We start from the raw sequence: 72,089 nt of genomic DNA, 5'->3' as shown, positions 1-72,089 counted from the left end.
ATTTCCTCTCATACAATTACGCCTTCCCCACCTATCTTTCTAGGGATTTCGCACACACAACAGGATTATAAAAGCTCGTGAGAGCCAGTCTTGGAGAAAAGACGGGAAGAAAGTAATTTTTTGAGTGCCTACTCCTTGCTCCCTGTGTCCTTGTATTAAGTCTTCAGAATGACTTTTTGTATGAATTATGACAGCAAAACTGTCACAGTCCAGAGAATGCCAGGCACGTGGAAATCTCAATATGTTGTCCTTTGATAAATGAATATTTTTGAATGCTGTTTTAATTGAAAAGCAGAAGACAGAAAGCATGAGAACAGGGTGACATCATTTCAGTTTTACTAGAAGCAGTGGAAGGAAAAGCACATCTTGTCTGTCTCGGAGCCTGGGGCTTCCCATCACGACCCTTGCAGCAGCCACATGTGTGATAGTTCAGTACTGTGGACATCGTTTAATAAATAGATCTAGTTTTATTTGACCTCAGGAGCATGACTTTGTGTCTGTCCCCTGAACAGAGTACCGATGACAGTATCTGTTCTGTTGCTGACTGACAGTCTGATTCTTGGAGTCACATTCCCAGACTGTGCTGCATCCAGGTGAGTCCCATCGATGCACATTTCAACACCCACTTTCCCATAAGGATACTTCTAAGAAGCAGCAATGATGCATGGCATTCTGAAAAACTACATGAATTTGACCGCCTGTCTTTTATTGTGCCACCTGTTAAGGGATAAACTGGGCCTTGACTTATCATTGAATTTGAAGCTTTACCAAGTGACTTGGCTCAGTCATGAGAATTTAATCCAAGTATATTCTATTTTCAGTATGCTATGTCAGTGCCATATTTTTAAAGTACAGCACACACAGACCAAGCAATGGAAACCTCACTTAACCCACTGTTGCCAGCCAAAAGGCAGCTCTGGTTTGGCATACCAAGGGTCTGTGTTACATGTGGTTATCAGATTAATAATAAGTGTCATGGGGCTGGTGCCATGGCGCACTAGGTTAATCCTTCACCTGTGGCGCCTGCATCCCATACGGGCACCGGTTCTAGTCCTGGTTACTCCTCTTCCAGTCCAGCTCTCTGCTGTGGCCTGGGAGGGCAGTGGAGGATGGCCCAAGTGCTTGTGCCCCTGCATCCGCATGAAAGATCAGGAAGAAGCACCTGGCTCCTGGCTTCAGATCGGTGTAGCTCCGGTCGTTGCAGCCATTTGGAGAATGAATCGACGGAAGGAAGACCTTTCTCTCTGTCTCTCACTGTCTGTAACTCTACCTATCAAATAAATAAATAAAAATCTTTTTTTTTTTGACAGGCAGAGTGGACAGTGAGAGAGAGAGACAGAGAGAAAGGTCTTCCTTTTCCGTTGGTTCACCCTCCAATGGCCACCACGGGTGGCACGCTGCAGCCGGCACACCACGCTGATCCGAAGGCAGGAGCCAGGTGCTTCTCCATGTCTTCCATGGGGTGCAGGGCCCAAGCACTTAGGCCATCCTCCACTGCCTTCCCCGGGCTACAGCAGAGAGCTGGCCTCGAAGAGGGGCAACTGGGAAAGAATCTGGCGCCCCGACCGGGACTAGAACCCGGTGTGCCGGCGCCGCTAGGTGGAGGATTAGCCTATTGCACTGCGGCGCCGGCCAATAAATAAAAATCTTTAAAAAACATAATAATATAACATAATAAGTGTCATGCAAATCCCTAAAAGTAGAGAAGTGCCAGCCGGTGCCATGGCTCACTAGGCTAATCCTCTGCCTGCGGCGCCAGCACCCCTGGTTCTAGTCCTGGTAGGGGCACTGGATTCTGTCCTGGTTGCTCCTCTTCCAGTCCAGCTCTCTGCTGTGGCCCGGGAGTACAGTGGAGAATGGCCCAAGTGCTTGGGCCCTGCCCCTGCATGGGAGACCAAGAGGAAGCACCTGGCTCCTGGCTTTGGATTGGCGCTGTGCGCTGGCTGTAGTGGTCATTTGGGGGGTGAACCAACAGAAGGAAGACCTTTCTCTCTGTCTCTCTCTCTCACTAACTCTGCCTGTCAAAAAAAAAAAAAATAGCAGTGCCAGTTTTGATATAGTATGCCTAGGAAAAACAATATAAAAGTCATCTTTTCAAGGCTATTTCCTTTAATATTCCAAGATACTGTTAAATGATAGAAATAAATTACACTGGCTCAGTTCTAAATAGCACTGCAAATCGAGCAAGTGGCTGCACAGTTCACCTTGCGCTGGGTAGCCTCGCTCCAATTTAAACTTTATGAGCTGTGCCTAGTTCAGGCTGAGTACTCTGCGAAGCATCTGGGATTCTGATTTGGAGTGTGAATGGGACAGCAATAGAGTGAGACCTGGAGTGCTGCCTGCTACACTTCTGATACTACTCAAGTCTGAAAGATATCATGAGTTCCTGTGTTTATCCAAATAGTTGTCAGGAAATAGAATATTAGTCACACTTTAGGTGAGCTCAATAAGAAGCAAAGTTTTAAGTAAGATAATGAATATAATTTTAATCAAACTTTAATCATATGAGTATCAACATAGCATATTGCCAGAACTATCATTTATGTAAAATGCTTTTAATTCCATTTTGAAAATACATTCAATGACTTAAAGAGGAAATTCTGTGTTATAAATAAATGTAAGTGAATATTCTGTATTACTTTAATTTAAGCTGATGGTAATTTAAGAATGAATACAACAAAATAAAATGTCATTAAATATTTTAACTAATAAGAATATCTTAAATAAAAGTTAATTAAAAACTAATTTATACAATGTGTGACTGAAAAAAATTCCTGACTGTTGTTCTGTGGAGATGAAGATAAGTGCTTTTATTGTAAGATGTTCTGGTGTTTTCTTTTGTAGCAATTAGCACAGGGATACCAAACACCAGGGATGTGTGGCAGGAATAATCACACCATACCCAGAATGACTAAAAATTCTATAAAGATGGACAGTCACACTATGAATGGAGGGGGCACAGACCAGGCACAACCCTCACAAGACCCATGCAGCCATATCTGCCTCCTGCGTCACCTGCGTTTTCTAGGAAAGTGACATCTGAGTAATGTGTGAATTCAAAACGACTCAATCCCTGCTCTTACTTCATCCTCCTAAGTTGTCTCATGGCTGCCCTGGGGAAGAAAAAATCACAAAGGAGATTGAGGGGCCAGGGGTATCCATCACCTCCATAGCACCACATTGTTTGTGCCAATCCCAGTGGTGGAAGAGTGCCATCATCCTGTGGCCTCTGCTCAAGTCACATGAGGCATGGATGTCAGCAGCCACCAGCCACTTTGTCACCAAGAGTGTGGCATTTAGGCAAGAGAGGAGAACAGGGACAGGGGCAGAGACTGTCACACTTTTCCCATCACAGCTTGTATTTTAGAGGAAAAAGCTCATCTTGCTATGTTGTATGGGAGGGATCCAGGCCACTAGTGAACAGATAAAAACTGCAAGAAAGCAGTGTGTGAGTTTTGAAAAAGTATGAAGATTTGTGTTGCTTGAGTATGGAAAAACACATTGCTTGAGTATGGAGATGCATGATGGTTGAGTATGGAGATGTGTGCTTGAGTGTGCAGATACATGTTGGTTTGAGTATGTAGATGCATGATAGTTGAGTATAGAGATGTGTGTTTGAGTATGGAGACGCATGTTGGTTTCAGTATGGAGATGTGTGTTGATTGAGCAGGAAAGACCCTCCTATCCACCCTCACTTTTTTTCACATACTGACCCTCCCCTACCACTTCCTCTAAAAGCCCTAGTAAATTGCTCCCGAGGAGGTGGTTTCCTTGGAGAGTTGTTCCCACAGTCTCCCTTACTTGTAACAAGTAAGGAAGCATTTCCTTTATGCAACTCCACTTGAGGCTGATGATTTGGCAACACCCTGAGTGTACAGAGATTGTGTCTGCCAGCATGGAGACTGTCAGACTGGGCAGCAACTGCAAACAGTCCTGAATGCTTTCTAAGTGGCTCAGTGAGAAATCTGAACAGGTCCTGGTTCTCCCCCAAATCCTCTCTGCTCTCCTACAATGCCCTGTGACAATGATGGTTCATTTTAGGTGTCAACCTTACTGGCCTAAAGAATGCTCACAAAGCTGGAAAAGACTTGCTTGTGTTATGTTCATGAAGCTATTTCCAGAACAGATTCTCAGGTGAGTCTGAGTGCACCAAGTGAGAAGACCCCCTCCATGTAGGCAGCCCTGAGAAAAGGTATCCACCAGGTGAATTGGTCTCTTCCCTTGAGAGCTCACACACACTCTTCTGTGCACATCAGAACTCCAGGCTTGCTGACTATAGGACTCTAGGGCCTTCCCAAACAGACCTTTTCCCAGATATACAGGCGAAAATTTCAGCTTCTGACTGAGAGTTACACCTACAAATTCTCCATTTTGGGGGCTGTCAGGACAGAGTCATGATACCAGCACCCCAGTGTCTCCAGCCTGCAGATGATCTGTGGTGAGATTTCTATTCCCTTGTCACATGACTCCATTCCTGTCCTACTGGTTTTGTATCTCTGGAGACCCCAACTAACACAACAGGCAACAGAGAAAGACTGAACTAAAGGAGATAGTCCATTGTATCTCCTATTATCAGCTGACTCTTTCAGAAAGACTTGAAAATAAAATCTAAATTTGATATTCTCTTTTGCTACTTTTTCTATAGTATGGCTTTAAAATGTTGTAATGCTCAATTTTATACTTTTATTATTTTTTAATTGAAAGTTTCAGAAAGAAGGAGATGGGGAGAGAGAGAGAATCTTCCATCCACTGGTTCGCTCCCCATATGGCCACAGTGGCCAGGTCTTGGTCAGACCTGAAGCCAGGAGCCAGGAGCTTTTTCCTGGTCTCCCACATGGGTGCAGGGGCGCAAGGACTTGGGCAATCTGCTACTGCTTTCTCAGGCCATTAGCAGGGAACTGTATCAGAAGTGGAGCCCTGAGTCTTCAACTAGTGCCACATGGGATGCTAGCCTCGCAGGTGGTGGCTTTATCTGCTATGCCACAATGATAGCCCCTCTGTTTTTGTTTGTAAACAGAAAGAAATACAGGATCACACCTATATCAAATAATTCATCAGTGTGTAAAAGGGTAGTTAGAGAATGAGAACCCTGAGATCAAACTTGTTCTTTTTTTAATTTATATTTTTATTATACAAAGAGCAGATTTCATGTAGTTCATAGATACGATTCTGGGAATACTTGTAAACAACGTTTCACTGGGGCAGAACCACTGCCACTGTGCAGGCTGTTCTCAGTACTGTGCAAAGTGGTTGTAGCAGTGATGGTGACAGAATAGAGAGCATTTATGACCCATCACAGCTTTGGGGCCCTCATACAAAGGAAACCATGGCAGTCCTCAACTGTCATTATATACCAGTTCTAGTCCAGAGATACTCAGTATTTTTAATTTTTTTGACAGGCAGAGTGGACAGTGAGAGAGAGAGCAGAGAGAAAGGTCTTTCTTTGCCATTGGTTCATCCTCCAATGGCCACCGCGGCCGGCGCACCATGCTGATCCGAAGCCAGGAGCCAGGTGCTTCCCCCGGTCTCCCAAGCGGGTGCAGGGCCCAAGCACTTGGGCCATCATCCACTGCCTTCCCGAGCCACAGCAGAGAGCTGGCCTGGAAGACGGGCAACCGGGACAGAATCCGGCGCCCCGACTGGGACTAGAACCCGGTGTGCCAGCGCCGCAAGGCGGAGGATTAGCCTAGTGAGCTGTGGCACTGGCTGATACTCAGTATTAATGGATTAATTTACATGTTTTTGTTTCATTTGTCATTCCTCAGTGCCTCTTTGCAGCCAAGTTGTCATTGGCTGTATATGAAATCACTCTCTCAAATAAATTTGCATAAATACATCTACAATACAACTGACTGGGGGGTTACTATCAAGGAACATACATGTATTTTAGGAGAATTTTCCTAGTTTGTCTTTTAAGTTCATTTTGGCTGCCTTTCTTACCTTTTCTGGATTATATACGAACTTCTCTCTCTTTCCTGAATTCCTTGGTACCTATTGAAAATGCTACTCAGCAGTGTGAATACTGCTTTTCTTTGTCACCAGATTTTCCTGGATAAGTCACCTAAAGTGATATATTCACTTTTAATGAGAAATGAACTTTCCAGCCAATAACTTTAAAAAAATTCCCTTTTACTCAGTTCAGTTGAAATGCATGCTATCAGAAATCACATCTTTATTTCAGTATGAAAAAAATTCTAGTAGAATATTGAGCCATTTATAATAAGTTGAGAATGGCAGTTCCTTTAAGACACTAATTGAACTTATCTAGAGATACCACTCATTTGAGCAAAGTTAACATCATGGCCATGACTTACTGCCTCAAAGAGGAAGAAGGTAAAAGACAGAGTTATTAATATAATAGGAAGTAAATGGAGACATCTCAAAATTGGCTAACCTCAGAACAGTTAAGATGGGATGAATTACCAAAAACATACCACAAGTCACAGAGCTGAAGATTCATTCTGACATATTCAATGTGTCAGAGATAAAATGTTCAGTACATGAACTAGAAAATAAACATTCTTGAAAAGAGAATTTCTAAGAAAAAATTATAATATTGTTAGAAAATATTACAAATAAGTTTGATTTGCAATTTGGTTTAAATTTGCTGGTAGTTTAAACTAAGTTGATAAACATTTCTTATCTTAAAAAGAATATTGAGAAAAACAAAGATGCGGACAAAAAATGACCAGAAGAAATCATGAGTTTATTGATGGATTAAATAAAAGTGAAAGTTCAAGAGTGCCAGGTACTTGAGTAAGGTTGGGCGATGGTTGGAGCTGATACAAAGCTAGAATTTTCCAGAAAGACTCTCTCCTCTCTTTGCTGCTGGGCTTAGAGACTTTTGCCTTAATGTAGGCATAATCTGGGTTCATGATCTATCCCAAGTCATGGGTGCACTTACTAACTGAACATTGGACAGTCCTAGAGATAGCATGGTTATTATTATTTATGTCATAGTATGATAATAAACCCAAACAGTTGAAAAGTCCTGGGAACTTGTATGCTTCAACATTCCCACCTTTATTTTCACATACATAAAGCTGATGTACTAACCTCTTGATGGAGAAGAGATATCTACCTGGACACAGTAGAAGTAGAATCTGCAAGATTTGGAAATAGAATGCTTATGGTAGTAGAAGGATGGGAGAAGGGAAGATACAATAGAGTCTAGAAATATTCTGACTCTAAGAACAACCAGCTTCACAAAAGTAGAGATATAGGAATGATTTGCAGCTTTGGTGATGGTGCTATATGAATGGCGAACAAGAAGGAGCACCCATGGCTCGGGACTTACATGCTCTGTTTTGACAGTGTGTGAGTATTCTAGTGGGGATAGTCAGTAGTCAATTTACACTCAAAAAAGACAACTCGAAGGAGGTAACATTTACACTGGGTCACAAGGAATGAGAAAAGCCAAGAAAAGTAGCAGGGTGGAGGTCAAAATGAGCTTCAAAGTTGCTGAGTTCCTTTGCGATGCTGACAGTAGGGCCACAAGGGCTGAAGTGAAGGGGGTAGGAGCAGGTAGGTTTGCTTTTGGAGTAAGATACTCAGCAGCCAGCTCATCAGATACACTCAAAGTCAGTTTGCGTCTCAGCTGTTCCACTTCTGATGCTGTTCCCTGCTAATGGCCTGGGAAAAGCAGTGAAAGATGGTCTACATTCCTGGTCACCTCTCACACACGTGGTAGACCTTGCTGAAGCTCCAGGCTCCTGGCTTCAGCTTTCCTGTTGCAGATATCTGGGGAGTGAAGCAGATGGATATCTCTGTCTCTCCCTCTCTCTGTAATTCTGACTTTCAAATGAATAAACAAATCTTTAAAAATATTATTTTTATATATAATTATTTATTTATATATTTATTTATTCACTTCATACTCATCTTTGCACTTAGCACATCACTAAAGTGATGATGTACTGATTCTATGAACATGAAAAAGTAAATAGTCGTGATCATACCTGCTTGTAAGACAGGTGTTCTGGCATTTAGTGTGGAATCAGTGTGAGATAGCTGGTCTTAAACATGAGTGGAAGAAATTATTGCAGAAGTGAAATTTGTGACTTCAGAATGATCTGAGTTTAGTTGATGATTCCTTTAGGATTGGTATGCTAAATTCAATCAGATGCATACTTATTGAGAAAATGAAAGAGGATGGAATACCACTCAATTTGGCTTTTTGTGGTCTAAAATCTCCGTGCTCAAATATTTTGTTTGCTACTGTACCATATACATCAAGGAAATATTATCTAAAATTCTCCTTTTGAACAAATTACTTGGGACAAAACCTTGCTTACTCAGATCATATTTATTGAATATCGTTCCCAGACAATTCTAAAGGCTACTACATATATAAGCCTTTTCCTCTTGAACTCATTTGAAACGCAGCAAGCCTCCCCACATCAGCTTCTGTCTAGCTTTCTTTAAATTGGTGTATTCCCCTGTTAAAGCATGTCTTCTTAATTCCTCCCCTTTCAAATAATTTTTCCTTTAAATTTATTCACAAAACTATTAAAATATTGTTTATTAGCAAGTCTATGATTTCCCTGTTTAATAACTCAGTGCCAACCCTTTGATCACAGTTATTGGTTTTGCTTTAAAAGTACCTTTAAAAATCCATTTATTTACTCTTATTTTATTTGAGAAGCAGAGACACAGAAAGGAAAGAGAGAGAGGGAGAGGGAGAGGAGGAGAGAAAAAGACATCGCTTCCACCTGCTCATCAACTCCTGACGTGCTTGTAAGAGCTGGGACCTGGCCTGGCTGAAGCCTGGGGCTCAGAATCATCTGCTCCCTCCCAGGGTGGCACTGGCAGGAAGGTGGATCCTAAGCAGAACCAGGACTAGAACCCAGACACTCCCATACAGGATGCATGTGTCCCAGGGGGTGTCTGCACCATGCCACCAGTTCCTGAAATGTGTTTTTTGTGCCTTTTCTATGTACTGAATCTAAGGACAGCAAAGGCAGTAGAGGCTCTGACTTCAAGACTGCACCTGCCAATGATTAAGCATAAGCTCCAGGGCCGGCGCCATGGCTCACTTGGCTAATCCTCCACCTGTGGCACCGGCATCCCATATGGGCGCCGGTTCTGGTTCCGGTTGCTGCTCTTCAAGTCCAGCTCGGCTGTGGCCCGGGAAGGCAGTGGAGGATGGCCCAGGTGCTTGGGTCCCTGCACCCGCATGGGAGACCAGGAGGCGGCACCTGGCTCCTGGCTCTGTATCACCGTAGTTCCAGCTGTGGTGGCCATTTGTGGGGTGATGCAATGGAAGGAAGACCTTTCTGTCTCTCTCTCTCTCACTGTCTAACTCAGTCAAATAAAAAAAAAATAAGAATAAGCTCCATCTAGGAGGGCATCCCCTTCCAATGGGGTTTTGGAGCAGAATCACCAAACTCCTTCCCTGCCTCCACATTTCAGAGGCAGAAGATGGGCCTCTCCTGGAAATGATCTCAGAGGGGAAGCGGTGCCTATGTTTTCTAGCAGGAATTAACAGGGAGAAACAATAAGCCCCAGTCCTTGCTCAGTTCTTGCTGTTGTCCCCATCTGGGAAGTGCCCTAGTAGATAGAAGAATTCTCTCTCTTTCCCTGCATTCTCTCTCTCTCTCTCTTTGTCTTCCAATAAATAAATGAGTTTTTAAAAATTTTAAGTATATAACTAACTCTGTGCATCTTTACAACTGAATACACTTATGGAACCACCAGACAAGAGTAGACACAGTTTGTTACGCACACCCAGGGAGCTTCCTATTTGCCTCTCCCAAGTAATCCCTTTCAAGATCCCTACCTGTTTTCTCACATTTCACATAGATTACAACAAGTACAAAGGAAAATATGCACCCTTTTGTAATGCAGCGCATGCCCCCAACAGGATACTTTTAAGATTAAATTTTATTTCCTGTTTACTTTTAAAGGTATCAAAGGACTCTGCAGAGAGTATTGTACTACCATTGCTTGGGTGTGTTGATAATCATGACCAATTTCTTTCTCATTCCAGACGAAGAAAATAAAATATAAAGAACACATACAACTTCAAATATCCCTCTGTTTTTTCATGTAGAGATGAATGTGGAATTAAATTTTTAAGAATAAACTACTTTATACTAATATGTGTCTGTCCTCTAAATAAAAAGCTTTATATCTGCAATCCAAACAACACAAACAACAGCCAAGAACCCAGCAGTGATTTTAAATGCATGAGAAAACAAAATTTCAAGTATACAGCATTCCTATTGTGTGTCTTCAACACTTATATATTTAACATATAAAGATGTGGGGTGTGTTTTTTATTCTATCATTTTACTGAGAGCAGTGGAAAGAAAGTGACACCCTAAAGTAGAAGCCAGATTTTTTTGGCAGTATTTTGAGATGAGATTTGTATTTTGAAGCTGCTGAAAACTTTCAGTTTAATAAATTAGGCCAATTACTCTTTTTTTAGGCTCAGTAATCTTAAAGGCTCAAGAAACTTGGTACTAAAATTCTTTCTTTTCCTTGTGTATTTCTATATATCACATACCTTTATGTTTGTATTTTACATTGTTATTTGCATGTAAAATTTTAAAATACACTATGATATCAAAGGTTGACACAGTTAACTGCATAATTTATTTCTTTCCTATGAGCTTTCCATTACAAGTCACAAGTCTTTGAACTTCTGGTTAGGCTCCACAGCCTGAAGGTCCTGAGTGTTTTTCCAGAAGGTTTTCATTTTTTTTAATGCTGCCTTCACTGGAATCTGCTCAAAATTTTCTAATGGGAAGCATAATTTTAATGGCCTTGATTCCACATTTCTATTGTTTATTTTATTGCTCTTCTCTTGCTAAGAACACTTGCAATTGACATACTTATGAAGTTTTCTATTTATGATACTAAGTTGATTGTTTCTTGTTATATTAAGCAAATTTGCAGATTTTCCAAACTTGTAATACCATGAAAACGTTTTCAGCAGTGCCCCTTATTGCATAGGAAATGAGAGATACTGTCAATGGGGTTATTTTAAAGAGAAAGATATGACTTTGCAATAAAATACAAAGACTTTGCTAGATAGGCTGTATTTTAGCCTTAATCCTGCTTGACTTGGGTGTCTCCTCTTGCATTTTTACATAAGGAAATGATGTCAGTAGCTGGTGTCTTATTTTCTTTCTTTCTTTTTTTTTTTTTAATTTTTTTACAGGCAGAGTGGACAGTAAGAGAGAGAGAGACAGAGAGAAAGGTCTTCCTTTGCCGTTGGTTCACCCTCCAATGGCCGCCACAGCTGGCACACCGCGCTGATCCAAAGGCAGGAGCCAGGTGCTTCTCCTGGTCTCCCGTGGGGTGCAGGGCCCAAGCACTTGGGCCATCCTCCATTGCCTTCCCGGGCCACAGCAGAGAGCTGGCCTGGAAGAGGGGCAACTGGGACAGTATCCGGTGCCCTGACCGGGACTAGAACCCGGTGTGCCAGCACCGCTAGGTGGAGGATTAGCCTATTGAGCCACGGTGCAGGCCGGTGTCTTATTTTCAAAGACAACACTGTCATCCACAAAAATCAATAACTTTTTCTGGCTTCTTTTCTCTCCCCCTCTTCATGGAGGAACAACACTAAACCCTGCCTAGGCTTCATATCCGAGTCACGGCACCATTATGTCGCTCCCCATCTTCGTGGAGGAACGACACAGGACCCTGCGCTGTTCTTCTGTCTGCTCGGCCCTCCCCGGGTTTGTTGCTGGTTCTTCCCGGGTTGGCTACCGTCCCTTCCACCTCCGTGGAAGGGCGGTTCCCCCTGCCACTTTCCCCACTTCCGCGGGGGAGCGGCACACCGCCGGCCGGCTCTCTCGGGGGCTGCACAGGTGTTCCTTCAGATAGATGTTCCCGGTGCATGTTGTCTCTCTCCTCCTTTATAGTCCTCTTCCACCAATCCCAACTCTGCTACCCACACGCCGAGTACGCTGCTCTCCTCCAATCAGGAGCAGCTCCTGCAGCTTGTCAAGTTGGTGAGAGGCAGCTGGGTAGAAGCTGTTTTCTCCTCTCCCAGCGCCATATTGTGGGAGAGCAGATGTATAGAATAAGTCTTAATTCCAGTAACAGTATAGTCCGAGTTGCTCCCCACAGCTTCTCTATTTACTACAACTTGTTTTAATAAATTAGCACTCCCTCTAGTCTCAGAAGAAGCGTATGTTTCAAGTGCTCTCTAATATTGCTATATAAAAAGCTCGTGACACTTGCCCATACAACTCCTGTTTTCCTTCATCCTTGCTGAGGAAGGATTTGTGGTCACACACACTCCTACACACAAGGCTTGGCAAGTCACCTGCTCTCAGGCCTCTCGTTTCCCTCTCTCATCTCTTTTTTATTATTATTCCAGCTTTCTTCATCTTCCTTCCTCCCCACCAACCACCCACTGCAATCCTGAGTTCTGCTCTGCAACACTTTTTCCAAACAAGTGCTTCCCTTCAGAGATCCTTTGGCCAGCCTGATTCCTCCAGAGATCACTGATGCCACTTGGCTCTGCAATCACTCTCAACCCATGCTTTCCCCTGTAGAGGTTCAGACCCTTCCAACAAGGAAACTTTTCTTTTTTTTTTTTTTTTTGTGGAAACCGCATTCAAGAATCCCCAAAATCAAATTCAGTGAGCTGTGCCCTAAGAAGTCTTTGCCTCAGATGAGAAATTTTGCAAAACTGCAGTAGCTTTTAAGTGCATATGGCCAATATCTAGCCGATTGCATGTTCATTTGTAATGCTGAAGTAGAGCCAAGATGTGGAATCCAGTGGACTGTGGCATCCCACAATCCCCAGAATCCCACACCTTTCACAGCTTTGCTGAATGACCCTGACAATCCGGACGTGAAGTTTGATGCCACATGCAAGTGTGTGCAGCCTCTACCAAGCAGGTTCACATAAGAACTAGGTAAGGTGGTATGTTATTAGGCCAGTGCTATAGCTGTACATTTTTTAAAACTAGAAGCAAGGGGTGAGGAGAATATAATTCCAATGATTCCACACTTTTTTGAAAACTGTCTTCTGATTACTCTTAAATTTCAAAGTTAACGTATAAAATCAGTCTATATGTTCTGAACTGGAATATTTGGTTCACTTACCTGTTCAGTCCATAAATATTTACTGGAATCTACTGTGCACCAAATGCAGTTCAGTATCAGTGACCATAAAAGCTTCCTTACCATGAGCCATGCAATGGAACCAGCAGTAGCCAAAGTCAACTCCTAAGAAGGTCAAGTACCAAGTCCACAGGGAATCCCCAGGCAAATTGCAGAGCCTGTAGTTCTCCCAGACATAAATACAACTGGTCACATCAATGCTCCTGAAAAACAGTCTGGAAAATAAAATTCAGAAGCAAGGATTACACCACATTTTATACATAAGATTGTGCTACGGTGTTGTAGACAGCACCTAAATACTAACACACTCACCCAGTGATGTGAAACCTTTCCTCCTTCCACTTTGTGCTGCATCACATTTTAGAGACCTGCTTCCCTGATTGGCAGGGTGTTTCCTTGTGTTTCACAGGCAGCACCAGTACTAGCTGTGTGTCCGCTCAACTCTGAGGAATTCAGGAGGCTCTTTTTCCCTTGTCTCTTGAAATACTCCTCATGGAATACTCTGCACCAGCACTGTGGTGCAGTAGGTTAAACCACTGCCTGCATGCAATCCAGCATCCCACGGGAGAGTCCTGGTTTCTAAGCTTCTAACCCAGCTCCCTACTGATGAACTAATGAACATGGGAAAACAGCAGATGATGGCTCCAAGTACCTGGGCCCCTCAGGTGGGATACCTGGGTGGCTTCAGCCTGGCCCCACCCCAGTCATTGGGACCATTTGTGGAGTGAAACAGAGGATGGAAGCACCTTTCTCTCTCTCTCTCTCTCCCCTTGTGTCTGTGTCTCTCTGCCTTTCATATAAATAAATAAATAAATAAATCTTTTAAAAAACACTCTTCATGGAACCCATACAACAGAAGTATATATAACATAATGATGACCCCTCCTCCTCCTCCTCTTTTCCTTCTTCCTCTCTCTCTTATATATGCACATACACACCCATTCAATGTTTTGTGGATAGAGTACTTTAAAAACATGTAGGAATCTCATAGAATTTCAATATTCCTGGTAAGGAATAAACACTAGCACATCCCAGGTATTAGGAGAGACTATTTCTCTAGAAACATGCTATACAATCCTAGTTGAAATAAACAATTATTTTGAAACCTAGATACTAGAATTCTATCAAACTTCTACAAATTCTTTTTTTTTTTTTTTTTTTTTTTGACAGGCAGAGTGGATAGTGAGAGAGAGAGACAGAGAGAAAGGTCTTCCTTTTGGCATTGGTTCACCCTCCAATGGCCACCACGGCTGGCGCGTTGTGGCTGGCGCACCGCGCTGATCCAAAGGCAGGAGCCAGGTACTTATCCTGGTCTCCCATGGGGTGCAGGACCCAAGCACTTGGGCCATCATCCACTGCCTTCCCGAGCCACAGCAGGCCTGGAAGAGGGGCAACTGGGAAAGAATCCGGCACCCCGACCAGGACTAGAACCCGGTGTGCCAGCGCCGCTAGGTGGAGGATTAGCCTAGTGAGCCGCGGCGCCAGTCTACAAATTCTTATTTCAATAATTTTCAAAATCATGATACTGTACTTCAATTTTATAAACTGCAGTTTGTTTTTTCTTTTAACATTTTTCTTTTAACATTTCTATGGTCAAATTTAAGATCAGATTAAGAATAATTATTTATCTTAACAATTACAAAAAAATGAATTGAATTTTCCTTCCATATTTATTATTGAAATGTAAAATGAATCGGTCATTTTGCCCAATAATGTTTGATTGATAAGCCTTCAACAAGCTTGGGACTCTAAGTCCTGAGGAAATTCTTAAATATTCAAATCCCAGATGCAATTTGAAGAAGCAGCTCAGATCATTATATTAATAAAATTTGTTTTAATACTAAATGTAGCATTTTATGGTTAGTTCTTGTGAAATAAGCATCTTGGTAGATATTTTGGAGAATCTTGTCTTTAACTTTATTCCTGAATTTAGCTCTGATACGACTGTACTTCTGGTAACTTCATAAGCTCTGGTATTTAGAGTGCTCTAAGTTATTATTTAATGTGTAAAATAAATAGCAGGCTGTTTCACAACTGTACTAAATACATGATTCCCAGAATTGTCTAACGCTTGTAGTTCTGAGCAGGACTAAACAGCACATTATTTAAGATTTGTTTTCCACTTTAAACTTGCGTGGCTGCGAGTAGCAAATGGTTGATCTAAAGGAGCAGCCCAGGCTGGATCCCTCCCACAGTCCTGGCCTGAACCCTGCTTTACACACTCCAGCATCTCCTGCTGACACTGCCCTGCACCTGCTTGCAGGGCTTGTGCGGGGACCGGTTCCTAGTCCAGTCCCGAGGGCAGACTCCACAGGGTGTGGCCTCCTACACCGGACAAAGCATGGGCAGAGCTGGAATAAGATCTAGTGGATGTCCACACACCTGCCCTCATCAAGCAGGACAGGCCATGAGCTGGGGGCTCCCTCAGTAGTTTGGAACTCTAAGGAATAATTGGATATTTAAAACCTGCCCTCCAAGTTTCTATCTGGGTGGGGAGCTAGAACAAAGTTCATTTGAACATTTCTTAGCTTGGTTGGTAAGTTTTGTATGTTTCTCAACCTTGCCAACAAAGATATTTGGATGGGAGAAATCTTCATTGTAGGGGTTTCACACTTTGGCATGAAGTTAAATTTTCCACAAGGAGACACAGCTCACCAATGGGATCCGGCAGGGAAATCTTTATCAGGATCTGCAAAGCCCTTGAAGGCAGGAAAGAGCACCTGTGTTTTCCAAAATGCTCCCACCATAGAGTCATAAACCAGAACTCCTCCTCCACCTTGAACCCGAGCAGGTGACTCTGCACTGAGCAATTTAAACCTCAACTCTCCAAAATCCCTCTGGTAGGAGCCTATCCCCTGTGTTTATACGCACTCAGCCAGTGACCTTTATCACAGATTAACAAATATCAAGGGCTTGCACAAAGTTCACCAAAAGTGCACACTGCACAAAAACAATGTGTGAATTTTCAATATTTTTGCACCCAAGTACTTTTATCTTTTCATCCCATTTCCCCCTGAATTTTCTGAAGTCCTCTCATGCTAGATCCCCTGCACTCATTAAGTGTGCATAAACTAAGCAAACAGCCTAAATATAAAAGGACACTAGAATCCTCTCATCAGCAGCTTGTGGGCTTGCACACCTTCCTTCCACTGGCCTGTTTGCTTCACAAATCCCCCAAAGAGTGATTCTGTCTTGGGCCTGAAGGATATCTTTTGGCAAAGGAAAGGCAGCTTATTTTTCTAACTAGTAACACAATGTGTTATGTGTTGTCTGTGACGTGTTCTCTCTCTCATTGGAAAGTAATTCATAAATATGCAATTTGCTTTAAAATTTAATAAGATATAAACTACTCTTCAAGGCTGACCTTGGATATTTTAAAAATAAAATTCTATAATAATGATGACATTAAAAAGTGATGAATAGAATGATTATTTGGGGATTGAGGATCACAAGGTCATTAGTTTTCGAAGTCATCTCAGCCTGAATTTACCCATCAATTAAAGTAGAAACATGACACTGGATGTGTCACTCAGACTTTCAGGATCTCACATTAGAAAACTGAATTTAAGATATGAAAGGACTAGGAAGAATGGATGCTCAAGTGAATTGTCTCTCAAATACTCACAAGTTCCAGTCATCGCAAGCATGGGTGACATCGCTGCAAGTGGTTATAATTTCAAAGCAACTTTCAAAGTTATGGAAGTCAGCAGACAGCCTTACAGCTTTTGCCGTGTGTGCTTGTGGATTTGGTTAGATTGTGCAAAGCAGAAGAAAATAAAACAGATTTTCCCCCAATAATATAGGAAATGTATCAATGTTTAAATGAATAAGTACAAACATCCTTAAAATTCCAGAAAGTTGTAAATATATTGAAAATCTATGAAAATAAATAAATATGTATGTATATGTAATTTCTCTGAAAAGTTTTGTCATTTTTAATTTCAGAATCCCTTTGACCTGACTCAGGAACTTGCACTGTGTAATGCTTCCGCCCCTTTTGCTCCATCTAGTGGAATACTAACTTTTGCTACTAATCACACAAGAGATGACACAGTCCTTACCTTCTGTAAGCAAGTGACACTTGCTCTGGTACTTTTTAGTTATGACATGATATGTATAAACCATTCATGCAACTTCATTTCTTTTTACAATGAACTTAAAACTGTAAATTTTATAGTGTATAATATATTTGGAAGAAATGTGTTTCCTTTACTCTTTATTTTGCAAGAAAAGTATTCTCTGCTGAATAAGCACATGAATCCAGGCTAATAAATAATGAAACTTGCACTCATTAAAGAAGTTTAGTTTAAGGACACTTTCTGAAGTTTTGCAGTTAATAACGAAGTATTTATAAGGCACCATAAGTAAAAATTAAGAAGAAAGGAGGTATTCTCCTTAGCAATATAATTAACAAACCAATAGGATTTAAAAATTTATTTTCCTTGCATGCTGTATTTTTAAAGTTATTCTTCCAGTTGATAAAATATGGTATAGTAGGCCAGCGCTGCGGCTCACTAGGCTGATCCTCCGCCTGCGGCACCGGCATCCCAGGTTCTAGTCCCAGTTGGGGTGCCTGATTCTGTCCTGGTTGCTCCTCTTCCAGTCCAGTTCTCTGCTGTGGCCCGGGAAGGCAGTGGAGGACAGCCCAAGTGCTTGGGCCCCTGCACCCACATGGGAGACCAGGAGGAGGCACCTGGCTTCTAGCTTCAGATCGCCATTTGGAGGGTGAACCAACGGAAGGAAGACCTTTTTTTCTGTCTCTCTCTCACTGTCTAACTCTGACTGTCCAAAAAAACAAACAAAAACAAACAAACAAAAACCCCAAAATCATGGTATTGTAATAAAGTGTTATGATGATGATTTAAATTCACTGATCTCTGATTTTTTTTAAAAAGATTGATTTATTTATTTGAAAGTCAGAGTTACACAGAGAGAGAAAGAGAGAGAGAGAGCGAGGTCTTCCATCTAATAGTTCACTCCCCAATTGGTCACAATGGTTGGAGCTGTGCTGATCCAAAGCCTGGAGCCAGGAGGTTCTTTCAGGTATGCCACATGGGTGCAGGGGCCCAAGGACTTGGGCCATCTTCTACTACTTTCCCAGGCCATAGCAGAGAGCTGGATCAGAAATGGAGCAGCCGGTCTCAAACCAGTGCCCAGGCCAGGGTGTTAACCCACTGCACCACAGCACCAGCTCCCCCACCTTTTTAAAGATTTTATTTATTTATTTGAAAGAGTTACACAGAGAGAGGAGAGGCAGTGAGAGAGAGAGAGAGAGAGAGAGAGAGAGATCTGATTTTGCATAATGAATAACTGCTTGTTAAAGTCGTCATCCAAAATGCCATGTGCTCAGTTTTCTATGGACACGTCCAGGGCAGCTCTGTCTCGGAGACTACAGCCTCGATGAAAAAGCCACAACACGATGTTCTTCATTCTCCTGCCTCACCCTAAGGAGTCAAAGGCATTTCAGAAAAGCTCAGTTTCCTCCTCTTTATTTTATTTTTAAAAATAGTTTCTTTTCTTTTTTTTTAGTTTTTTTTTTTTTTTTTTATTTGACAGGTAGAGTTACAGACAGAGAGACTGGTCTTCCCTCCATTGGTTCACCCCCCCCAAATGGCCACTACGGCTGGCGCTGCGAGGATTCGAAGCCAGGAGCCAGGAGCCTTTTCCCGATCTCCCATGCGGGTGCAGGGCCCAAGCACTTAGGCCATCCTCCACTGCCCTCCTAGGCCACAGCAGAGAGCTGGACTGGAAGAGGAGCAACTGGGACTAGAACCCAGTGCCCATATGGGATGCTGGAGCCGCAGGCAGAGGATTAACAAAGTGAGTCATGGCGCCGGGCCCTCCTCTTTATTTTTTTGTATTTTATAAGTTGAAACTTTCTTGTTCAGGAATGGCACATTCCATGGCAGCCACAGTCTGTACAAGCGTCCCTATGTATGGCTCAACATAGTAGAGCCAACGACACACCGAAAACTGGCCGAGGTGCACAAGTATTAAGACAGTGGTGTCCCAACATATTTGAAAATACTCCTATTAAATTATCTTTACAACCTATTGCAATTTGATTTATCATCTGCTGTTTCTACAGAATAAATGAACCCATTAAAAACAAACACACTGTAGATATTTATTTTGAGACTACAACTTCTCTGGGGAGCCTGCAATTCATGGAAGCAGAGACACTGGGAGGAAGTAACAAATTGAAGTCCCGGCATTCTAATGAAGGATTGGACCTTCAGTTCTGCTTAAACAAGCCGGAGGAGGAGGGGAAATGAAATGAAAGATGTGATTATTTTTCAAGTCGTTAATATGTAAGTCAGTAGCAGAATTTTTCACAAGTTTTAAGTGCGTTTTTTTTTTTAGTAGATTTGGAAAATATGTTGTTACATCAAGTTTATTGTTGTATGGTCACATAAGCAAGTAACTGATAGAAAAATGGATTATCTGCCCATGAGGCACTATGGCTAACAATAGGCCAGAGAAATATCTATTTATTATGACAGGATTAGCTTCTGAGTGACCAGGCTGCCTACTGGACTTACATAGGAGAAGAGCGAAACAGATGCAGGCTTGCCCAGAATGTGATTCTCAGGACAGATGAATTATATTACAGCTTATGGTATGTTTCACAGACTTGTAAACAAGACATAATTTTATCTGTGATTAACATGCTCCCTCTATGAAGATTTTATTTAAAGATTTTATTATTTATTTATTTGAAAGTCAGAGTCATACAGGGAGAAGGAGTGGCAGAGAGAGAGAGAGAGGTCTTCCATCTGCTGGTTCATTCCCAATTGACAGCAATGGCCAGAACTGCACTGATCTGATGCCAGGAGCCAGGAGCTTCTTCCAGGTCTCCCATGCAAGTGCAGGAGCCCAAGGACTTGGGCCATATTCTACTGCCTTCGCAGGCCATAGCAGAAAGCTGGATCAGAAGTAGAGCAGCTGGGGCTCGAACCAGCAAAAATATGGGACGCCAGCACTACAGGTGGCGGCTTTACCCACTACGTCACAGTGCCAGCCCCCTATGAAGATTTGAAAGCTGCAGCCTCAAACAGTCTGCTATTTCTGAATATCTGAAAGGTATCTTTGGTCATTTTTCACCACCACCACTGAAACACGGTTGTACTTCATTGTCACCTGTCTTGTTCAAAGGAATGAATTTGAGGCCTTAGGATCTGCTTGACACATTTGTCACTATTGAAAAACCTCCTTGGGGGGTTGGCATTGTAGCACCGTAGGTTAAGCTACTGACTGTGATGCAAGTATCCCACATGGGCACCTGTTTGTGCCCTGGCTGCTCTGCTTCCAATCCATCTCCTTGCTAATGCCCAGAAAAAGCAGCAAAAGATGGCCCAAGTGCTTGGGTCCCTATCACCCACATGGGAGCCCCTGGTGAAGTTCCTGTCCTCTGGCTGAAGCCTAGCCAGTCCTGACTCTTGCTGTTATTTGCAGGTGAATCCACAGACAAAACATTTCTCTCTCTCTCTCTCTAGTTCTACCTTTAAAATAAATAAATAAATCTTTTTAAAAAAACTACTAAATAATAATTCTCCAAAATAATAGCAGAGACCTTTCACACAAACACACCCAAAGCCACTTGGCTTGCACCTCTTCCTAATTAACTCAGGACAACAACAAAGTATAAAAGCTCTATCCTTCGAAAGTCACTGTCAAGAAAATGAAAAGGTAATTCACATTCTGAGAAAAATGCTTGCAAATCCACAGTTAATGAAAGTCTTGGGTTCAGAACAAAGAGCTAATTCAAAACTCAAAGGCCACCTACTGTAATTTTTTTAAAAATGGGCCAGAGATTTGAAGAGACACCACACTATAGATCATTCATATGGCAAATAAGTACTTAGACATAAATATTCACCCCCTTTAGTAATTAGGGATGTGCAACCCACAGCTACTTTGCACCTCTTGAAATGGATATAATTCAAAGATGCAGAGTAATGAAGCCTTCCTATACTGCTGGTGGAAATAAAAAAATGGCACAAACCAACATGCAAATCTGTGTGGCTGCTTCTCCAAAAATTAAACTTGGTTACTTACCATACATCGAGCCATTCATGTTCACCCAAGAGAAGTGAAGTCATATATCCAAGCAAATACTAGCACATATGTGTTCATAACATTTATTTTTGCTTAGTACAGACACATCATATGAATTCATAGATTTGTTAGATATTCTGCTAAATGTTTTCATTGCAGTGCTGGCTTGTTGCAGTGCACTGGGGTCTATTCATCTGCTCTGTCAAAGTTCCTTGCACAGCTTATACCTGGGAGTATTCCTGTTGCTTCTATTGTCGTATTCCCTGTATCTAGTTTAACATCAATTCCTGTAGGTTCTGCTGATAAACCAGAGTATGATCTTAACAGATTAGCGGATTGTAATATCATTTTAATAGGCCATGGGTAGAATTTAGAAAAATAAATAAAAGATTTGGGCATTTGGTGTAGGCTGACATTCCTCAGGACACCCACATCCCATATCAAAGTGCCTGGGTTCCAATCCTTTCTCATTCTTGATTCAAGTACCTGCTGATGTGCACCTTGAGAGGCAGCAGATAATGGCTTAAGTATTTGAGTTTCTGTCTCCCAAGTCGGAGGCCCAGTTAAGAGTTTCAGGCTCCTGGCTTCAGCCTGTCCTAGCACTGGCTGATGCTAACATCTGGAGAGTAAAACATTGGATGGGAGATTTTTTCTCTCTCTCTCTCTCTCTGCCTTTAAAATAAATAAATAAATTTTTTTGACAGGCAGAGTGGACAGTGAGAGAGAGACAGAGAGAAAGGTCTTCCTTTACCGTTGGTTCACCCTCCAATGGCCATAGCGGCCGGTGTGATGCAGCCGGCGCACTGTGCTGATCCAAAACCGGGAGCGAGGTGCTTCTCCTGGTCTCCCATGCGGTGCAGGGCCCAAGGACTTGGGCCATCCTCCACTGCACTCCCGGGCACAGCAGAGAGCTGGCCTGGAAGAGGGGCAACGGGGACAGAATCCGGCGCCTGGACCGGGACTAGAACCCGGTGTGTCGGCGCCACAGGCGGAGGATTAGCCTATTGAGCCACAGACCACGCGCGCCCCCGCCAAGCCCCGGCCGACAAGGCAGCACGGAGAGTGACACGGAAGGCGCGCGCACACACGGGCGCGCGCGCCGCCCCCGACACAAACGAGCGACGGACCGCCAGCCCGGCCCTGCGGGACCCTCCCCCAACACGGAGCGGGAGGCGCGGGCCGTGGCCGTTAGGGCCGGAAGAGCAGCGCCCCGGTTCCCACCGCGGGGACCGGCAGACCCACCCGCACAACTACGCTCCCCCGACAGAAGCGGAAAGCGGGGCGCACGGGTGGGACACGCCACCCAACGCACTCAGCACAGGAGGGACGGCGGCCGCGGGATAAGGGTACCCCGGTCAGAAGGCACGCCCCTCTCGGATCGCTAGAGAAGGCGTTCCTCACCGAAGGTGGGCCACTCCCCACCCCAACCGCCCCCGCCGGGCCGGCAGGAGGCAACCACGGGAGCGCCCCCCAGACCGATCGCGCGAGGGGTCTGCGGTATAGGCAAGAAACGGCACCTCGAGCACCCGCGGCCAGGGCCAGCGCAGGCTGCGCTCGTTACCAATCCCGTTCCCACAGCCCCTCGGGCGCCCGCGCTCCTCAGGCCCCGGAAGCGCACGGGTACGCGACCAACGGGGAGCAGGACCGGACCACACCGCGACCGCTCCGCACACCCTGCACACACCACCCCGGCGGGGCGGTGGCAAGCGCACAGGCATGCGCCCGCCAAGCCAATTCCCCACCCACGTGGGGACGGCACGACACCGGCAGCCTCCCTCCAGCGAAGCGAGGCACCCACGGGTCTCCCCTTCTCTTACCGCCTCGACCCCTCCAAGACTCCCAAGGGGCACGTGCAGCAGCAACACCCGGAAGAGGGCGCTGGGGGACAGGAGTAACGCCACCGCTGGGCTTCAGGCACCTGAGGCAGGACCTGGACCGCTCCTGGGGCCCCGCACGGCTCGCGTGGAGGCAGGGCGACGGCGAGCGATGCCCAGCCACGTCACAGGACCCCGACCCCCCGCCATCGCCACGAGGCAGAAGGCGGGAGAGCGGAGGTCGGGCCGGTTTCCGCACCCCTGCCGCCCACACACCACCCACAGGTGGGGAAGGCAGAACGAGGGGCCTGCAGGCCAGGAGAAGCTCAGCAACCTTGGCCATGAACGGCCGTCCCTCGTCTGGAGCGGCTTAATTCCGGCCCTGGAAGCGCCACAGCACCACATCCATCGTTCAGGTAAATCATTATTTTATTAATTAATTTTTTTAAAGAAATACACTCATTAATCTTTACAGAAATCTTCTCAAGCCAATGTTTAGTTATGTTCCTTTGCTTTGTGCCTTAGACGCTTTCACATCCCAGGTTATATTGATATATCTGGCTTCACCTTTCTTGCTAGAAATGTATTCCTTGAAAGCTATCACTGTGTTGAATAACTTATAGGATTTTTTTATTTGAGAGAGAGAGAGAGAGAGAGAGAGACTAATTTACTTCCCAAATGCCTACAATGCCTAGGAGCAGGTGGGCCAGGCCAAAGCCAGGAGCCACTATTTAGATCTGGGTCTCTGACATAGGGGCAGGGGAATGCAGCTCCTTGAACCATCACCTGCTGCCTTCCTTGGTCCTCATTAGCAGAAGACTCATAGTGAGAGTGGAGCCAGGACTTGAACCCAGGTACTCCAATGTGGAACATAGGTAGCTTCACTGGCATCTAACCACTGTGCCACACTCCTGCTTTGCGTTTGGGGTTCTTAATGGTGCCTATTCCAATATGAAGGGCTCTGGACTAGATCATGATTGTCAAAACTGAATTAGTAGGAACAGGTCAGATTCTGGATATATTTTGAATCTAATGACCAGAGGGTTTGTGGACATTTGAGATGTGGATTGTACAAGAGGAAATTCACAAAGTCTCCAAAAAATTTTGGGCTTAGCAAATTCCTGAGTCATGTCATCTACTCAGAAGGAGCCAGTGCTGTGGTGCAGTGGGTTAAAGCTCCAGCCTGCATCCCATATGGGTGCTAGTTTGAGCTGGTTCCAATCCAGCTCCCTGCTGATGCACCTGGGAAAGCAGCAGAAGAGGGCCCAAGTCCTTGGGCCCCTGCACTCACGTGGCAGTCCTGGAAGAAGCTTCTGGCTCCTGGATTTAGATCAGTACAGCTCAGGCCATTGCGGCTATTTGGGGTGTGAACCAGCCAATGGACGACCTCTCTTTTTCTTGCTCTCTCTCTTTCTGTAACTTTCTCTTTCAAATAAAAAACAAATCTTAAAAATACAAAAGAAGATACAGATTACTGAGCATACTGAGGGATGAGGAGGGAGGCTGACTTTCTTGTTTAATTCCCCTATTTTGAAATCAACATTTTATTTTATTCAGAATAGTTAACCCCAGTCTGGTGTGTGTGATGGTATATGGGCACAGGGTCTCTAAAGAGGTATGTACATTAGAAGAAGGCCATTACATTGGGCCCTAATCCAATATGTCTGGAGTCCTATACTTAAAAATACATATATATGTATATACATTTATTTATTTTTTTATTTATGGAAAGATACAGAGAGAGAGAGAAGGTTTGGTTTACTCCCCAAATGGTTGCAATGGCCAGGGCTGAGCCAGGCAGAAGCCAGAAGCCAGGAGCTTCATCCAGGTCTCCCACATGGATAAGTAGGGGTCCAAGTACCTGTGCCAACCCCTGCCGCTTTTCCCAGGGGCATTAGCAGGGAACTGGATCAGAAGCAGAGTAGCTAGCACTCTAGCCAGCATTCCTGGCACACAGGCTTCAACAAAGGTGATCTAACCTGCTGACCACAGCACTCACTGCTAATATCCTTTGTCCAACTACAAGATCAGGACGCAGACACACACAGGGGGAAAACACATTGACCACACCGCTCTGACAACGAGTGAGGCCTTGGAAGACATCAATCCTGCAGACATTTTGATCTTGAAGTTCCAGCTCCTATAATTTTACAGAAATGAATACCTGTTGTTTGTTGTTTTCCTACCCCTTGAAGTAGAAGGTTTCCCCAGATTATACAACCACGATAACCAATCTCAGTCCAAATGTTCTAATAGTGACGAGAAATAACTTTCATGTTTTGAAATTGGAACAAAGAAAGGAGGCCTGACTGTTGAGGATGGCCAGCTTCCTGAGGCCGGTTGTGAGTCTCCACTGTGGTTCATCTGGTCCTCTGCATGGCCCTCTGTTATACTCGGCACCACAGTATCACGGGAAACAGAGCCTGCCCTTTCTTTCACAGTCTGCATCTTTCAGTCACACGTTTAAACCTGGACTGAAAACGTACACGTGAGACAGGCATGGTGGTGTAGCAGTGAATTCACCACTTGGGGTGATTGCACCCCATAGCAGAGTTCCACTAGGAGTGCCAGCTACTCCACTTCCGATTTAGCTTCCTGTCAAGATCCACGTGTTTGGGCCTCTGCAACCCTCGTGGGAGACATGGAAGGAATTCCTGGCTCCTGGCTTAGGCCTATACCATCCCTGGCTGTGGCTGATACATGGGGAGTGACCAGCAGGTGGGGGATCTCTCTCCCCACCACCCTTCCTATTGTTCTTCCTTTTGAATGAATAAATCAACCTTTAAGAAAAGAAAACAAGCACTGAAATGTATTAGCTTTGTGGCCTGTTGATTATCTGAGCCCACGTTTTCTTCTCTGTAATAGGAGGATAATAACTGCATTTCTCCCTTAGATGTGGAGCTCAAGAAAAAAACAAAAAACCCTCCATCTGCACTCAGAATGCTGATTACTGCAGGCTGGTGGCAGTGGGAGGGATAGTGAGTTCAGATTAAGAGAAACAAGAGGGGAAGCTGAGTGTGGCTCACTAATGACTAATGACAATAAATATACTAATATAAGATGTTAATAATATGGAAAGCCGGGTGTGGTGTGTAGAACTCTGCACCACCTCACGGTTTTGTTTTGTAAATGTAAACTCTCTCTCTCTTTCTCGCTTTCTCTCTCTCTGTCTCTCTTCTTCCCTCTCTCTCTGTAACTCTTTCAAATAAAAAAAAAATTAAAAAAAAAATCTTACCAGAAAAGTATAAAAAATATGTTCAGCAATATCAAACTTACTCTGTTAGCATAATAAGGTTATGAAAATGAAATTTGTGGCCGGCACCGCAGCTCAATAGGCTAATCCTCCGCCTTGTGGCGCCAGTACACCGGGTTCTAGTCCCAGTCGGGGCGCCGTATTCTGTCCCGGTTGCCCCTCTTCCAGGCCAGCTCTCTGCTATGGCCAGGGAGTGCAGTGGAGGATGGCCCAAGTGCTTGGGCCCTGCATCCCATGGGAGACCAGGATAAGTACCTGGCTCCTGCCTTCGGATCAGCGCGATGCGCCGGCCACGGCCATTGGAGGGTGAAACAATGCCTAAAGGAAGACCTTTCTCTCTCTCTCTCTCACTGTCCACTTTGCCTGTCAAAAAAAAAAAATGAAATTTGTTATCAGTATTTTTTATATATAATCTTCTTACTAAACCCATAATAATTACTTTAACTCTTGGACATACATCTGACATTGCCTATAGTTGATAATATTGAGAAATTTATGGCTTGTGGTGTGGTATAGCCAGTGAAGCCACCACCTGCAATGCCAGTATCCCATATGGGTGCCAGTTTGAGATCTGGCTGTTCCACCTCCAATCCAGCTCCCTGCTAACGCACCTGGGAGAGGAGTGGAGGATGGCTCAAATACTGCCACATGAGAGACCTGGAAGAAGCTCCTGGCTCGTAGCTTTTGACTGGCCCAGTTCTAGCCATTGAACCATTTGGAGTGAACCCGTGGATGGGAGATATCTCTCTCTCTCTTTCTCTCTAATTTTGACTTTTAAATAAATAGATTTTTAAAAAAAATATTGAGTAGGTATGTCCTCAGAAGAAACTATTTTACCAGAGCCAAATCTACTGTTTTTTTAAGTGTCTAAGGATCCTGAGGGAAGGAAATTCCCCAACCCCAGGCCACTTCAGCCATCCTGTCCAAACTTTAGTAGAGGTGGGGAAGGGGAAGGGGAAGTTACTGAGAATAACTTGTAAAGTTCAGTCTAGAGACACAGGCTCGCTAAGACAAAAATCAGACCATAGGAGTACAGAATGCTGCCTCTCTCTCTACAATTTAATTATTAATAAAGGTCATTTACATTGTCTGACTATCAAGAAAAAATAACAGGTATTCTAAAAGTAAAAAAAAAAATAAAATATAAATCATTTTAAAAGGCAGTGCAGGAACTGGTGCTGTGGTGCAGTAGGTTAATCCTCCACCTGCAGCACTGGCATCCCATATAGGTGCCAGTTCTAGTCCTGCCTGCTCCTCTTCCAATCCAGCTCTCTGCTATGGCCTGGGAAAGCAGTGGGAGATGGTCCAGATGCTTGGGCCCCTGCAAACACGTGGCAGACCTGTAAGAAACTCCTGGCTCCTGGCTTTGGAGAGGCTCAGCCCCAGCCATTGTGGCCATTTGAGTAGTGAACCAGCGGGTGGAAGACTTCTCTCTCTGTCTCTTCCTCTCACTGTCTGTAACTCTACCTTTCAAATAAATAAATAAAATCTTTAAAAAAAAGGTAGTGTAATCATCAGAACCAGACACAGCAGTGATGTTGGAAGTATCAGGCTAGAAATTTGAAAGAACTATGATTAATATATCATGTGCTATGGGACTTAAATGCTAAAGTAGACAGCAAACAAAAACAGATGTGCAATGCAAGCAGAAAGATGTAACTCTTAACCATAAAAAGTAATCAAGAAGAAATGTTAGAGATGAAAAACACAATAACAAAAATGAAGAATGCCATTGATGGGCTAGTAGTAGATTTCACATGGAGGATCTCTGAACTTGAGGACACATCAATAGAAATGTCCAAAACTCCAAAGTAAAGAGAATAGACCACCCACACACAAAATGAAGGACACCATATCAAAGGACTATGGGACAACTAAAAAAGGTACAACTCATGCATAATGTGAATACTAGAAAAAGACATTGAGCAGGAGAAGCAAAAAGTGTTTGAAGCAATAATAACTAGGAATTCCCCCAAACTAAAATCAGATACCATATCAGAAATCTAAAAACCTCAGAGAAAACCAAGCTGTATAAATGCAAAAACAAGGCAAGCAAGCAAAGACAACAGAGACACAGCAAGGCATATCATATTCCACAAACAGAAAATGAAATACAAAGGAATAATCCTGAAAAAAAAAGCCAAAGGACAAAATGCCTTACTTACAGAGGCCCAGGAGCTTGGAGCTGCTTCTGTTCTCCCACATGGGTGCAGGGGTCCAAGGACTCCTTAGAAAATATTTGAAAATTAGTCATCTAAGTTGAAGGAGCTGCATAGGCTTTATCACACAAACAGAAATTGAAGAAATCTATTACCAGTAGACTTACCATCAAGAAAGGAAGATCACCCAAGGAATAACATGTGAAGGTAATGTAAAACTCTTATTAACTAATTTAACAGATTGTGGGGAGCAACTCGGACTAGACTGTTACTGGAATTAAGACTTATTCTATGCATCTGCTCTCCCACAATATGGCGCTGAGAAGGGAGTAACAACTTCTACGCAGCTACGTAGCTGAGTGATGACCTGCAGGAGCTGATCCTGCTCCTGATTCGAGGAGAGCAGCGTACTCGGCGTGTGGGTAGCAGAGTTGAGATTGGTGGAAGAGGACTATAAAGGAGGAGAGAGACAACATGTACCAGGAACATCTATCTGAAGGAACACCTGTGCAGCCCCCGAGAGAGCCGGCCGGCGGTGTGCCGCTCCCCCGCGGAAGTGGGGAAAGTGGCAGGGGGAACCGCCCTTCCACGGAGGTGGAAGGGACGGTAGCCAACCCGGGAAGAACCAGCAGCAAACCCGGGGAGGGCCGAGCAGGCAAAAGAACAACGCAGGGTTTAGTGTCGTTCCTCCACGAAGAGGGGGAGCGACATAATGGTGCTGTGACTCTGATAGGAAGCCTAGGCAGGGTTTAGTGTCGTTCCTCCATGAAGAGGGGGAGCGACAACAGATAAGTTTGCTCAAAATAGTAATAGGAAAAATGTATTTGATTATTTTTGTGTGCATATTTTATGTGTATATAACATTCATCACTTTTTAAAAATAGTTACTTGATTACTTTTTGTTTGAAAGACAGAATGGCAGTGAAAAAGAGGGAGAAGGAGAGAGAGATGACAGTGAGAAAGAGGGAGAAGGAGAGAGAGGGAGAGAGAGAGATAAGAAGAGAGAGATAGAGAGAGAGATTCCATCTGCTGTTTCCCAAATACCCAGAACATCTGGGGCTGGGCCAGTCCAAAGCCAGGGCCAGGAACTCCATTGAGGTGTCCCACATGGACAACAGGTATTCAAGTACTTGAGCTATCATCTGCTGTTTCAGGAGTATTAGCAGGGGCTGCATCAGAGTATCCGGAACTCAAACCAGGTACTCCGGTGTCAGATGCAGGTGTCCCACATGGCAGCTTAAACCACTGAGCCACAACACTCACACATATCCATTATTTCTTACTGAACATTTTATGTATCCTTATATATTAAAGTTAAGTAAATGATACTAATGAAGTGAGGCACAAGAGTGAGAGATTCCTACTTTATGTTATTATAAGGAACTCACACTACCTGAAATGCAATAGAGTACAATTTTAAGTGTGCTTGAATTAGTTGCTAATGTGGTTTTGCAAACTGCAAGGGAAATCTCTAAAAGAAATTTTTAAAAGTATAACTGGTATGCTAAGAAAAGAGAGAAAGTGAAATCATATAAAATGCTCAATTAAAATCACAAAAGGCAGAAAAAGAATAGAAAAGAAAGAGCAACAAATGTGCTAAATCCACCCAACCACATCATATTGAAAGTCAAGTATCTGATACAGCCATTGAAAGACATAGATTTTAACAGTGTTGGTTTTTGCTAAGACTCTACTACATGTTGTCAATGAGAAGCTCACTTTACATATAAAGCTCATGGTAATGCCAAATGGTAGAGCCAATTTGTTAAAGTGTTTGCATTTTATAACAAAATGAACACACTCATATGATACAATCTGCAATCATGCTCCTTGGTATTTACCCAACCTACAGAATATTTACATTTACACAAAAGTCTATGCATAAAAGTTAATATAAGATTTATTTAGCATTTCCTAAATGAGAAGCCACCCAGATGTCTTCAGCAGGTGATTGGACAAACTATAGTCCATTCAGACAGTAGAATCATTCATAATCAACACTAAAAAGAAAGGAGTATTCAAGCTACGGAAACTCTTAAGGAAATTAAATGCACATCACAGATTGAAATAAGCCTATCTGAAAAAGGTTACATAGTGTCTCAGTCCAAGTACACCATGTGCTGGGAAAGGAAAAACTATGGACACGGTGTAAAGACTGATAATTGTCATGGGTTAAAGGGGAAATACAAAGGAATAAATAGAGCATGGGGTTTTATGGACAGTGAAACCCTCTGTCATCCTCTGATGAAATAACTGCTCCTGTCTGGTTCACATGTTGACAAACGTGGAGGCTACGCATACACGGGATCAGGACTTCTGTTGGACATCGCCGTGCCTTCCCCTCCACATTTCTGTCAGTTAAAAACAAAAACTGTTCTTAATAGAGTTCTCTAAATTTTATTTTTACAATGTATGTAAGCATGATTAGTTCAAGAAACTCTCAAAAAAATGAGGCATAATATGAGACAGAAATAATGTAATATTTTTGTAAAATATTTGCTCTGAAAAATAATTTAGGGGCTGGCATTGTGGTGCAGTGAACTGAGTTGCCTGCATGCTGGCATCTCAATTCAGATTTCAAGTCTGAGTCCCGGCTGCTCCATTTCTGATCCTGCTCCCTGCTAATGCACGTGGGAAAACCGCAGAAGATGGCCCAAATATTTAGATCACTGTTACCCAGATGTGAGACCTGGATGGAGTTCCTCACTCCTGGCTTCTGCCTAGACAGCCTCAGGCTTCATGCTTACTTCACTGGGGAATGAATAAGCAGATGGAAGATTTCTTCCTTGCTCACTCCCCCTTTTAGCTCTCCTATTGCTCTGCCTTTCAAATAAATAAATAATCTTTAAAACATAATGTAACTAAATTATGAATAGGAAGGATTCCAAGAGCAAAACCTTGTAGGAAAGATTAATTTACAGTTTTTCACTACAAATTACCTAAACTGCTCTTATGGTAAACAGAAATATCAGAAATGATACACTGGCAGAAACTATTTCCAACTTACATTAGAAGAAAAGGAAATATTTTCTTTAAGGGATAATCAGCTTTACAGATAAATTATAGGAAATAACAGCTGAAATGAACTAATAAGACAGCAAATAAATGCCACAGATAGTTAATAAATGTGTGAATTGTGATTTTTAGCAATAAAAAATATAAACTAAACAACTGAAATATCATTTTCTATTATCACACTGAAAAAATCATAACTCATCCTGTTGACATGGAAAACAGACATCCAAATTATTTTGATATAAATATAAACTGTAAGACATTATTGTGAGAAATTGCAGAAATTTAAATAAAAACTTTGGAGTGTTTATGACTGTACCTCTACTCAGAAACTTCCCTTGCAGAAACTGATCCTAAGAAAAACTGACCTGACCAGCGCTTGGGAAGGATGAAGCTACTAACTTATAACAGACAGTGGGGAAATAGAAATGCTCTAACACTACATTCGAAAACAAGACACTCTCTTGGCTTTCCATTTTGGGGTTAAACACCACAAATTTAGCAGCTTAAAGTTAGATCCATTTATTAGCTCAGGGTTCTGCTGATCAGAAGTCTGGCAAAGTGTGACTGGACCACTTGCTCAGGCCACCGCAGGCCAATGTCACACTTGGAATTTCAGAAACTCAACTCTCCCCAGCTCTGACCTTCTCTCTCTCCTCTCTCCCTCTCCCTCTCTCTCTCTCTCTCCCCACACACTTCTTCATCATCTCAATTAAAATAAGTAAATAATTTTTAAAATCTCATTACTTACAAGCTAAAACAAAATAACACAGTGGATAGTTCTATATTACCTAGAATTGAAATTTTCCAAATATACACTCATACAAATAGCAAATAAACCTATCAGTTATCTTAAACCTTGGTAAACTTTGTAAACTTTATGAACATGATGAATGAAAAATATAGACTTATAAAATTTTACTTCAACTTAGATTTCCTTGATTTGCATTAAGTTTGAACTACTGTTTTTCTTAGAAATGTCTATTATTGGGTCTATTTCACAAATTTTGGTTATGTTTTTCTTAATGATTTGTGTTATTTATATATTATGAATACTAACTGCAGCCTGCTATCTATGTTGAGAAAATACTTTCTGCTGATCCATTACTCACCTTTTATAAGAGATGTTGAATTGTGTTTATTTATATTTATGAAAGTTTTGTTATTTTTGTTTAAAAATAATACTATTAGAGGGTTTTATTGTTTGTATGCTTTTCATTTAGCTCTTGTTCTATCTCAAATTTATTTTTGTGTGTGTTACAACTAAAAGATTATTCTTTCCTAAACAATAAAAAAGGAGTACTTAGAATAAACTCTCTACATTTAGATATGCAAAATCTCTTCAGTAGCTAACTTAGTATTTGATTGAGTAACTGAAAGTGTGTGCACCAATAGCAGACCAACACACAGATGGCCCTATTTATTTAGAGGTATAGAAACATATACAGGCCGGTGCCGCGGCTCAATAGGCTAATCCTCTGCCTGCGGTGCCGGCACACCGGGTTCTAGTCCCAGTCAGGGCGCCGGATTCTGTCCCGGTTGCCCCTCTTCCAGGCCAGCTCTCTGCTGTGGCCAGGGAGTACAGTGGAGGATGGCCCAAGTCCTTGGGCCCTGCACCCGCATGGGAGACCAGGAGGAAGTACCTGGCTCCTGGTTTCGGATCATCGCAGTGCACTGGCTGCAGTTCGCTGGCCGCGGCAGCCATTGGAGGGTGAACCAGTGGCAAAAGGAAGACCTTTTTCTCTCTCTCTCACTGTCCACTCTGCTTGTCAAAAAAAAAAAAAAAAAAAAAAAAAAAAAAAAAAAAAAAAAAGAAATACATACAAACCTAACTTAAATGCATGCTTTTTGTAAACATAGATACAGGACTGGTAACAGTGGATGGTGTAGATATTGTTTCATATCTATACATATATGAGATATATATATGTATGTATTTACTTGTTCAGACTACCTCTCCAAAAATTTGAAATTCAAAATGCTCCAGAATCCAAAAATTTTCAGGCACCAATATGATAAGCAGAAAATTCCATAGCAGCCTTCATGTGACAGATAAGCCAAAATGCAGGCACACTGAAACTATTGCAAAAATCAGCTTTAGGCCATGTGTATAAAGTGTGTATGAAACATAAATGAACTCTGTGTTTAGATTTTGGTCTCATTTTGAAAACACTTCATTATTTATAAACAAATATTCCAAAGTTTGAAAAACCTAAAGTGTTAAATGTTTCTGGCCTCAAGCACTCAACCTGTGTGTGTGTGTGTGTGTGTGTGTGTGAGAGAGAGAGAGAGAGAAAATTAGATTTTAATGTTCACTTTCTAAAATCAGGTTGAAAATTTTTATCCAAAGTAGGTACTATAAACTTTTAAGAAATAAATATAGTTTCAGCACCTGACAAGAAATTTGTATTTCCAGACATAAAAGAATTTATAAAAAGACATTTACCTATTGAATAGTGTTTACTAGTGTTATGCTTCCGAATAAGAGACTGTATTGACAGCATCAGAGTGAGATTATATTGAGAAAAAAAAACAACACTTAGAAATTTTAGTTACTTTAAGCGGTTAAAATCCTATTTCAATGAATGCTCAACTTAGAATTAAAAGTTCAAATATTGATTTGCATAGGAAATTAGCAATTAAGTATCCATAAAATTAACTTGCACCTGCCAATTTATATGCCAATTAAGTTTGCAGACACCTTAAAAGAAAGTTGTTGAAAATAAAGTTTTTGACATTATTTGACAATAATCTAGGGTAGATGCTTGAAAGTTGACATTTCTGAAGAACTGTATGTGGAGTCATCATGTGAATTTACCCAATAAGCATCCAACCCCAGGGGACATGATGAACCAAGGGCCCAGTGGTTGTCACCAAGTGGACACAGAGGCCAGTTTTCTCACGAGGAGCTCACTGCCCATGATGGGATGCTCACACAGTGCTTAGGAGACCTAGGCCTCCACCTGCGGGCTTTGGCCATGAGGCTTTGCCTCTTCTAAGTGAACTGTGTCACCCACAGGTATGCAGTGCCTGTGAACATGATGTCTTCACTGATGTAAACAAGAGGACTGACCCTCCTTCGGGTGAGCCCCAAATCCAATGAATGATGCCCTCGTAAGGGGAGAGTTTTCACACACCAACCGAGAGTATGCGCATGTGGAGACGGAGACGGACATCAAAACAGTGCACCTGGAAGCCAAGGGAAGCGAAAGATGCCACCATCACAGGAAGACACTTTCAAAGAAGGCAGGCCCTGCGGAAGGCTTGTTTCAACCTTTACACCCTCAGACCTGTGAGAGAATGAATTGTGTTGTAGTTTTAGAATTTGACAAACAGTTCTAAGAAACAAGTGCATCACCTAGCCCTCCTTCCTTTTCTACAAGAACATGATGGGCAGGCAGCTAGTTTGGTCTGTGGATCTGAATAGGCTAGCGGCTAGTTACATCTGTGGATCCAGGTAGGCAAGCAGCTAGTTAGAGCTGCAGAACCCGATGTCAGGAGCCACCACTGCCCTCTCCACCGTGTGTCTGTCAATCAAAAGGTCCGCCTTCCCATGATGCACCGAAACATCCAGGACCTGCGCAAAACGAGGCTATAAAAGGAGCGGAAGGCGGGGGTGGCAAGGGCTGTTTCTGACTTGGAGCTAGTGCCGAGTGGGTGGCTATGGACTTTGGCACGCGAACTTCGGCTGTGAACAGACTGTCCTCACTCTGCCGCCCTTCTGTTCTTGGACAGACCTTGTATCTGCAGGTCGTGGTTTCCCTTTCTTCCCTAGTTTACGGGCAACCCTTTGGCCCATTTGTGTTGTGTGTTTCTCCATGTATGTTTGTCCCCTCGCTGTTCTCATCTTCATGTTTCTGGCTCCGCGGGCAACAGCGGCCTGCATGGAAAGTTGATCCGTCCACTGCCAGATCAGTCAGACTCCATCGTGGTTAACACCGGCGACCTTACGGAGCAACGCCGCCATTCTGTCCCGAGAAGGCATTCCCCTGACACAGCCCGAGCGGGTGTAATTGCACTATCTAATATTCTCCTCAGGGGCCCCAGGCCGTAGAAGACGCAGCACCTGACGTGTAAGCGTGTAACCAAACTGTTCAGTAGCAACACAGGTGTGCCTGATTGGGAAGCTTGGATTTGCGTTTTCCTGCTTGCTACTGAGATGGCGGAGACCCCCTTGCGTGGGTGGGCCAGCAGCATGGGCAGCGGCGACGGACGGAAGCCAGGAACCACGGAGCGACACTTCTGGTGGGAGATGTGGGGGTAGCCCACCAGCGGGAGACTGCCGGACACAGCTGGAGGAGGAGAAATAACCCCAACTGAAAGCCTGGGGACGGGGACCTGTCGGCGTGCACAGGACACGTTTCCATCGGCTGTAGCAGAATGGGTGACATTACTGATGACGCACACTCCGGGGTGCACAGGGAAGCATGACTCGGGTTCTCATTCCGTGTGAAGACCTCAGAGAGAGACAGACACAGTACCTGAGTGTGTGCCCGGTCTCTGCTCAGGCAGATATTTATGTAGTGTGAACAGCAGGCGTTTTCCTGGCTTGGAAAGTTCAAGGCGAGAGTGTTAGATATTGGCCTTAGACCATGGCTCCTTAAGCGTTCAGACATTCTTCAGTCCGAAGGGAAGCGGATGTTACATGGCCACTCAACCCCCTAGTGAATTATTGGAGATAGTCATGGTGACCAAGAGGTTACTTAAGAAATATCAATGCTCAAGAACTCTCATAATCGCCTGATTCTTGGGACAGGAGAGACAGGCCACATATGTCCTTATTTGCCTTCCACAACTCATTTTCTGAGTGAGTTTGAAGCTTCCTATTTGTTCCTTCAGCAATACCTAGTAATGCACAAACAGTTCTGTATTAGATTATTTGTCAATGTTATTTTATGAAGAAATTTAATAAAATTTACTACTCTGCAATCCATTGAGCACTTCCTAACTTAATTGTCATATTCTGCATTTCCTGAGATTTACAATTAAAATTGTGATGAGCCAGACATACAAACTATTCCTTTTGTGACAAGGCAGGTTATTAGCATTTTACGAAAATTACCTGATGTTTTCATTTATAAATTAAAAATTCTTTTAAAAATTAACTTCACTCATCTCTAAGATCTACATTGATGTATGTTAAGTCTGAGTATTTTTCAACTCTATTTCTCTTAATGCTCACCACAAAAAAGATAGTTCAATTTACTATTTATGCCCATGCCAGATCCAGTTAATAAAAAATAATGGCTCTGACATTTTATATTTTCCAAGCATGATCAAATAAGAAATGGTCTCCAGACCAGAGTAAACATTCATTGTGATTATGACATGCTCAGCCTTCCTTATATTATTGTCACTAGTTACCAATATTACTTCCTAAATCTTTAAAACTACATGATTATACCCACTAATGATATCTTGTGCCACTGTTTTTTAAACATAAGTTTAATTGGTAAAAAAGACCAATACAAATATGAGAGACTACATGACAATATGAGGTTATTTTGTGTAATAATTGTTTTCAATATTGAAACAATATTGAATACAATTGTTTTCAATTTCCAGAAAACAATACAGAATCCAAAATCAAAGATTTGTTCTTATTGTACTTGTTTAAAGATAAATTTTTTTAACTTTTATTTAATGAATATAAATTTCCAAAGTACAACTTATGGATTACAATGGCTCCCCCCCCATACCGTCCCTCCCACCCACAACCCTCCCCTTTCCCACTCCCTCTCCCCTTCCATTCACATCAAGATTCATTTTCGATTATCTTAATATACAGAAGATCAGCTTAGTATACATTAAGTAAGGATTTCAACAGTTTGCTCCCACACAGAAACATAAAGTGAAAAATAATAGATGATTTTTTTTTAATGATGATGAAATCAGATCAAACCTGTTGTCATGTTTAATCCCAGTGAGAGTCAAGTTGGGAATTGATAATTTCTTTTTTTTTTTTTTTACAGAAGATCAGTTTAGTATACATTAAGTAAAGATTTCAACAGTTTGCACCCCCATAGAAACACAAAGTGAAATATATTGTTTGAGTACTCGTTATAGCATTAAATCTCAATGCACAGCACATTAAGGACAGAGATCCTACATGAGGAGTAAGTGCACAGTGACTCCTCTTGTTGACTTTACCAATTGACACTCCTGTCTATGGCATCAGTAATCTCCCTATGCTCCAGTCATGAGTTTCCAAGGCTATGGAAGCCCTCTGAGTTCTCCGACTCTTATCTTGTTTAGACAAGGTCATAGTCAAAGTGGAGGTTCTCTCCTCCCTTCAGAGAAAGGTACCTCCTTCTTTGAAGACCTGTTTAAAGATAAATTTATCTTTAAATATCTTTTACATTGCCCCACTGGATTGTAAAAGATAAGCTATTCCTGACTAAATCCATCTTTCTTCATGCTCTTTCTCCTGTTTTCTCCTAATTCGTTTGGTGAATGCAGTAGGAACCAATGATATGGAGGCATTAATGACTCTGTGGGAGGTTTTGTAAAGACAATGCATAGTCAATTTTAAAAACCATTCTTTTTTTTTTTTTTATCACATTTTCAACACTTTCTCATTAGGTTTCAAATACCAGCCTTGATCACAGGCCGATTAAACAATAATAGTGCTGGAGTGGATGTTGTGGTGCAACAGGCCGATGACTGGGGTGCGTGCATCTCAGTTTGGAATGCCCATTTGTGTTCCAAATGTTATGGCTCTGGCCCAGGTCCCTGCACATACACCTGGGAAGGCCGCAGAAGACAGCCCAAGTACTTGGGTTCCTGCCATGTGTGCATGAAACCCAGAGGGAGTTCCTGCCTCCTGGCTTTGGCCTGGCCCAGCCCCAGCTGTTTTAGCCACTTGGAGAGTGAACCAGTAAATGGAAGATATCTATCTGTCTCTTCTTTTTTCTGTCACTCTCTGCCTTTGAAATAATATATAAGTAAATAAATAAATTATTCTTTAATAAAAAAGAATAGGGAATTATAGTACTGTTAATGGAAACATTTGAAGAAGGAAGAACATTTGTGGTAACATGGATAGCATTTCAAAGTTCCTTCTTCGATGTGTCTTGACCAGTTCAGAGTTGCCTAGATCATCTTTTGACATTTAAATAGCTCTGGGCTTCTTTGTTTGACATCTAAACCTTCCTTGCTTGTATGATTGACCTAATGACATGGAAAACTAATATTTAAGAGTCAGTGTCCTGTAAATAAAATGGAACTAATACCCCCTACTTTAAAACCATGAAGTGAGGGGTATATATTGGGCCTAGCTGCTAAGATGTTTGTTGGGATGTGAGCATCCCATGTTGGAGAATCGGGATTCAAGTCCTGGTTCTGCTCCCAATCACAGCTTTCTGCTCATGCCCACCTTAGTGATGGCTCAATGAAGTGGATCCCTGCCACCCATGTAGAAGAAACAGACTGAGTTCCTCGCTCCCAGTGTCAGCTAGGCCCACATAGCTGTAGCATTTGGGAGAGTGAATCAGATGAGAGCTCTCTTCATACATCTGTGTGTGTGTTCTTCTAGCCCCAAAATGAATAAAATAAATATATAAATAAATAAATTTATATATTGAGAGAAAAATGGCATTATGTATATGAAAGTGCTTTGTCAACTACAGAAAGTTACAAAAATAAATGATATTGCTAGGAGGACATTCAGCTGGAACTATCCAGAGGCGTTTGTATAAATGGAACTTGAAGGCATAGGACTGTAGATTTTTTTTAAAGATGTATTTTTTTAAATTTATTTGACAGATAGAGTTAGACAGGGAGAGAGAGAGAGAGGCAGAGAGAGAAGTCTTCCTTTTTCTGTTGGTTCATCCCCCAAATGGCCACATGGCTGGAGCTATGCCAATCCGAAGCCAGGAGCTAGGTGCTTCCTCCTGGTCTCCCCCGAGGGTGCAGACGCCCAAGCACATGGGCCATCCTCCACTACACTCCTGGGCCACAACAGAGAGCTGGACTGGAAGAGGAACAACTGGGACAGAATCTGATACCCATATGGGATGCTGGCGCTGCAGGCGGAGGATTAGCCAAGTGAGCCATGGTGCTGGCCCCTTTATTTATTTATTTGAAAATAAATATTTACTTGAAAGAGAGAGGTCGTCCATCCACTGGTTCACTCCCCAATTGGCCACAACGGCCAGAGCTGCGCTGATCTGAAGCCAGGAGCCAGGAGCTTCTTCCAGGTCTCCCATGTGGGTGCAGGGGCCCAAGGACTTGAGTCATCTTCTGCTTTCCCAGGCCATAGCAGAGAGCTGGATTGGAAGTGGAGCAGCCGGGTCTCAAATAGGCACCCATATAGGATGCCGGTGCTTCAGGCCAGGGCGTTAACCCACTGTGCCACAGCGCCTGCCCCAACACTGTAGATTTTAAAATGTTAGTTGTTTTGGGCCGGCGCTGTGGCACAGTGGGTTAACACCATGGCCTGAATCGCCGGCATCCCGTATGGGCACTGGTTCGAGACCTGGCTACTCCACTTCCAGTCCAGCTCTCTGCTATGGCCTGGAGAAGAAGTGGAAGATGGACCAAGTCCTTGGGCCCCTGCACCCATGTGGGAGACCCAGAGAAGGCTCCTGGCTCCTGCCTTTGGATCAGCGCAGCTCCGGCCGTTGCGGCCAGTTGGGGAGTGAACCATTGGATGGAAGACCTCTTTCTCTCTCTTTGCCTCTCCTTTCTTTGTGTAACTCTGACTTTCAAATGGATAAATAAATAAAAAAAAGACTTGTAATGAAAAAAATAAGTGTTTTTCATTAATTTGTTTTAATTATTTATTTATTTATTTTATCTGAGAGACAGAAAGACACAGACAGCAGGAGATCTGTTATGGGTCACTCCCGTAAGGTGTACAACAGCTGTAGCTCAAGCAAGGAGCCCAGAACTCCATCTAGGTCTCCCTTGTAGACAGCAGACGCCCAAGCACTTGACCCATCACCTGCTGCTTTGCAGGGTGGGCACTAGCGGGAAGCAGGAATCCAAAGTGGAGCTGGGACTCAAACCCAGACACTGACACATGATGCAGATGTCTCAAGCAGTGTCTTAAGCAATGTGCCAAATGCCTGCTCCCCTTCCCCTTATGTTCTTTTGTTTAACACAGTTTTACTAGAAATCTTAGGAGCAATTCACTTCCTCTAGCTAAAAACAGAAGTGAGAGACAAGGAACAGTAGCTAAAGACTGAATCTGAGACACATGAACAATTATGATACCATGGAATGGAAAAGAGGCAGATTAAAAAAAAGAAAAAAAAAAAAACAGTGAGACAGCATCCACAATGTGAAAGGAAAACAGTGCATGGGCACCAGTGACACCAGACCTAACTGAAATCAGGTCCATCATGGAAAACTACACAAGCGGTGACAGGTACCCAGGTGCTTCTTTGTAGTCAAGAGGCCCTATGCAACAAATTACCATAAAGACAGAGTAAGTCCTACAGATCCAATTACAAATCCGTGAAGATACAGTACTACAGATGCAATTATAAATCTGAAACACACACTTGCCAAATCCAATTGTCTCTCTCTGCACTGCCATGAACCCCTGATGTTGTTATGGATGCTCTCTAGGTTCTCAGCCCTAGACCTGGAGAAGCAGATCCCCACAGAGAGGCAGCATGGACGATCAGAACTTGGAGACAGGAGGCTTTGCTCCTGGTCTGTCGGTCACATCCAGCTACCATAACTAAGCACTTTCAGATGGGCAGTTTGAACAGCAGGATCCAGTTTCTGTGGCTCTGGAGGCCAAAGGTGCCTTCAGGGCTGGCTTCCCCAGGGCCACCATCTTGCTGGATGCTCACGTGGTCTTCCCTGTGCCCACCCACAGAGAGTCTCCTCTTCTTCTTGAAAGGACACTGTCCTGTCAAGTTAGGGCCTGACCCTTAAGAAGATCTGCATCCCAAGTTATCCCACTGGGGGTTAGGACTTCAAAACACAAACTTTGGCAAGGGCACAATACAGTCCCTCTGAAGAGGGCATGGGAGGACTCATGATGGAAGGAAGCTGCTCCCATCTGACTTCGAGGACACTAGCTAGATACTGCCATTGAAAAACTCCCAATACTTCTCTGTGAAGAAAGCAGTAAAAAATGACTCTTTTTTCCTATTGCTGGGTCTAATTAAGATTTCTCTTGTGTTTTCTATCTTTGGCTTTCCCACTTGTTGTCTAACAAAGCTACTGAATTACTTTCCTAAAGGAAGTCAGAGCATTTTACCCTGTTCTTTGGAAACCTCCAATGACTCCCCACTGCTCCAGGGATAAAATTTAACATTTTAATTATTCATTCAGCAGCCTGGCTGAAGCAATCCTCAATAGCCTGGCTTCCACATGCACTGTCAGTCTCTTTAGCGGCTCATCACGGAACAACAAGACTCCTCACTTCTTCTGCAACTCTCCATGCTTTCTTTCTAGGACACTCCTGCTAGTGCTGTCTCTTGGGCCTGACAAGTCCCATCCTCAAGGCTCACCTCCAGAGTCCAGGCCCTCAGCCTTCCTCCGTGAAAAGACATCACTGCCAAAACTCTTCAAGCACTGAACTCTCTGCCTTTCCCTAAATACGCTGAATGCTTAGGGAAGAGGATGCTTTGTGTATATTTCAACCAGCATAGCAAAGTGAAATAAACAACAAAAACCTTTCACATGGAACACGTGTTAAATTGAATGCTTAATTAATGATACCAGGTGGGGAACTGAAAGAGGCCACATAGAACAGTTGGAGATGGTTTGTATGTAAAACCAGACAAAAAATAAATAAAATACCATGGAAAAGTGTACGGGATGTTATTTTTCTCAAGCGGAAGAGCTAGCTTCATTGTATTAAAAGAGAAGAACATGCTTCCTGTGACCACCTATGAAACAGCCTCATAAATGCAATCCAACCAGACTCTTAGTTGCTGGGCACTACAGCATACAGCTCAACCACAAAGAGCACAGATATCAATTTCCTTTTATGGAAAGAAGAAGTAGATGTAAGGGAGAAGCAATGAACCTATGCCCTACCTTCCTTTAACACCCCCCTTTGCAATGTGGCAGAGTAGGAAAGTGTTCTATGAAAAAAATAGTTTATTGTAGTAAAAAAAAAAAAAACTGTTCAGAGTTCACACCGAGTATCTTTTCTCAAGAAATTATATAGCAGCACAATTAAAATGAAATACTAATTGCACCAAGAAAAGATGCTAGCTGCAGAAGATAACTCAGGCTTAATAGATTTTCGACTGCCTTTCTTTATTCCAAAGGGGAGAAGTCTTGTAGCCAATAAAGTAAATTTTCTGATCTCCAAATGGATACTTTATCCTCATTCAAGCTGATATTGCAGCGACATCATGAATTTCTCAGACAGCTTTGTGAATCAGCAAAGTATTTCAGAGGACGACACTGCTAAAAGCAAAATCGTTATTTTTTAAGCAGCTTTTAAATGAGTGGAAGAAACATTTCATTCTGGGTCAAGGATGCATTCACTCCAGCAACCTGCAGGAGCAGAGAGGGCTAGATTAGTGGAGAAGGATCAGAACAGTGCTATTCTACCAGCCAATCTCAGATTATAGAGTTTTGCAGGTCAAGTATGTTTGGCTTTTTCTTTTTTAGAATCTATGCCTGTACTTCTTAAACCAAGAGCTAAAACATTAATATTCTAAGAAATGTCACCCTGAATTTCTAAATTACTTTTGAAAAATCATTAACTAACTTGTTCATAGTAAACTTTCAGATCTAGAAGACATTGATTTTCCTTCTGTTTAAGTAAACTAAAAAAAAAAAAAAAATAGAAAATCAAGGCAAAATAATGCACACTTCCTAAGGCAACCATTCAGTTCACGCCTTGCTCAGTGCCAAGGGCCAGCAGGCTGCTAGGTGCAGGGAGTGCTAGGCCATCCAGACCCTGTCCTTCCCTGTGTTCTTTGTTCCTCCAAAGAACAGTGATTCACAGGCAGTGCACAGTGGTCACAGGCAAAGTTGATTGGACCCAAAACGGGAATTTTTCTCACTTTATTGTCCCCTTGCATTCAGGACTCTGAGTGGCTGCACAAGGTAAAACTGAGATTAAAGTCTGGTGCACAGTCTTAAACAATACATATTTACATTTTAATCAATATTCACATACTGTTTATTAATGTAGATAAGTCTTACATTGGGAACCCTGACTTAAACAATACTGTTTTGTTTGCTAGTTTTTTTCCCCCAGAAACCTTTTATTTAAGGAATAAAAACATCAGGGCTGGCGCTGTGGAGCAGGGGGTTAAAGCCCTGGCCTGAAGCACTAGCATCTCATATGGACACTGGTTCAAGTCCCGGCTGCTCCACTTCTGATCCAGCTCTCTGCTATGGCCTGGGAAAGAAGTGGAGGATGGCTCAAGTCCTTGGGCCCCTGCACCCATGTGGGAGACCAGGAAGAAGCTCCTGGCTCCTGGCTTCAGATCAGTGTAGCTCTGGTCATTGCAGCCATCTGGGGAGTGAACCAGCGGATGGAAGACCTCTCTCTGTCTCTACCTCTCTCTGCCTCTCTCTGTAACTCTATCTTTCAAATAAATAAAATAAATCTTTAAAAAAAGGAATAAAACATGCATTTCATAAATACAACTTTAGGAATACAGTGATTCTGCCCACTGTAGCTACCCTCCCACCCTCCTTCCCCCTCCCTCTCATATTTCCATTCTTATTTTTTACTAAAATATATTTTCAATTACCTTTATATGCATATGATTAATTTTATAATAAGTAAAAAGTTTAACAAATTGTATTAAAAAAAAAAACTGTTCCTCAACAGCTGAGAAAAGGGCTTTTCAAAGTCATTGCATCTCAAAGTGTTAATTTCACTTCTATAGGTTACATTTTAGGTGTTTTGTTAGTTATCACGGATCAGGGAGAACATATTGTATTTATTTGTCCCTTTGGGAGTGGCTTATTTCATTAAATATGATGTTTTCCAGTTTCATCCATTTTGTTGCAAATGACAGGATTTAACTTTTTTTTATTGCTGTGTGGTATTCTATGGTGTACACATCCCATCATTTCTTTATCCAGTTCAGTTGACAGACATTTGGGTTGATTCTGTACCTTAACTACTGTGAATTGAGCTGCAATAACTATGGGAGTACAGATAACTCTTTGATATGCTGATTTAATTTCCCTTGGGTAAATTCCCAAGAATGGCTGGGTCATATTGTAGATCTATATTCAGATTTTTCAGGTATCTCCATACTGTCTTCCACAGTGACTGTACCATTCTATATTCTGATCAACAGTGGATTATGGTACCTTCTCCCCCACATCCTAGCCAGCATTTGTTGTTGATTTCTGTATGAAAGCCATTCTAATGGGGGTAAGGTGAAACCTCATTGTGGTTTTGATTTGCAATACCCTGACAGCAAATGATCCTGAGCACTTTTTCATGTGTCTGTTGGCCATTTCAATTTCCTCTTTTGAAAAATGCCTGTTTAACACCTTTGCCCGTTTCTTAAATGGGTTTTTTTGTTTTGTTGTTGAATTTCTTGAGCTCTTTATAAATTCTGATTATTAATCTTTTATCAGTTGCATAGTCTACAAATAATTTCATTCTGTCTGCTGCCTCTTGACTTTGCTGTTTCTTCCGCACTGCAGAAGCTTCTCAATTTGATGTAATCCCATTTGTCAATTTTGGTTTTGATTGCCTGTGCCTATGGGGCCTTTTCTAAGAACTATTTGCCTATGCCAATGTCTTGCAGGATTTCCCCAATGTTCTCTAATAATTTGATGATATTTGGTCATAGATTTAGGTCTTTAACACATTTTGAGTGGATTTGTGTGTAAGGTGTAAGGTGCAGGTCTCGCTTCATACTTCTGCATGTGGAGATCCACTTTCCTCAAGACCATTTGTTGAAGATATTGTCCTTGCTCCAGGCATTGATGGTAGCTCCTTTGTCAAAGATAAGTTGATTGTAGATGCATAGATTGATTTCTGGCATTTCTACTCTGTTCCATTGTTCTATCCATCTATTTTTGTACCAGTACAAGGCTGTTTTGATTATAACTGCCCTATAGCATGTTTTGAAAACTGGTATTATGATGCTTCTGGCTTTCTTTTTGTTGTATATGATTGCTTTAGCTATTCGGGATCTCCTGTGTTTTCATATGAATTTCAGCATTTTTTTTCTAGATCTGAGAAGAATGTCTTTGGTATTTTGATTTGGATTGTATTGAATCTATAAATTGCTTTCAGTAGTATGGACATTTTGATGATATTGATTCTTCCAATCCATGAAAATGGGAGATTTTTCTATTTGTTTGTGTCTTCCTCCATTTCTTTTTGTAATGTTTTGTAATTCTCATCGTAGAGATCTTTGAAATCCTTGATTAAATTTATTTCAAGGTATTTGATTTTTTTCATAGATATTGTGAATGAGATTCAACTTAGAAGTTCTTTCTCAGCCATGATATTGTCTGTGTATACAAAGGCTGATGATTTTTCTGTGTTGATATTATATCCTGCCATGTTACCAAACTCTTCTATGAATTACAATAGACTCTTAATGGAGTTTTTGGATTCCCAATATATGGAAGCATGTCATCTGCAAATAGGAATAGTTTGACTTCCTCCTTCCCAATTGTATCCCTTTGATTTCTTGTTCTTGTTTGATGGCTCTGGCTAAAACTTTCAGAACTATACTGAATAGCAATGGTAAGAGTGGGCACCCTGTCTGGTTCCAGAGCTCACTGGGAATGCTTCCAACTTTTCTCCATTCAATAGGTTGCTGGCCATGGGTTTGTCATAAATTGCCTTAATTGTGTTGAGGAATGTTCCTTATATACTCAATTTGCTTAAAGTTTTCATCATGAAAGGGTTGTATTTTATCAAATACTTTCACTGCATCTATTGAGATAACCATATGGCTTTATTTTTCAATTTGTTAATGTGATGTATCACATTGATTGATTTGCGATTGTTGAGCTATTCCTGCATACCTGAGATGAATCTCATTTGGTCTGGGTGAATGATCTTTTGATGTGTTGTTGGATTTGACTGGCTAGTACTTTGTTGAGGATTTTCACATCTGTGTTCATCAGGGAAATTGCTCTGTAGTTCTCTTTATCTATTGTATCTTTTTCATGTTTAGGAATTAAGATGACGCTGGCTTCACAGAAGGAGTTTGGGAGGATTCCCTCTCTTTAAATTGTTTTGAATAGCTTGAGAAGAATTGGAGTTAGTTCTTCTTTAAATATCTGGTAGAATTCAGCAGTCAAACAATCTGGTCCTCATTTCCAGCTTCATTGCATTGTGATAAGAGAAGATGCATGGTATGATGTCAATGTTTTTAATTTGCTGAACTTGCTTTATGGCCTACCATTTGGTCTATCCTAGAGAAAGTTCTATGTACTGGTAAGAAGAATATGTTTTCTGCAACTGTCAGGTCCCTTTGGTCTATAGTGTCAATTATCTGTGTTGCTTCCTTGCTGATTTTCTGTCTGATTGATCTGTCCGTTGCTGAAAATGGAATATTGTAGTCCTCCATTACTATTATATGGGAGTCTATATCTCCCTTTATATTCATTAACATTTATTTTAAGTAGCCAGGTGCCCTATAATTAGGTGTATACAAATTTAATATTGTCACATTTTACTTTTTAATTAATCCCTTAACCACTGCACAGTGGATGAAAGGATTGTTGGTGTCTCTTGGACAGACTTTTGAAGAAAAGCCCAAGTGTATGATTTCTGTAGGTAATACCTGAATCATGATTCCAATCATGGAATCATTTTTGCATGCAGTGCATGTTTAAAGATTCAAAAACAGAAAAGCACTGTTCTCTATAGCAGCACTGAGATATAGTTCATTAGAGCTTAAATAAAATCAAGAGAGGTGTAGGTGTCTGGGGATGTCAAGACCCCACTTGGGATGCACACATGCCATACCTGAGTGGCTAGGTTCTAGTTCTGGCACTACTTTCGATTCCCCATTCCTACTCACACACACTCTGAGAGTCAGCAGGTGAACACCCAAGTTCTTGGGTCCTGACACCCAACATGAGAGACCCAGATGCAGTTCCAAGATTCACGCTTGGTGACCTCAGCCTGCTGGCTTCTCAGAGAGGAAAGAGTACATGCATTGGCCCAGAGGTGGCCCAGGATCTGTGCCAAACAAGGCCGTCCAATGTGTGCAGAGGGAAGGTGGGCAGGGGGGCAGGTGAGTATAGGTCAGTGTCAGAGGAGGAGCTCTATCCTACCCTGAAAAGGACACAGCCTGGCATGGTTTTGAAGGACAGCAATGCTGGGAGTCCACACTTTGGGCTGCTGGGCATAAAGAAAATCCACACCAGGGAACAGACAAGGGTAACAAGCCTGCCACCCCATCCCTGCCTGCTTCTTGTCCCCCAGCCCTGCCCTCAGGGTGAAGGACAATCTCACGTGGATGGGGAGACCCAGGTCTATACCTGGCCATGACCACTGTAGGGCACTGCAAAAGAAAGACTCCCCAGAGAAAGCCCCTGAGGCACTTCCCAAAACTAACCACTGCCTCTCATGGAAATGCAGGTGACTGGGGCATTGGAACTTGCCTGCCAGCCACCAGCCCATCTGGCTGCTGTGTTTCACCATCAATCTCCCTTCTGGTGCCCAGGGTTGAGGGAACCTGAAGGTGGGACATGGTGAAGCCTCCCAGGACTGTTCCAAGCCACAGCTCCCAGGAAGGGAACACATCGGGAGGAAAGGCCCAGCAGCAGCAAGGTTAAGAGAACCAAGCCTCCTGGGGGCACCGCCCAGGCCACCTTTGTGACTCCCAACAGGGCCTGTTTCTTGGGACCTTGTCACTGTGTTGTAGACTTGGGGCAGGTGCACACATGCCAGCAGGACCTGTGTTCCCATTGCACCTCTGACAACAGTAGCCAGGTCACGTATGTGCAGGGAGCTCACACGGAGTGTCTGCGTGTCTGCCTTGGACATGGCTCACAGACTTTGCCAGTGAGGATCACCATGAACCATTTGTCACTCTTGGGGGTGACCTTGAGATTTCTCTGAAGTCACTTCTCCCTGTAACTTCCCTGAGGCCTCCAAGAATGGCCTGACCACCTGCTGAAGCTGGAGCACTCACAGCCCTGATTCTGTGCCAGGAGGAGGCAGAACAGCAAAAGGGCTGTGATCCATCTTGGTGGAGCATCCATGTTACCTTCAGATTTGAAAGACAGGGTTTTTAACTAAGAACTCTCTCCCGTCCCCAGAAACATGGAGGAAAAGACAAACCGGCATTGGGGTGTGGTGTGCTCTGTGTCCACAGCTTCATCAGGTGGAGCCCTAGGGGCCCTCTCCTTGGAAGGCAGCCCCTAACCCTCCTTTAAGTTCACTTCCTTTTGCACAGGTACCTTTGGAAGGCCACGATGAGCCAGGTGACCCAGTGTCCTGAACACTTGCAGAGAAACCCCTGGTACACGGCCCCCTCTGTCCTCAGCTGAACCCAGGCCACAGTTGGAATTCCTGCCCAGCTCCCACCTGTTGCTGTCTGAGTCCACACCTAGCCAATCCCATACACTGTGATGTCAGAGTCCTTGGCCTTCGGGTGGGGTCTTGTTCTCCATTGCCAATTCAGGTGCACATTGGTATGGACACTCTCAGCTCCGCCTCCATGCACATCACTAATGACTAGAACCTCCCTGCTGTGTCACAGATCCATAGACCCTCCTTCCTGTGCAGGAGCAACCAAGCAGGTTTGAGCCTGTCCTTCCCCTCCCTCTACTCCCTTCCCCTCCACAGCCTCTCCCCACCCACTCATCACAAACACCCTACCACCCCTCACCTCCACCCCCCACACTCCACCATCCACCCCCTCCACCTCCCTTCCCTACCCCACCCACCCCCAGTCAGCTTCCGGGAGCCATCCCTCTCTTCTCAGGTCCAGGAGGTCAGCCTGTGTGTCAGCCCCAGAGCAATGAGAGGGGACCGTCCTTGTACAGGGGAGATCCATCTGGTAGTCAACTCCATCCAACCATGCCAAGGTGCACACCAGGACCCAAACACCACACACGACAGTTCCATGGATAAAGCTTAGATTTTTATTGATGAGAAGCACAGAAAAGTCTCAATCAAATGAGAGCCCTCAGGCAGCTCAGCTTGCACACTGAGGCAGGCTACCTGGGGGTCCCCTTTTGGCTGCGGGGGCCAGGGCTGCGGGCTGGGGCCGGCAGGCAGCAGGCACGCAGGAGGAATCTGAGGATGCTCCTGCCAATCCTCCTGCCCAGCCCCTGCCGGCCCTTGCTCGGGACAAAGGCTGATGCTGAGTTCCCAGCCTCCTCAGGCTCAGCTGCTGGGACCTCTGGCACCACCAGGTGCGGACTGCTCCCGAGGCTGGGGGTGGAGGGGGTGGCCACAGGGACGGGCTCGGGGGCTGGGCTGGCACCAGGGCTCCTCTCCTGTAGCTGTCCAGGGAGGGGAGAGGCAAGCACAGGGGCGGACACTGCAGGATCCACCTCCGGCCTGGGCTTCGGCTCTGACTCCGCCTCCAACTCCAGCTCCGGCTCCGGCTGCAACTTGGGCTCCTGCTCGGGCTTCGGCTCCCTGAGGCCCTGAGGCACCAGGGGCTCACAGCTGAGAAGGGCAGGTGCACTGTGGATCTCCCTTGCGGCAGCCTGTGCAAGTGAGCCCCACAAGACGGCAAGGCTGGGCAGCGAGGCCGCTGTCAGACGATTGCTCTGCCAACGGGGCTGCACCTGCTCCAGGCTCCGGGAGTCCAACTGCAGGGACATCCGCCTGGATCTCCCAGGGCCAGATGGCACTGCTGCTCCAGCGCCCTGCAGCAGACCCAGGCCCGCCAGGTACTCCTGGGCCTCTGGGTCCTCCGGAACCCCCAGGGGCTGCACCAGGGTCACCTCCTCGCCCTCGTCTCCCTCAAACCACCATTGCTGGCGGGCAATTTCCGCTGTAGGCCTGTCGTATGGGTCCATGCTGAGCAGCCAACTCAGGAGCTCTTCCAGGGCCGGGCTGGCCGCACACGGGAGCTCGTAGCTCCCCCTCTGGATGCAGTCCCGCAGCTCCACCCGGTCTTCCCCATTGAAAGGCATGGCCCCCGCTAGCATGGTGAAGAGGATGACCCCCAGACTCCAAATGTCTGCTGCAAATGGATCATATGGCTCCCGCTGGAACTCCTCCGGGGCGCTGTACTCCAGGGTCCCGCGGAAGCCCTGCACCAGCTCGCCCTCCGGCAGATGGCAGCTGAGCCCAAAGTCCGCCAGCTTCACGTTGAGCTGAGAGTCCAGCAGCAGGTTCTCCAGCTTGAGATCCCTGTGCGCCACCCGCTGTGCATGGCAGTAGCCCACGGCTGCCAGGATTTGGTCAAACATGACCATGACCTCGGGCTCTGGCAGGCTGCCACGGCTCAACACGTGCTGGAAGAGGTCGCCCCCGTCCATCAGCTCCATCACCAGGCAGTGGTAATGGCCGACGCGACCCACCTCCAGCAGCTGCACGATATTCGGGTGCCTCAGGAGCTGCATGATGCTGGCCTCTTGCATCACTCGCCTGGCGCCGAAAGGGTCCCTCTCGTCTTCCTTGAACAGCTTCGCGGCCACCAGCCGCTGGCTGGACGGCTGGCAGGCCAGCAGCACCCTGCTGAAGCTGCCCCTGCCCAGGACTGACAGAAACTGGAGATCAAGCTGACGGCTGGTGTCGACATCCAGGTCCTCACGGCCTTCCAGGCTGGTGTCCCTAACTACACTCTCTGCTCTGCTCTGGCTAATATTCCTGTCCATAGACGCTAACTAAGGAGCTACCCTAACTACAATAACTAAGAAAATAAAGGGACAACAAGGGGACTACCTGCTGATCTGACTATAGTGGCACACTAGCTATACTAACTACACTAATCACACACAGTGGCAAGACTAAGTCCTATCTAACCAAAACAGAAAACAAAAACCAGAAAAACTCCAAAAAAACAAACACTAAATAGCTACACTAACACTCAGAGATCTAGCAGCACTTTCTAGCTAAAGATGGGGGAAGCCAAAAATGAAAAAAACTGCGAAAAAAAAGACAAAGTGGGCCAAAAAAATAAATAGGTGGAAAAAAACAAACTAAAACAAAATGGGGGGAAGAAAAAACCAAATAGAACAAGAAACAAACAAACAAACAAAACAGCACACCAACACCAACCAACACAAGCGCAAGCAAAGAGGGGTCCAAGCACACAGGTCACCGAAATAGCTCCCTGGTAAAGCGGACAAAAACCTGGGCCACGCAGCCGCTTATATAGGCGTGTGGAATCCTGTCATCACAAGGCTCCTTATGAAGTCAGAGGGAGAAATGGACCAATGGCAGTCCAGCAGGGACTTGCACGAATTTCCATTTCACCACAGTTGGTCTTTATGAAGTCAGAGCCAGGCGGGGACCAATCACAGCCACGGCTAATCCTCAGGCGTTTCCTCAACAAGCTTCCACTTAAAAAAAAAAAAAAAAAAAAAAGAACTCCAAGATCTTTTGGCTTAGGTTGGTGATACAGATTGATGTTTATTTTTTGAGACAATAAAACATGTAAGATTGGCCGGTGCTGCGGCTCACTAGGCTAATCCTCCACCTAGCAGCGCCGGCACACTGGGTTCTAGTCCCTGTCAGGGTGCCGGATTCTGTCCCGGTTGCCCCTCTTCCAGGCCAGCTCTCTGCTGTGGCCCAGGAGTGCAGTGGAAGATTCCCAAGTGCTTGGGCCCTGCACCCCATGGGAGACCAGGAGAAGCACCTGGCTTCTGGCTTTGAATCAGCGCGGTGCGCCAGCCACAGCGGCCATTGGAGGGTGAACCAATGGTAAAGGAAGACCTTTCTCTCCGTCTCTCTCTCTCTCACTGTCCACTCTGCCTGTCAAAAAAAAAAAAAAAAAAAGTAAGATGCCCCGATGGCCTTTTCACTTCTCCTTTAAAGTGTGATAAAAAACTGTTGGGTCTTTAAGACCTCCGATTGTCTACACTCAAGATACACGTCCCATTTCCTTGAACCTCTGAATGATAGGTCCCAGAATGATGTTACAACTTCTCTGGCATCCTCATAACCTTGACAAAGTGTTCTGTTGCCCATGACACCATCAGGCACATTATTCAAAACAACAAAACTGAGATGAAGGGATCTTTCATCATCCTCTCCCCCTAAGATCCTCACCAGATTTCTTGTTAGAACCCCTGGAGGACCAGAGGGAGCTCTGGGTGGGTATAGTCCAGGTACGGAGGCCAACCAAGTGTCAGCTGAGAGAGCCGAATTCTCCAAATTGTCCTTAGAAAAGCAGGGAGAAACTGATGCATGTTTGATGTCTCAGGGTTCCTGGGCTGCTCTCACAAAGTGTCTTGAACGGAGTCCTGGATAAAGAACAGAACTTCATTCCTCAGTGTTTGTTCTGCAGGCTGGAAGGTGAAGGTCAGGGCTCCAGCAGACTCGTTGTCTGGAAAGCGCTCCCTCTCTGCTGCTGCTGAGCCTTCTTCAGAGAGAGATGGGAAGATGGAAAGGCTGGTGGTTTGCTGTGGCTGGTTGAAGCCAAGTACATGTGTGGAGAGTGGCGTTGTAGTCCTTAAAAAAGTACCACACCTTAGTCCAAAACTCCCCAGTAAATTTTAAGGAAAGATCATGGCTTCCTGGGGTGTCCTCAGATGGTGAAAGCACAGACCTCACCCCGTCAAGCCCTTTAGACAGACAGGTAGCCTGCGGCTGACACTGCAGTCCAGCAGGTTAAACCCTGCTACACCAGCATCCCATGTGGGTGCTGGTTGAGGTCTGGGTGTTCAACATCCAATCCAGCTCCCTAGTATCATGTCTGGTAAAGCAGCAAATGATGATCCAAGTATTTTGGGAGACCTGGATGGAGTTCAGGACTGTCCTGACCCAGCCATGGTAATTGTGGCTCTTTGGGGAATGAACCAGCTGTTGGTTGATATCTCTCTTTCCCCTTCCCCCACCCTCTGTAACTCTGACTTTCAAATAAATAAATAATTCTCTTGTTTTTTTTTTAAAAAAAGAAACTCATCCTGTGAGAGAGAGTGGAGTCTTGGTCCTGGATTCCCCACCTCTTTATGCTGTAGCATTGACCTTGCAGTTTGAACATGAAGTTTGGAGGGACATGGACAGTTCTCACCACTAGGCCTGCTCTGCATGAAAGGAATCTGAGGCTGAACTACAGGACCCTGGACAGGACGGCAAAGCCAAAAAGAAATAAGATCTCTGGGAAGGCTAGTTGTCTGGTATGATCGATTTATGCTGAGCGTATGTGTTGAAACAGTGAACTGTAGCCATAAAACTCCAAGTAGTACATGCTAATCCCATATCTAAAATACTCTTTAATTTCTTTCATTGATGATTCATAGTTTTAATTGTAGAGAACTTTTACCTCTCTGGTCACATGTATTCCCACCTCTTTTCTTTTTCCTTAGTGTAGCTATTGAACATGGTATTGCTTTCTACTGATTATTGTATGTTGACATTGCACTCTGACACTATATTTGTCCTCTCAGGTTTTTGGTGGAGTCATTGTGGGTTTTCTATATGTAAGGTCATATCCTTAGCCAAAAGTGGAAATTGGGCCTCCCGCTTTAATTTAGATATCTTTGATTTTTTCTCTTGCTTAATTTCTCTAGCTAGGATTTCCAGTAGAATGTGAAATTAAACTTGAATGATAATAAAAAAAGAATCTGCCTTACTTTAGTATCTTTAAACATCAATTTTGATTTTACAATATCTAGAAATATGTTTTCATTTCAAGTTCATTTTTAACCTGAATTTTCCAAAATAGAAATCATTAAAGTTGACTTAAAGATTTTATATATACTAAACATCATAGGGTGACCATAATTTATAGGACTATTATCTCTGAGATAAGCCAGTAATATGTTTCTTTAAGAAATACAGAAAGCCACTGCCTGCAGTGCCAGCATCCCATATGGGCACCGGTTCTAGTCCCTGTTGCTCCACTTCCAATCCCGCTCTCTGCTATGGCTGGGAAAGCAGTGGAAGATGGCCCAAGCTCCTGCACACATTTGGGAAGACCCAGAGGAAGCTCCTGGATCCTAGTTTTAGATTGGCACAGCTTCGGCTGTTGCGGCCAATTGGGGAGTGAAACAGTGGATGGAAGACCTCTCTGCCTCTCCTCTCTCTGTGTAACTCTTTCAGATAAATAAATAAATCTTGCAAAAAAAGAAAAGAAAAGAAATACAGAAAGTGGGGCCAGTGTACTGGCATAGTATGTAAAGCCATTGTTTGCTGGCATCCCATATGGGTGCTGCATTGTGTCATAGCTGCTCCACTTCTGATCCACTTCTGTACCAGCTTTGCAGGTACAGTGTTCTGGGTTGACAGTTGTTTCTGTTTGATAGTATCCCATAAATCTCTAAATCTCTGACACTGTTTCTTAGTTTTCTAATTTTTTCTTTAAAAAAAAAAAGATTTGTTTCTTTGAAAGTCAGAGTTACACAGAGAGAGAAGGAAAGGCAGAAAAATAGGTCTTCCACCCGCTGATTCACTCCCCAGGTGGCCACAATGGCAAGAGCTGTGCTGATCCGAAGCCAAGAGCCAGGAGCTTCCTCCAGTTCTGCCACACGGGTGCAGGGCCCCAAGGACTTGGGCCATCTTCTACTGCTTTCCCAGGCCATAGCAGAGAGCTGGATTGGAAGTAGAGCAGCTGGAACTCAAACCAGCACCCATATGGGATGCTGGCACTGCAGGCGGCGGCTTTATCCGCTACACCACAGTGCCAGCCCCTCTAATTTCTTCTTTTTTTGGTCTGACTGTAAGTGTTCCAGAAATTTTTCTTCTAACTTGGATATTCTTTCTTCTGCCTCACCAAATCTGTTGTTAAGGTTTTCTACCATATTTTTTATTTGTTCTACTGATTTCTTCATTTCCAATATTTGGTTTTGATTTCTCTTTAAATCAAAATTTCTTTGGAAAAATTTTCATTCATGTCTTGTATGGATTTCTTTAGTTCATGAATTTGTTTCTGATTCCTTCTCAGTAATTCTAGGATCAATTTTTTGAATTCCTTTTCTGTCATTTTGTCAGTCTATTCATCTTCACATTCTAGCTTTGAAGTGGTTTATTCTTGTTTCTCGAATTGCTGCATTTATTATTAGGCATTTGTGGTGATTCTTTCTTTTTTTCCTTGTGATCGTTTTTATCTTTGGACTATGCCTCTGTGGCTTAGTGGGGTGTCTGCTCTTTCAGTGAATACCCAGAGTCATATGCTGGGTGTGGTCAGGGAGCTCTGTTCAGTGCTCCAGTACAAGGGAGGTCCAAGGTGACTCCCAATTTGGGTATAGTAAATCTCCATTTTTTTTTTTTTTTATCATAAGGCAGATTTGTTCTGCTCTGTTGGCATAGTCTCGTGTTTATCTCCTCTCCTCATGGGAGAGCAATGCCTGTGTGGCAGCCCCAGTGGGTACAATTTTCATCCACACTGCCACAAGAACCACACAAATGATCCATACAGTCCTTGGTGTGAACATGAATCCTACAACAATGACCCTTACCAGGGAATGAGGTGGAACACATGGAGTCACCCACAGCAACTGCCCAAAGTCCCAACCATACCCTGTGACTTCCCACACAGCCATAGTGTTTTCACAGGCCCAGCACTCCAGGGCCCTCACAGTCACGAGCTCACAGTGCCTGTCAAGTCTCCAGCCAGACTCAGGTGTCTCCTTTCAACTGGTTGCTAGGCACACGAACATGAGCTGGCACAGCTGTTATGTATTCCAAAATGGCACCTGACCATTCTCAACTTGTTATAGTATGCCAGTGCCGGGTGGTGAAGGAGAGAGAAATGTGCCCCCTTTTTTCCTCTCTAGGTTGGCAGGTACACTGTCCCCCACAAAGCTCCGAGCCAAACTCAAGCCAGGTTCTTCCGCAACTTTATCGCCAGTGGTTTTGGCTGCTGCACTCTGGTCTCACCTCACTCCAAAGCTGGTGCTGAGGCTGTTGGTTCCTGGGGTCCCGAGCTGTGTACTTTTACTCCCTCCACCTAGATCCACGGTGTCCCCCTAGTTTATATGGCCTCTTCTCTGCCATTTTATTCCAAAGCCTTCCCTAAAGTTGTGCTGTTTAAAGTATATGAACTACACGTATTTCATGTATACCAATTTAGAAACATAGTGATACTAACCACCCTACCATCCCTCCTTTAATAAACATCTTTAAAATTTTCGTTTACACAGAGGATGGGATTGGAAGTACAGCATAAAATATTTGTAAAACATCGAATGATGAAATTGTATGTGTTCAGGAAAGACATTTTTGTTTTACAGAATGATTTTTGTACATTAACAGCAAGCTAGTTTCTTTCCTTCTCTTCTTTCTTCCTTTTTTTTCTGTATTGCTGTCTCTCCACTGCCATGAGTATCCTTCAGTATGTATATAGTTGTGTTTGTGTATCTATCCACTTGTTGGGCAGTTTAGTACCATTGAATTCCTGTGTCCACACTCAAACCTCCATCTTCTAATCATCATTCCAAGGTTTTCCTGTTTACTCCCAGTCTTTGAAACTTGTGTGAAGTAAAGAAAGTTTACAGAACAGAAAGTTTAGTTTATAAGACAAGTGTCTCAATCTGACTTCATAACTGTAATATCTTGTGTATCCCTTGTATCATTTTTAGGGTCATCCATTAATATTAAATTGATACTACTATGTAATATTATATATGCCTACATATGTCTCTCACAAACACAGACTACTAAGCAATAAAATTAATTTATGGTCAGAAATCTGTTCCATCTAAGTCAAAGCCCAGAGACATTTTCTGTAAACAACCAGGTTCCAAGTATTTTAGGAGACAGTCTCTGTTACAGCACCCACATCTGCATCAACACCCACAGACAACACTGAAGGAATGGACATGGTGGTGCTGCAATAAAGCTTTATTTACACAAATCTCCAGCTGGGTAAGGCCCAGTAGACTGTAAGGTTTAGGTGCTGATCTACATACATCACACATCCCCATTGTTAGGCAACTACTCTTTGTGAAGCAATGCCTTGATACTAGATATGGTGGGTTTCTGTCAAGTTCTTCACAATGTTGAAAAGACTGAAAGAACCCATGCTGGTACTTTTGGTTGGGAAAGGATAAAGCACACTGTACTGACATTTTAAAATTCACCTAAGTTCCTTTGCTGGGAAAAAAAGTGAGTGAGCAGGAATAGACATCTTAGAGTAAGAATTTTTAAATAATATTCACCATGTTTAACAATTACATTCATCAATAAAATAGATGCATTGGCTACATATTATATGTAAATTCATTGATGGAAAAAGCCCTTAGTAGTTATTTAATTTAGTAATTATTTCCCATTCTTTCCTGCTCACAGTAATTTCCTGAAAATTCTTAAAGGAATGAAAGAGTGATAGATGAATAAGAAAAGACTAATAAAATAGAGAACATACAAAATCAGAATAAAGTAGTGTTGCAATGTATATGCACAAGTAGGACTTCTTATGCATATGTATATGTTAATATGCACTTCAGGCATAACAGTAGAAATGCACTATGGGTGCTTGAAAAGCAAGAGATTTTTTAGTTATGTGTATAAGAAAACAAACTGTAGATATCATATAATATGTTTCCAGAAGAATAATTAAATGACAACTAAATAAGACTCATTCATTAATACTTTGATACAATTTGAACAATTTCAATTTTCCATACATTGCAAACAGTTAAAAAATAGTTTACTGTTGATTAATTCATTTTTTAACATGGAAGATAATTTTCAGATTGTATTAAATAACATTTTTCTTTTCCTTGTTTCAAGAATCAAATGTTGGAACCATTTAAAGAAGCTGATTATTCATCAGACAAACATGAAATTATCACTCAGGGAGATTTAGTTTTTAATAATATTAAATAATAATCATTGATAAACCATCTAGTTTATAAGTAAATTAGTTCAAGTTTCATAAAACAAATGTATTTTGTTAAAATTGTATTGATTGTGATTCACTAAAATTACATGTCATTTCCACAATACATGCATACTTCTTACCTCTCTAACAGGGCTTTTGCAGGTCATTAGGCAACCAACAGACCATTTAGATTGAACTCTTTGTTTACTCCCTATAACATATCAGTTGCAAATGGTTTATGGGTAACGATTAATACAAGGAACATACTTTAAAAGTAGCTTTGGTAAATATTTACAAGGCCAGCCTTAATGGCTTTGACAGATACCTCCATGCAAGGATATATATTTTGAAGGGTGGAGGTTGACTTTTTCCCTGAGGAAAAGCAGCTTGCACTAAAAATAAGAGATAATACATTGTTAAACACATTAGGAAATCATTGCCCTCTACATTTTAAAATCATACTTCATGTTTAAAGTGTTGACCCTCATTTATCTCAGCTATAAAATACTACTTGGACAAGGGGACAAGAAAATAGAGCATGAGAGAGAGTAATTATCTTCATTACCTACACAGTACAGAGATGTCAAAACTTATAAAAATTAAATAGTCTGATGTTAATTTTGTCTAAAATCTAAAACATGAAAATGGATTGGATTCTTTAGGGGGAAAGTACAAAAATGTAAAAACAATAGCAATCATTTTAAAAGGCATTTTAAATGAGGATGAGAAAATTATGACATCATAATACATCATAATAAATAGTTCTTATAATTTGTCTGACATATATATATATACATACACATGCATAATTACTACAATTATTTCAGGACCACTAGACAGGAGAATCTTGTTTTAATAATTGTTTTGAAACAGAGAGAGACTGAGACAGATTAAACAGAGAGGTCTTTTTTCTGCTGGTTCACTCTACAGATATCCTTGATAGCCTGTATTGAAAACCTGGAGCCCAGAACTCAATCTGCATCTCCCATACGTGTGGCAGGAACCCAGCTACTTGATCCATCACCACGGCCTTCCGGGGTCTGCATCACCGGGAAGCTGGAATCAGGAGGCTGAGCTGGAACTCAACCCCAGCACTTCACTATGCGACATGGGCATCCTAACTGGTGTTATAACCACATAAAAAAATGCCTGTTTCCCAATATCATTTTCAAATGACATATATTCATATTTATTCACTGAGTAGCACAATTACAATGAGTTTTTCTTTTTCCTTTTCTGCTTATCTTTTCTAAATTTCCTACACAGAAAATACATTATAGTAACAGAATACATTATAATATACATTGTAATAACAGAAACATGCTGAAGCACACAGCACATTACGAACGCTCACTGACCGCTCTTTTAAAGCGTTAGTTAATACATCAGAACCACAACTGGCAGGCACCTGACTCAAACGTTAATGAAGTGTCAGATTTACACATTCTTATTCTTTGACAATAATGCTCTGAAATTGCCCCAAATATATAAGACATGTTTGTTAGAATGAAGTACTTAAGAGTTATATAATTGTTCGTAGACATTTTTCCTTCTAAATCAATTCATCCAAGTTAGATTACAGGATATCTGGCAGCAATCAATATTTGAGAGTATTGCTAGGCAGCTGGTGAGTACTAATAGTTCTACAAAAGTTGTCTCTGAAGAGCTGAAAGAGGGAACGGTTGAAGGCTCAGGTGCTTGTCCCTAAACCCAGGATCCACAGACCCAAACTCTGCTGCTAAGAGCCAGCTGTTGGGATGAATGTATGCAGTGAAAGCATAAACTCCTCTCCAAGTGGTTGCACTGGTCTTTATTTTAATGTCTTCGACAGTCTTACCCTTTGTCAAAACTCAGAAGCTGAAATGTCTTTGATGGCCTCACAATTTATCAAAAGTAAAAATTTTAAATGTCTTTGAAAATCTTACCGTTTGTTAGAACACACCTGGACTTTAAAGAGAGGAATGTGTGATACATGGACACGTATCAGTATGTATGGACACTTACCAGTGTCCTCGGGAAGTCCCTTCATCACCCCGGTCTCTATTTCTTCACTTGTAAAAGGGACACTGGACTTAATAAAATTGTCTCCAGTTATAACTGGAACTCATCACTAAAGGTAAAAAAAAAAAAAAAAGTGTTCCTTTAGCATTAAAATAAAAACATGTTGCATCAGAAACCCCTTTCTAATGTTTGCAAAAACAAAATGTATAAACTACATGGTATTTCTCAGCTCTGTGTTCAATATTTAAATAAGAAAGAAATTATTGTCCTTGGCGATGGCTGAAATCATTTGATCTCATGTTCAATCTTCATCCCTGAGGAAAGCGAATCCAGCTGCTACAAGCCGGCATCTCAGCCTTCTGAGCCATAGTGGACACATGATTGAATTTTCTTGCTCAGTTCATGGAATTCCTTTCCCCAACACTGGAGGCTGGATTGGGCTGAATTTAAAAAAAAAAACCCAGTGAAACAAAATGATAAAGCCTTTTAACAAGGAAAAGTCTGTGTTAAATACTTGCCAAGCAATATTTATAACTTTAGCCTAGGCAAAACCTGTTCAAAGCATAAAATATCAGAGACTTTTTCATAAGTTTTGATGATTTCAAGGATCTTAAAATTCATATCTTAAGAATTTGACAAAAATGTTTTGTATATTTTCAAGTTATCATTAATCACTAGGATTTTCACTTACGTATCCAAAGCAAGCCCTCCACAAAAGGCCTCCTAAAGCCAAGTTAGAATACAGACACCACAAAATTATCTTTGTTTTGGAGCTGGCATTGTGGTGTAACAGGTTAAGCCTCTGCCTGTGACACTCATGTCCCGGCTGCTCCACTCCGATCCAGCACCCTGCTGATGGCCTGGGAAAAGCAGCAGAAGGTGCTTGGGCCCCTACTACCCTTGTGATAGACGCAAAGGAAGCTCCTGACTTCTGTCTGACCTTACCCTGGTTGTTATGTATATCTGGAGAATGAACCAGTAGGTGGAAGATCTCTCTCTCACTCTCTGTAACTCTGATTTTAAAATAAATCAAAAAATGAATCTTGTACAAATTATCTTTTTCTTGAAGAATTCTATTTTCATTTATACATGTTCACTATCAAAAGACAAGTAAAGCACATAATGAAGAAAAAAGTAATTATATTATTACTATTTTTATCATCTTTTTTTTTCATGTTTTCATCCTGTAGAAACATATATGGATGGTCCACATTGAGAAATAAAACACATGTATACTTATTCAATAAAAGTCTTTGGATCAGGGCTGGTGCTGTGGCACAGCGGGTTAAAGCCCTGGCCTGAAGCACCAGCATCCCATATGGGCAACCGGTTCCAGTCCCGGCTGCTCCACTTCTGATCCAGCTCTCTGCTGTGGCCTGGGAAAGCAGTAGAAGATGGCCCAAGTCCTTGGGCCCCTGCACCCACATGGGAGACCTGGAGGAAGCTCCTGGCTCTTGGCTTCGGATCGGCGCAGCTCTGGCTGTTGCGGCCATCTGGGGAGTGAACCAATGGATGGAAGACCTCTCTGTCTCTACCTCTCTCTGTAATTCTGTCTTTCAAATAAATAAAATAAATCTTCTTAAATTTTTTTTTAAAAAACCCTTTGGATTATAACGGCCTTAACATTATATACCCTATCTTTTAAATAAAAAGATATTTATTTTAAATAAATAAATGATGTTTTTCTTGATTTCACTGTCCTTAAGTATATATTTTAATATTGATAATAAGCATTCTAACACCCCTTGTTTATTAAATGTCTATTATGTAAGAAGCACTATAGTTAAGGTTTATGTGTATTTTTCCAGCATCTAACTTCAAGAGTTAAGTTGATTTGCTGGAGTCAGAGTCACCAGATATTGAAATTGGAATTCAAGTGTATGCCTATTTTCAAAGTTTACATTCTAAACCAATCTCCATAATGTCTCCATTTTCTTAGTGACTCCATAATTTCCCACCATATAAGTCTAAGTATTTAAGTAATTTCCATTCTTGGAGATTTAGCTCATCTTCCTATTTTTTTATTTGCCTCATAATATTTTATAAACATTTTACGCATAAATTATTATATCCACGACATTTCTCTAGAATGCATTTCTAAGCTAGGCATACATTTTGCAGTTCTTTATATAATTGCTAACCAATTTTCAATTGCAGCAATGGTTTTAGATTTCAGAATTCTGAATGATGCAACCCCTTTACCTGAAAACTCATGACTATTTATTAAGGTCAATAATTTTAAAAATTCACAGCTATTTTGATATTACACAAAACTACACAAGTAATTTTTAACTTTCACTGTTAAAGTCATGGATTTGTAGTCATAAATTAAAAGAAGAGATTTAACCAGCACACAAGAATTTGTCATTTTCCTTAGGAAATTTAGGTCTAGCCATTTATCATGGATGCATTAAGAGATTCTCTCACTAAGCATGAATGCAGAACATTTACCAGTAGCATTAATGTAATTCAGGAGGCTGTACTTAGAGGGAAAACTACTATCCAAACCAGACACAAACAACAATACAACATTCACAGATTGAAGGATCCACATGATGATACCACCAAGTAACTGGATATAACTGCTACTAACATACAAAATGTACCTGATTCAACAAAACTTCAAGAGTGTTCCTTAGCACAGCATGTGGTTTAAGCACTGGATATTTTTATAGATCACCTGTGTTACACCTTATTTCTAGTTCATGGTCAAAGTTTCTACTGGAAATGACTTCCATCATAAGCTATCCAAGATTGTAAGTCAACTTTGAATCTCAGTTCTTCAGTTAAAGAAAAAAAAGAGCCTAGTTTACAAACTTAAAATACAGTATTCTATTCCTTTTATTTTCAAAGAAAGATTGTAGACCTGCCACAGAAAAAAAAGTTCAACAAAAATGTTTTTAAGTGGCAAGAATGATTCTCTCCATTGTTGGGACAATGGCTTCTTTATGTTTTGGTTCCTGCTGGCATCAGAGAATGAGAAGGTTCTGAAAACTTCTTGCAATAACCGTGATTCAAATTGAATTGACTTTGCAAATCCACGAGAATAACAAAGGCATGTGAGGTGACTTCAGGAGCCTGCCTGTTTCAGACCTGTCAGCTGGTTGTAATGATAGTGAGGCAGGAAACCCTTTCTCACAGCCTTGGCTGCAGGTATAAATCCTCCCATTGCTGCCTATGCACACTACGAGGATTATTTCTGACAGTTCATGGGAAAATGCAATTAAAAGACAAGTTTATTTTGGCAGAAAAAATATTTATTTTCATCTACTTGAAAGGCAGAGGAAACAGAGAGAGACAGAGAGACATGAACACTCACTCTCCCATCCACTGATTGACTCCCTAAATGCCCACAATAGCCAGATCTGGTCCAGGTTAAAGCCAGAAGCCAGGTCTCTCAGATGGGTGGCAGGAGCCCAAATACTTGGGCCATCAACCACAGCCTTCCCAGGTGCCTTAGCAGGAAGCTGGATGAAAAACAGAGGAGCCAAGACTTTGATACGGAGTTTTCAAGGAAGAAAAACCCAAATTGAACAGCTGCATGTAGAAGGAATGTGAGGGGTCAGATCAATCGCAGAGTCCTTTTCTTAGACGTCAAGCCTTAATAGACGTGAAAGCATTTGAGATTACTCCAGCAATAAATTTCACCATCTCCAAAGCAGCATTGATATTCCTTCTTACTTTGTCACAATTCCTTTTTCCTAGGCTCAACTCTTTTTTTAATATTTATTTATTTGAAAGGCAGAGTTACAGAGAGGCAGAGGCAGAGAGAGAGAGGGAGAGAGGTCGGTCTTCTATCTGTTGGCTCACTCCCCAGATGGCCACAAGGGTCAGAGCTGCACCAATCCGAAGCCAGGAGCTAAGAGCTTCCTCCAGGTCTCCCACACAGGTGCAGGGGCCCAAGGACTTAGGCCATCTTCTACTGTTTCCCAGGCCATAGCAGAGAGAGGGATAGGAAATGGAACAACCTGGACTCGAACCAGCACCCACCAGGATACCGGCACTGCAGGTGGTGGCCTTACCCTCTATGCCACAGCACCAGCCCCAGGCCTAATTTATAACTTCAAAAGTTCTTTCCATTTAAAAAAGATATAGTTCCATTTAATCTGTTGCTTTCTTATCGATGCTGCTTAGTTGACTAAAGGCATTTAGAATTTCCGTGTTATGAAATGAAAGTAGTAATGTCGTATTTCATAAGGTCATTTTCACACTTTGCACATTGAATTTTGCTCAAGTAATAGATAACTATCTTGTTTTCGCATCTGAGTCTCTGGTAATTATCATAAAAATGTAACTCTGCTTTAAATTAATAATTGATCCAACAATTGGAAAAATAGGAAATCATTTTATTTAATTATGTCCTCTCAAGAAAACTGATGTGAGGAAATTGTAAAGTATGCTTCGTAGTTCAGGAAAGTCTAAGTTTCCTTAAACATCGTCCATTGGCTTGCTGCTGGGGTTGGTACATTGGATAAGGAACCTTTCATTTTCTTCGAATCAAGCACTCTGTTGTCAGTAAGTCACTGAGATTTGAGACTGAGTACCTGCATCTAATCTTTCCATGTCTGTCAAATAAAGCATAAATAATCAGAGTAGTTAAATCATAAATAACTAGTCATTATGGTTAAATTGAGTTTCTAAATGGTTTGCTCCACTGTATACCTCCAATGCTTCTGCATATTTAAGTAAATTTGATTATGTCTTGGGACACTTCCACCTAATATACGCAAGTTTATTATTCCACATGAAACCCTTTTCTAGTAAATTCCAGGAGGGAAAGAACTGGATTTTAGCTCCTTAAAATCTGATGCAAATTCACATTAACTGTAAAAAAATAGGACTTTGCTTTTTCCAAGGATTATACTGAAGTATTTTAGTAATGTCTTCATATTGTCACAAGGGACAGAGAAAGTGAAGCGGAAAGCTTTCATTATTTATTTGAACAATATGGCCCATATTCACTGAATTCTCAAAAGCAGCACTGCCCTCTGGAACAACCAGTCCCAACACACACTGAATGCTCTCATCTCACCAGCCAGAGCCTGAACACAGGTGATTTATTTCACTTAAGTAATCAACCAACTCACTGTTTCCATGTGGGCCTTACCAGAGCCCTGCTTCCCATCAGGAAATCTAGAGCAGAATGGAAGAGTAAAACCCGTGTTCCCTGCAGAACAAGGCAGCCTGCATCCAACAGAGGAAAGAAGGGAGGACAGAAAGCAAAGCAAAGAAAGGAAGGAAGAAAATGTGACCATGACTCAGTTCTATCTAGCAACAGAAAGCAAGCAAAGGCCACAAGATCCATACCCAGGGTCAGGGAGCGTTTCAAGGACATGCTGTCTGAGGAACTGAAGTAAAGAATGCGTGCTGAAGAATTAACAGCACTCATACAGCTTTCTGTTTCTTTCTCTTTTTTAAAGATTTCTTTCAAAAGGCAGAGTTACTGTAGAGGGAGGGGAGAGAGAGAAGAGAGATCTTCCATCCACTGGTTCACTTCCCAGTGGCTACAACAGCCAGGGCTGTGCCAGGCTGGAACTAGGAGCCAGGAGCTTCATCCAGGTCTCCCAGGTGAGTGGCAGGGGTCCAAATAGATGAGCCATCACCTGCAGCTTTTCCCAGGCCATTAGCAGAATCAGAAGTGGAACAATCAGGACATGAACCGGCACCCATATGGGACACCAGCATCCCAGGTGGCAGCTTTACCTGCTCTGCCACAATGCCTGCCAGCCCCAGCTTTCTGTGTCTTGTTCTGCCTCTGATGACACAATTTCTGATGATAAACGCTGTCTTACAGAGAGTTAAACATTGCATACCCGACTCCCATTTCAGACACATTGCAGAAAGGTGAGTCAGAAAGGCATCACCCATTGTCTAATCCTGTGCTGCCTAAATCTCAAACACAGAGAAACCAGGCTGTGATGAAAACAGCACCATGTGCAGAGTGCGAGTGCTTACTCAGCCTCTCCAAGCTGGGAGTGCCCTGGTGGAAAACAAGGCTCTGTGGTCCTAGTGCACCGCCACCCTATGTTAGTTTAAGCTCCCTTTGCCCCATTTCTAGGTTTTTCATACCCCCGTGACCTTTCCCATCACAAGGACCTATAAATAGCCCATATAATTATCACTATAGGAATCCCAATGAGTGTAGCAAATGTGTTTCCCAGCCCCCACTTCTCCCAGAGTTTGGTAGTTAACTTGCCACCATCACATCTTCCGCAAGTGAATCTTCCATCTGTGAATCATTGAGTATCCTCCTATAATCAGGACACCTATCTCAAACAGACGAGCTTGTTTCCTAACTTGCTAATTTTTTTGGCACAGATACCTGGAAAAAATTACATAGTTATCATACAATATCCCATATTTTCATGAAGTAAAGGTGACGACCCTCAAAGCTACCAGTGATGCTGTATCATAAGCTCCTTTAGTGCCTTTTCATGATTTCTGAAAACCACAGAATTGTTCCCCTCCAGACTAGGTGTATTTAGCTTTCATCCTAGAAGTAAACTCCTGTTGTTTCAAAATTTTGCATATGCTTTTATTCATCCATCTTTTTTCCACATTCATTCAAAACACACACTGTTTTTAGGATTACCAGGTACTTAATAAATGCTGGAATAAATACATAAATAGGGCAACAGGTCCTTTGCCTCGTTAGCTGCTAAATCTCCACCCTGGAAATGCAGACCTAATTTTGTATGAGCAAGTCTAGTTGTGGTAAATGCTATAAGGAAAATGTTCCGTGTGCTTTGAAAACAAACGTTAAGGAGTTAGAGAGCCCTGAGGCTTACAGACTAAGGAGGGAATTTATCTCTCATTTATTTAGATAAGAAGTCAAAGAAGAAGTATAGCGGTTCTGTAGGCTAGCGCTCAGAATTAACTCCACAATTTATAGGGCATAGTCGAAAATGAAGATCATGGAACTATAAGTTCCCCTAAACCAGAGACATGTGTGACTACCCATGTCTAGCCCTGGTGCCTGAGCAGCATTTGAGTGTCGACATTCAGTAAGCTAGTGATCATTCAAGCCTGGAGTGCAACAGAAATGACTTGTTACATTGACAAATCAAAGATGGCTACACACTGTCAGTCTAACAGTCAATAAATAGTTCATCTCCTGCTGTAAATGTTTACTGGCCCTGTGCTAGATTAACTGATAAAATGAAAGTGGCAACATGTAAGGTGTAGGTTGGCCATTAAGAGTATTGTTCCCTCTCTCTTGAGACCCTCATTCTGAGGACACTTCCCCCAGGAATCCAAAGACAAAGTGGATGTCAACTCCAGGTTGACAGTCATAGCTGTCCCAGGCAGCAGGCAACATCTAGTGCCAGCAGTAGGTGTGAACCATCTCAAATGTTCCCAGGCAGTTGGGCAGAAGAACCACCCTGCTGAACCTAATTGACCCACAGAATGAGGAGAAAAAAAATGATTGCTGGGTTAGGCAACTAATTTTACCGTGATCACACAGCAAAAGATAACCAAAGTAGAAATGAGTAATTTTTTTAAAATATTTATTTATTTATTCAAAAGGGAGAGTTGCAGAGAATGAGAGAGAGAGAGAGAGAGATCTTCCATCCACTGATCCACTCACCAAATGACCTCAAGAGCTACAGCTGGTTGTGGTGCAATTGCTTAAGCTGCCACTTGCCACGCCAGTTCAAGTCACGCTGCTCCACTTTCTATCCAGATGCCTGCTATTGCACTTAGGAAAGCAGTTGAAGATGAAACTAGTACTGGACCCCTTAACACCCATGTGGGAGACCCTGATTGGGTTCTAGCCTCCTGGCTTTCTTGCCTAGCCCTGGCTATTTGCCATTTGCAAAGTGAACCAGTGAATGGAAGATCTCTTTCTCTCTGCCACTCTGTCTTTTAAATAAATGAAATCTTTTTTAAATATTTGTTTATTTACTTGAGAGGCAGCATTACAGACAGAGAGAGGGAGAGACAGAGAGAAAGGTCTTCCATCTCTTGGCTCACTCCCCAATTGGCCACAATGGCCAGAGCTGAGCCATTGAGTCTCAAGTTTCCCACATGGGTGTAGTGTCCCAAGGACTTGGGCCATATCAGCTGCTTTCCCAGATGCATTAGCAGGGAAATGGATCAGAAGTGGATCAGCCAGGACTCAAACCAGCACCCCAGATGGTAGCTTTATCTGCTACACCACAGTATCACCCCCAAGTAAAGAAAAGCTTCAAACATTGGTATTAGTGTTGAGCCCAGAAAGCTGGTAGAAGACAGAAGAGCCTGAAAGGGATGGCTTGTGAAAACTGGAAGTATAAGCAGAAAAAAAATATATATTTGAAGCTAGGAAGAGAGATTGGGTTTCCAGTGGAGACATGGGAAATAGGAAATGGGCCAAATGAATCTGTGTATTTTGCTGAGTAGCTTAGCAGTGCCAACTGGTTTATCTGGATAAAATGACATACATATAGAGAGAAGGATTAAAGTGAAAGAATTTTCACCCTTTAAAAATAATCTAGGGGAGGGCGTTGGGCACCATGGTTAAGTCACTATCTAGGACACCTTCATCCCACGTTTGAGTGCTCCATTCAAGTTCTGGCTACCCCCAATCTTGTTTCCCTAGTTCAGGCCCTGGGAGGCAGCAGATGATGGCTCAAGTACTTAGGTCCCTGCCACCCAGGTGGGAGACCTGGATGAAGTTCCTGACTCCTGGCTTCAGTCTGGCCCAACCCTATCTGGGGAGTGAATTATAGGATGGAAGAGGTCTCTGTGTGTGTGTGTGTGTGTGTGTGTGTCTCTTACCCTTTCTGTGTGTGTGTTTCTCTCTCTTACCCTTTCAAATAAAGTAAAAATAAATAATTTTAACAGAAGACTCCCGAAAAGAAATTACTTTCTCATTCCTAATCTCACCCCCAGCAAAGACTCTCGAAATAAGAAATGACCTCAGGACAAAGATCAAATCCAAGACTAAGCATGCAGTATCACAGTCTATACCACAGAAAAGTGTATGGGGTCACAATAGCACTTGTTAAAAACGCAGACAGTCTTAGCGTTCAAGTGGCCTCTTTGGAACTTCCTCCTCACAAGGCTTCCAGCTCTCACTCTAAGGCGGGAGCGGGATTAGTTTTGTCGTTGAGAATGCACTGCATTTTGATCCTGCAGAAGTCTGATTTCTGCAGGGATACACTCTACCAGCTTTGCCTCGAAGGAACAGAACTGGTTTAGAAGAAAGAGGTTTTTGAAATCCTCCATTTCCAAAAGGCTGCAATCTGAGAAAGTCATTCGGCTCCACATGGGGTATTTCCTAGGGAAAAGGGTGTTCCACAGGGGAGAGCCAGATGTGCAGATGAGAAAGCTGTGTGGCTCAGAGTCAATCCAAGAAGCCTAGAAGGACCTCCATTCAAGGTTGGCTTATGCTAACCTAAATTTCAGGATTTCTATGGACCAGGGCCTGCTTGTCTTCTAGTTCCCAAGTAGATGTGTCTGTCAAACTCCTCTGTCCCATCGTACTGTAGTAAATTTTGTGTGTGAGGTCAGATCACCTGTCCTCTAGTCTTAGATTCTCATAGCAAGGTGCCTCAGGATCACCTGTCCCTGATCTGGGGAATGAGATGCTGGACTTTGAGCCCGGTGTGCTGATGGGACGTAACATGGTGAGTCATTATAGGTGTAATGATATTCTACACATAGGATGGATTTAAATAATTCATGGCTGAGGGATCGTGGAGGTTGTTTAAGACTAAGAAAAGTTTTTAATTGTTCTAACCATCAGCCTGTGGAGTTTGTCTTCCCTCGCTCTGGAATCCAGATTGGCCCTGAGACTGTTTAACAAACAGAATGCAGCAGAAGTGACAGCGTGACAGCCACAGACATGCTCTGTAAGGGGACACACAGCAGCTCTCTCCCTTCTATAAACTTCTATAAACTTCTCATTCTCAGAACACGTCTTCCTGGAACTCAGCCACCTATACCATGGGAGACCCAAGCCACATGTATGGGACACATGTTGAGGCTCTGGTCGACAATCTCAGCTGAACCCCTTGCCACTCAGCAGCATGGAATGCCAACATGTCAATGGTCCTCTCGGCTCCCCCAGGGCGATTACTGAGCCAACACCAGTTTTATGTGAGGTAAGAAAGCAGCCAGCTCTGTTCAGCCAATGCACGACTAGTGAGAGACCATAAAATAATTGTTGTTTTAACTCAGTTGATTTTGAAGTGGTTTGTTATGCACTGACAGATAACTGAGTCGGAGCCTTCTGGGTAATGAGAATGAATGTTTGTGACATGAAAGATAAAAAGCTTAGAGTAAAATCCTGAGAATGCCAAAATGGCCAGTCAGAGGAACAGTCTTTCAAGTATGTTCATGAAGTTAGAGGGAAATCCCAGAGATTGTTCCTGACATGAGTGTTAATGAGAGATCAAATAAGATGATTGCTGATAATTGCTGGTTAGGAACACAGAAATTAAAGATGGCCTTATCAAAAATGGATTTCTGAATTAATAAGAAAGAAGCCAGATTAAAGTTAGAGGTAGTTGGAAGATGAAAGAAAATGAGATATTGATTCCCTTGAAAAGCCAGGAAAGTTGACATGCAATTCAATCTGTGTGTGTGTGTGTGTGTGTGTGTGAAAGAGAGAGAGAGAGAGAGAGATCAAAATTACTTTTAAATGATGGTGAGAAGAAATGGTGTTCTTGCTCTTTCTGTCTGTTTCCCAATCTGTTTGGATAGTAGCCACCACTCTGCAGCCAACGATAATATCTGACACTTCCTGCCATCACGCAAGCCACCATCTGTCTATCACTGAAACCTGTACTTTTAAAAGACTACTTGGCTTGATCCTTCATGGAGCCTCAAGTTGAACGCACAGACTGGTTTAGAAGGAATACCAGGAATAATTGACACAAGAAATCCGTATAAAATCACGTTTTCATTAGATCCCATCTGAAAACGTCAAATGAAATTTTAAGGTCCCTTTGCAGGCAGAGAAGGCTCGGTTTAGTTTCAGTTGTGTTTCATTTCCAAATTGCCTGTGAAAGTTTAGACAGTGTGGAACACCAGGAATAAACCTAAACTAAAACCTAAGCTTTAAATTCAATATTTTCAGTCTTGTAAAATTAAACAGTTAGACATGACTTTGCCATGTGTATATTTGAACTATGGAAAAAGAAGGAAAAAAATCCATCAATTATTTTCCCAAGGCTTGAGAAAATCATGCCATTTAAAATTGAATCAACTCCTTCTTTAACACCTGAGCGATTATCCAGGAAACAAAAGAAAGGTCTGTGTGTCTTCACTTATAAATGTCACAGGTGAACACAAAAAAGGAGTGCTGCCAATGTCAAGTCGCTCTTTGTTTTATTAAACTGTTGGACCTCTGTGTGTGCAGCGGGGAATTAGTGAACAGGACAGACTAAGGAAGAACGTTTTCCTGGGAAATATGTGCTTCTTTGAGAAGAAAGCCAATGCTTTCTTGGGAGAAGACACAGTTACAAGTTTCACATGCAAATTTCATTACTGTACTCCACTGTTGTAATGATGTAGCTTGATTTTCTACTAATGTCTTTCTTTTCCCCACTTATTCCAATATTATCCAAAAGTGTCTTGTGGTTTCTTTAATAATCTCATGAATAGCAGTTTTGTGAATCCATGGAATTTCCTCTGCTGGTCAAAGTGTGTGTGTGTGTTAGAAAGAGAGGGAGAAGGGAAGGGAGAACGAGTGACAGGGAGACAGAAACAGAGATGACATATATGTATATATGAATACATATACATATGTCTAGAGCAGCCCAGTTTGTATCTTGAGCTAGAGGAAAGCTATTTATGGAGTTCTATATAAAAGTCCTTGTGGGAGCTGAAGTTACAACTCTCCAGAACACAGCTTGCTTGAAACAAGATTTATTAAGTGCCTTTTCTATGCCAGGTACAA

General features: G+C 42.7%; 1 protein-coding gene across 1 annotated transcript; it reads left to right on the top strand.

The window, feature by feature from the left end:
* Positions 1 to 16,728: 16,728 nt before the first annotated feature.
* Positions 16,729 to 53,890, top strand: LOC103352529 (uncharacterized). Its single transcript, XM_089315610.1, has 4 exons — positions 16,729 to 16,785; positions 17,029 to 17,172; positions 22,334 to 23,371; positions 53,334 to 53,890. The coding sequence occupies exons 1-3, from the start codon at positions 16,729 to 16,731 to the stop codon at positions 23,327 to 23,329; spliced, it is 1,197 nt and encodes a 398-aa protein (XP_089171736.1). The 3' UTR covers positions 23,330 to 23,371; positions 53,334 to 53,890.
* The last annotated feature ends 18,199 nt before the right edge of the window (positions 53,891 to 72,089 follow it).

This window comes from Oryctolagus cuniculus, chromosome 16, assembly GCF_051225735.1.
Source record: "Oryctolagus cuniculus isolate XC-2025 breed Fujian yellow rabbit chromosome 16, ASM5122573v1, whole genome shotgun sequence".
In the NCBI taxonomy this organism is placed as follows: Eukaryota; Metazoa; Chordata; class Mammalia; order Lagomorpha; family Leporidae; genus Oryctolagus; species Oryctolagus cuniculus.
Note: the sequence above shows the minus strand (reverse complement) of the source record. Positions and strands in the feature narration are given on the sequence as shown.

Bases quoted from the DNA above. Each gene is read 5' to 3' on its own strand.
- LOC103352529 (XM_089315610.1), top strand. From the start codon at position 16,729: ATGGGTGACATCGCTGCAAGTGGTTATAATTTCAAAGCAACTTTCAAA. The intron at 16,786-17,028 runs GTCAGCAGACAG...TTTTAATTTCAG, and splicing joins CAACTTTCAAAGTTATGGAA to AATCCCTTTGACCTGACTCA. The intron at 17,173-22,333 runs GTACTTTTTAGT...CGTGGCCGTTAG, and splicing joins AGCAAGTGACACTTGCTCTG to GGCCGGAAGAGCAGCGCCCC.